Source organism: Saccostrea cucullata, unplaced genomic scaffold (assembly GCF_032062105.1).
Source record: "Saccostrea cucullata isolate Sc308-1 unplaced genomic scaffold, CSIRO_AGI_Scuc_v1 ctg273, whole genome shotgun sequence".
Taxonomy (NCBI): Eukaryota; Metazoa; Mollusca; class Bivalvia; order Ostreida; family Ostreidae; genus Saccostrea; species Saccostrea cuccullata.
The window spans coordinates 35,969-96,916 of NW_026927629.1; the positions used below are offsets into that span (position 1 = coordinate 35,969).

Consider the following 60,948-nt stretch of genomic DNA (forward strand, 5'->3'; position numbering starts at 1 on the left):
CAAGCAACAGTTTTTGCCATTTATCCCAAACCCTCCACAGGTTCACAAAGCAGTCTTGTAGCAGTTTTCAATAAACTGAAAGAAAAAAGAGGACCGTAGGGATTTATGATCACTTCTGTTTCACGAGTTTTTCAACATAGATATACTTATATCCCACAAAGGAGATGAGTGGAGTCCAAGCGACACGTCATGCGCTACATCATACCCCTCCAATCTTCGATTACGGGGGCGTAATTATATCTAGCTAACTGTAAAATATGAAAGCCATAGCCCCACACACTCAAAAGTTATGGACAATTTTAAAGTTTTTTGCGGACAGACATACGGACTGACAGGGCGTAAAATTTGTCTCCCCTGCTTTCGGTGCATTATTGGCTGAGAGTCTGAGATGCAATTTTTTTATTGTCTACCGGTCAAATATCCGAATACAATATACGAAAAGTTCACAAGTATTCACATTTTAAAACAAGACGCGTTTCTGAAACGCTGATGCTCCCGTATGACAACTATGGCGAGGTTTGAAGTTTCTCAGAGTCAGATGAAAGTTTAACTCTTAGGTTAAGGTCAAAAGGTCATAATTGTTTGTACCCAATTGAAGGTCTTCTTGCAAGAAATACAACTGTGAAATATGAAAGCCCATAGTACTAACGTTTCAAAAGCTATGGTAAAGGTTAAATTTTTTTTAAGTGGGCCAATCTCTAAGATCAAGGTCAAAATTGTTGATATCCAAAGAAAGGTCTTGCCACAAGAAATACTTCTTTTAAAAATGAAAGCCTTAGTACTAACGGTTCAAAAATTATGACCAAGGTAAAAGTTCTAAAAAGTGGGCCAAACTCATAGGTCAAGGTCAAATGGTAAAATATTTTTATACCCATTCATTGTAAATTCTTGTCGCAGTAAATACACATGTGAAGTATGAAAGCCCCAGCACCAACTGTTCCAAAATTATGGCTATGGTTAAAGTTTGGAAATTGGGGGTTATAAGGGGGTCAAACTTCAACGTCAAGGTCACGATGTCAAATTTTTTGGTAAAAAGAAAGGTCTTGTCGTAAGGAATAAACTGTGAAAGATGAAAGCCATACCCCCACCGACTAAAAAGTTATAGACAAGGTTAATGTTTTTGCGGACAAAAAGAGAGGCAGATAGACAGGCAGACGGACGGACAGACAGGACAAAAACTATATTGTCCCGTCTCTTCGATTACGGGGGCATAAAAATATAAAAAGTCCTGTGCCTTCTGGAGCAAAGTTATGGCCAAATGGCCAAGTTGAAATTGATATGTAAGCCAAACTTCTAGATCAAATTCATGAAGTCAACAATGATATACCCGGTAGGTTGCTTTCTTTTCGTTTGAAATGGGTTGTCATAGGTATATATGAAACATTATATGAAAATCCATCTTCTCTCATTCAAAGGTCATTACTTATGTTAAAAAATGGAGAAAAACTGAAGCCCCCACTTCAAGGTTAAGGTTTCAAGGACAAAAACAAAAGTTCATTTGGAAAGGTCTTGATAAAAGTATAAATAATGCACTTGTCAAATGTGAAACCTTATCTTCTCTCATTTAAAAGTTAACCGCAATATATACAATGTTTTGAAAATTAATTAAGTCAAACTTCAAGGTCAAGGCCATGGCGTTTTAAGCTAAAGTGCTCTCGGAAACATCTTTGCCACAGTTAAAGTGCGTCGTTATTATGAAAGGCCTATTTTCTCTTATGCAAAAGTTATCACTGAAGTTAAATTTAAAAAAAAAGGCCAAACTTTAAAGTCATGGGGGGGGGGGGATTAAACCACGAGCAATTGACGTTATTTGGTCCCAGGAAACTTTAATGTTATGGATTTATACTTAGTGACATTTTTTTATAAGACAGATGTTTTGGAAAAGAGAGATGTTTTTTTTCTATCTGGATTAAAGTACCCTAAATTTTATTAAAAAAAACCCCTGTACATGGCCATTTTTAAAGGCTTAACAATTAAGAAATACAAAACACTCCTTGCTTGCATTGTCGTTTTCAAGTATTAGTCATACACGTACTATAGTACTGCTGCATGTCGTTTTGTTTTAGACTTTGTGAGGAGGTCGATTAATTATCCCCCACGTTTTCTTGTTTATGTTGGTGATTGGTTAATATATTGTTAATGCTCTTCTATTCAAGGTCGATGCTGTTAAAATTAATTAAATATTAATTTTTCTCTCTTTTTTGCCTGGTAACATCGATTAATATAATTTAGATATGACGTCATCGTCCCACGCTTTCGCGAAAGTGAGGACATACTATATCTTCTTTGTCCGTCTATCTAATAAAAGATAGGACTTTCATATTTCACATGAACATTAACTGTGACAAGACTTTGGCCTGTACTTTGATTTTTTTTCTATGTGACCTTGTCGTTTGAAGTACTTTTAGGATTTTTATCTTCAATAACCTTGTCCATATATCTGTTGAATATTAAAATCTTTAAAAAACGACAAGCTAGTAAGGTCAAGGTCACATAAAAACAATTAATATAATGTAGATATGACGTCATTGTCCCCTACGTGCCTCCATATGGCAGCTAATGACAAAGATTAAAGTTTCTAGAATGGAAATAAAACACTACTACGTGCCTCCATATGGCAGCTAATGACAAAGATTAAAGTTTCTAGAATGGAAATAAAACATCAAGGTCAGGCAATCAAAAACGTGTTGTTACCCAAAACACAGGACTTCTTTATTTGAATATGAAAGCCAAACGCCAACTGTTTAAACATTATGGCCAGTGTTAAAGTTTTTTTTAAGTAGGTCAGACTTTAGATCAAAGGCAAAGGACAAACTTTTTGAATCGAAAGGAGGTCTTATCTCAAGGAGCTAATAAGCTAGTTAAATATAAAGTAAATACATAGTTCTTAATGTTCAAGTGTTATGGCCAAGGTTAAAGTCTTTTCAAAGTTGATCAAATTCTAAGGTCACTGGCAAGGTCAAAAAATCAAAAATATTTATGCCTACGCAAAGATCTTCTCACAATATAAGTAAATACACACGTGAAGTTTGAAAGCCATATCTCTAACTTAAAAAGTTATGGCTTAGTGTAAAGTTAAGTAATTTGTTGTAAAAGGTCAAACTCCAAGGTCAAATATATTGGTTCACAAAGAAAGGTCTGTCACAAAGAATATACATGTAAAAGTGTGAATTATGAAAAGTTATTGCTCCAACCAATCAAAGGTTATGGGCGAGGTTCAAGTTTTGCGTAAAAACAAACAGCTAGCTAGACGGACAGGGCAAAACCGATATACCTCCAAATCTGCAAAAATGATTTACCAAGATAATTTTTCAATTAATTGTAATTCCCCCGGGAGTAAATAAACCATAAAGATTTCTTTGAGGTATATCTTTATAAGGGAACAATCGAATAGATGTTTTTGTTCTCAGAATTGAAGATTCGGGAGTATATATATATAAGTTTTTGCCCTGTCCGTCCGTCTGTCAATTTGTCTGCAAAAACTTTTAACCTATAATTTTGTATTAATTACCATCCAGTAAATTCAAATACACGTACTAAAGTATGACATGAAGTGTCACTACTTGATAATTTCACACATATACATTTATTTATATCTACAGCACAGGAAATTTTGCACACCATCAGAACGTTTCCGCATCCACTTTGAGATAAGTAAAATATATATATTACATATATAATAAATATACACTATGTACAGTTTAAGTAGGTAAAATTCTTACACATGCAGAAGTAGTGTGTTTTTATGCGCCCGAATCGATAGAACGGGGAGCATATTGTTTTTGTTCTGTCTGTCTGTTGTCAACTTTAACCTTCGCCATAACTTTTGAACCATGAGGGATAGAGACTTCATAGTAGGTATGCTAGAGACTTCATATTTTGTTTGCATACTCCACTAATTAAGCTTTTTCAAAAGAACCCAAGATCAATGACCTTGTGACCTTGACTGTGACCTATAAGCTAAAAATAGTTTTTCGAACCTTCGCCATAACGTTTGAACCACAAGAGATAGAGAGACCTGAAGTTTTTTTTTTATGTTTCTCCTGATCAGAAAATTGAGGGCTCATATTTTTAGTCCCCTGCCGTTGAAATCGTATGGGGGATCTAGGTTTCCTCTTTGCCTGTCTGTCCACCTGTCTAGCTGTCTGTCTGTCAGCTGTCCCATTTGGTTACTAGACACAAAAACCGAGATGATTTTTAGTATGTAAATGTATCTTGATGAATTATAGATCGTTTGAATTTGATTTTCTTTCCGTTTCTTTGATTCTTTAAGGAAGTGCCTTTTTAATTTTGAAAGGGAACCAGATTACTCTTACCGATAGGGGACTAGTATTGCTAATGGCAATACTCTCAGAATGCGTGTTGGGTTTACTCCTCTGACTGTCTGCTACTAATCTTGGCCATAACTTTTGAACCATGGCTTCCACGGCTTCGTATTTCACGAGTCTAATTCTAGATCTTGTTAAAAGAGCAAGACCTTTCTTTGGGTACCAATATTTTTTTGTTTACATATTCCATTTGGAAATTCCTAAACATAACGCCGTTGAAGCAGAGTCAAATCACTAAATTGTAATGTAGTAATATAGTTTTCAAGAACAATACTACGTGCCTGGATCAACGAAAGAAAACCTATCAATCAATGAATATTTTCTTCTAGTCTACTACCGAGACAGCGAAAATATACTATGTGTAAGAAAAACATATCCTGTACAAACAGCATGTCATCTCTCTATGAGTACTGGTTACTGCAGTAACGGAAACTCGGTTAATGTTATACCAGAGAATACTTATACTTGAGATAACTGTACATTGGTACATATATATATAAGGACACGCGCAACATACTAGTAGATTGAACTTTATTGTCATTTCTCGGGAAAGATGAAGAGTTTCAATAATATATATTCAAGGATTTTTCATCAATTGATATCTAATCAAAACCTCTGGTAATGTAATATGCTAATTTTTTGAAAGGTCAAATGTCAAGGTCAGAAATTCATACTTTCTTTCTGTGTGTAACACTCTCATTTCCGGAAGATATCTTGCCTGATATTTTCATATGAGGATGTCTCTCAAAAAATTGCAATAAATCCTCATAATTGTTATCAAATGTTATTAAAATTTGACATTTTATGGCCTATAACTCCAATAAGGGTCTACAGATTTTGATGAAACTTGCTATGCATAGATATTGCTTTCCTTATTATGCACCCTCTGTCCAAACCTGGTTTTAATTCTGAACATATGAATGTCAGGAGATGTTCACTTTGCTGTAAAACAGCAAACAAAAGAAATAACAATCTTAGATTTTAACAGTTTAATTATTTTTAGAATTCACTTCCAACCTTATGAATTCATATTCACATGTAATTATTTTCAGACTCATATTTTCTGTTTCATATTAATTTAACCCACAGAAAAATTGATTTTTCAAGTTTTACTGTGGAAGTTTCAGTTTTTCAACTTTTTCTTCACAATATTAATAACTAGATCATACTTTCACTTTGAAAGCAATAATCCTTACATGTATGTCATTTCATAGTGACTTTCACATGTTGTTTTCCTTAGGTCAGTTTTTTAGCTTTATGGTACAGGGCGTCCACAACTTTGCCCATGTTCTGTATGGTTTCCAGAGAGTTCTCATAAGTCTTATCCACAGGTGTCTCATCAAACACGATAAGTACTCCTGCACCTTGATCCAATATACCTAGTATAGAAAGGACAACAATATCAATTCAATTACAGTAGAACTTCGATATCTTGAACACTGATATCTTGAATATCATGGATATATCGAAGTGATGTGGAAGTCCCCACTTTTTAAAGTATTTTACCCTCGGTACTTCAAATATTTGGATAGTTTTTGTCTCAATCCCATCAGGTTCGGGATCATTATGTTTGACAGTATCTGATAGATGATTAGTATTTGCAAAAAAGGTTTTCTAGATCTGCTCAAAAATTGAGTCAATGAAAAAACATTTTACTTCTTCTCTTTCATCATTTACCAAAGAATCAATCTTCACTTACCATGAAATTTTTTATCCAAAATCATTTGGGACAATTTCTTCTCAACTGTGTCCTAAAAAAATTTTGCAAATGAAATGTCATTAATCATTTGCATCCATGTTTATATTCCATAAATGTTTCATAAAAGAAAACATTTGCAATGTACATATTTTCCTTTGAATTAATCCCTGGGTAGAAAATTATATGGATTCAATTCTTTAATTGCCACTACAGGCCTTAAATGTGCTTGAGGTAAATTGGAACAGAAAAGGATTTATGATTGCATGATACCCTAAATTATCAGCACATGGAAAAAAAAAAGTACCTCTACAGTAATTAATAAATCATGAAGGACTACATGTACCTGTCAACCTGCAGGCCTCTAAGATTGCTAATACCCTAAATTAACGGTAAATGCAAAACAAGAGGCCCACGGGCCTTATAGGTCACCTGAGCATTATGCAACAACTTTCCAGTTATTGAATTTGATTAATGTTTTAAGCCAGATGGTATATGACATTCACAATTTGAAAGAGGCACCATTGATCATCATAACAATACACTTAGCAGTTGCTTAGCTTGGTTACTGAATACGCAGGGTAGGGGAACAAAAATGCATTCCAACTAATCAGTAGTGCCCCTAACACTGTGACCTAAACCCCTGACCCTTAAGGTCCACACATTGCACAAATTTTAAAAAGGCACCCTTAATATCAATTAATAAATGGTTTATAAATACAAAAGAGCAGATTTCAAACAATAAATTCATTTTCAGTATATAAGTAGAGCCCCCACCCCACCCCTGACCCTGGGGCCTTGAAATTCACAAGTCTGCAAGATTAGGGCCCTTGCTGATAATAACTGTAAAGGTAGTTCATCTGCTTTATACCCAGAGACAGAGAAGAAAATTTTCAAATATTTAATGTATTTTCACTATATTATCAATAGAGCCCCGCCCCCCTAACACCAGAACCCCTGACCCTGGGTCCATAAAATTCATAGTTTTAAAAGAGGCATTCGTGCTCATCATAACTATGTACTTAGTTTATTTAATTCCTAGGAGCAGAGTAGAAGATTTTCAAAGAATTCATGTATTTTCAATACTAGTATATAATCAATAGAGCCCCCCCCCCCCAACACCACAACCCTTGACCCTGGGACCATAGAATTCACAATTTTGGTAAAAACACTCTTGCTCATCATAATTATGCACTTAGTCAGTTTATTTAATACCTTGGAGCAGAGTAGTAGATTTTCAAAGAATTCATGTATTTTTACTATATAATCTATAGAGCCCCACCCTAACACCAGAACCCCAGACCCTGGGGCCATAAAATTCACAATTTTGGTTGAGGCACTCTTGCTCATCATAACTATGCACTTAGTTAGTTTATTTAATACCTAGGAAGATAGAAGATTTTCAAAGAATTCGTGTATTTTCACCATATAATCAATAGAGCCCCCCCTCCCTTACACAGGAACCCTTGACCCTGGGGCCATAAAATTCACAATTATGGTTGAGGCACTCTTGCTCATCATAACTATGCAATTAGTTAGTTTATTTTATACCTAGGAGCAGAGTAGAAGATTTTCAAAGAATTCATGTATTTTCACTATATAATCAATAGAGCCCCCCCCCAACATCATGACCCTTGACCCTGGGGCCATAAAATTCACAATTATGGTAGAGGCTCTCTTGCTCATCATAACTATGCACTTAGTTAGTATATTTAATACCCAGGGGCAGAGAAGAAGATTTTCAAAGAAATCATGTGTTTTCACTATATATAATCAATAGAGCCCCGCCCTAACACAAGAACCCCTGACCCTGGGGCCATAAAATTCACAATTTTGGTAGAGGCACTCTTGCTCATCATAACTATGTACTTAGTTGGTTTATTTAATACCCAGGAGTAGAGAAGAAGATTTTCAAAGAAATAATGCATTTTCACTATATACTTATTTAGCCCCGCCCTAGCACTAGAACCCCTGACCCCAGGGCCATGAATTTCACAATTTTGGTAGAGGACTAAATGTTGATTACAATCATGCAAACAGTTTGACTGCTTGATGTCCAGGAGTTAAGAAGAAGATTTTCAAAGATTGCACTAATTTTAGTGGTTTTGGCCCCACCCCCCAGGCCCCAGGGGGGCAGGGACAATGAAATTCACAATTTTTGTTCCCCTTCACCCATAGATGCTATATGCTAAAATTGGTTGAAATTGGTTCAGTGGTTTCAGAGAAGAAGCTAAAAATGTTCAAATGTTAACGCACGACGAACGACGCACGACGAACGACGCACGACGACGGACGAAAACGGATAGCAATAGGTCACCTGAGTTTACTCAGGTGACCTAAAAAGTACCTCAGTCTACAGTTTTAATAAATCACAAATGGTTACATGTACCTGCCATCCTGAAGGCTTATAACATTGTATTTCAAACGCATACTGAGATTTCCTGTCTCTATTTTTTCTACTGATTTTTTTAGCTCCTTGAAAATTACTTGTTGCTAAGGATATATCAGAGTGGAAATGCATGTGTCAGTAACAAAAAGTCAGTCACTGTATTGTGCAGTTGTAAGAACATTTGCTTTAAAGTTGCAGAGCAAGGATATGATCCGTACATCAGGGGTTCGAATCCAATATGGGACATGGAGACCGGTCGTTTGGGTGAGACCGTATAAACCGTATAAGACCCCCTGTCACAGAAGATGCTGACACGATAAACATTCCCCATTGCTCAATGCCCCTGATGAGTGCTTAGCTTGTATATATATGTATAAATTTGCAGCTCTCAACTGGCAAGTGGTGGCGTCTCCATATGAGTGAAAAATTCTCATGAGGGATTTTAATCAACAAACAAAACAAAAAAGGCAAAGATTATATGAACGGGACACTTACTATTGGCAGTTTGATCAAATTTGCAACATGTTGGACCTGAAACAAAAACAGAATTTGATACAATAACTTCAGACATGATGTAATATTTCAAAAGACTTTATAACAGGGGGCAAAAAATCTATTGTTTTGAGCAAATCAGTTACACATGAACATCCTCTAATATTAAATTTTCTTTTAACTTCATTTTTAAATTACTTGGTAAATCTAGAAAGAAGTTTTAATAAAATTTTGTTTTCAGAACCTAGGTATTCTAATCTTACATCAAATATCAAAAGGAGTTCTCTTTAAAATGTACTCTTTCTTTAGTAAGTAATAATAGTCTTACATCACTATAAAAAGTTCTTTTTATCTAATCTTTCTTTAGCAAATAACATTACTTATCAAAACATACACCTACAAATTTTAAAAGCACGTTTTAAGGCATTTTCGGGTCACAGTAGAAATTACTTTTAAAATTCAATAGTGCTGAATTAACGTGTTAATAAATGTTCCAACCTGGAGTCTGACGAGATATAATTTTTCACGAATTCTTGTCATATCTCTATACAATCTTAAGGAATACCGGAATTTTATATGTGAGAATGACATTTCTCGAGAGCTCACTTTCTCAGGAAATTACTGTATACAGGATTATTTTTGTCAGCTTTTTTTTTTTGCCCTTTCACTCTTGCAAAGTTCTGCCTGGTTTTAAATTCACCTACTCACAATTTTGTTTAAGAAAATATACTGAACACTTTAAATTCGCCCCCTTTTTATATATTCCCCCAACCGAGGTTAGGGCGAGAGGGGTGAAAATAAAAACGGGGGTGAAAATTTTCTTGTATATTAGTATGCAAAATTAAAGTTCTCACGAATAAAAAGTGATTTACAGTATGGAGACAGACCTGAACTCTGGAGAAGGGCTCGATGATGCGACAGAGATTCTGTTCCAGTAAGTTGTCATAGAGCGTCTTCAGGTGAGCGTTCACGATTGGATCCTCTGCTAGCTGGGCTTTATACTGCACCAATGTCTGAAATCACAACAGAAAAAAATCTAAATATCTTCAAGTATTTTTTCTTTTTCTTATACATTGTATTTATTTTCTATGTTTGATGAAAACTGTCTAATTTAAAACATGTGCAATCTGTCTACTGTGATTAATGTAAATTATGACCTTATTTTCATTCCAAATTTTTATATTTTTGTTATTAATGACATTGCCCTGTCTATTTTGACACAAAATTTACTGTAAACATACTTTATTTGGCCGTGTATTCTATTTACCGACTTTCTGCTTAATCAAGTACACTGTTAATGTCTTGTATATCATACATTTATGTCTAGCACATTCAGGTAGCGCTAAATCAATTCTATGCTACCTTGCTGAAAAATGAATTCCCTCAAAATATCATATATGCCAAATATAAAATACACTTAGAGTATATCCCAGTGCTTGTTCCATTAGGTTTCACTGCAGCACTTTTACTGTACTGTATTGAGAACTAAAATAAAATACAGTGTTTTCCCTTTATTTTAAAGTAAAGGGTTAAAGATTGATTGTTACAGGCTAAGGGTTGATGTTAAAGAACAGAACTATGTTAAACTTACAAGAAATTTTGATTTCTAGGCGACATTTTTATCAATCGAAGGCGGTCAATTTGGCCGTCAACCAGTTCTTAGGGAGAACACTGAAATAGTGCACTCCTGATTTAGTACCATTTTTCTCATCACCTGGTAAGTGTTATCAATGAATTAGAAATCACAGAGCCAGACCTCCAAATGTTTTGGTTATATAATCATACATTCATGTACCTTAATTAGTGTACAGCTAAGGGTGCTAAGTTATGAATGCCACTTAAAGAGTATGTTTGCGTTAAAGAACTCTGTCATTAAAGAGGTAATTCATTCAGTTAAAGAGGCCAAGGTGAAGCTAGACAGACTAAAATGGAAAAATACTTTGTGTTTTTCAGCAAAGGTACCATCTTGAAGTCACGAAGTATTTCAAAGGTCTAGATGTGCTTAGAATTTGTTAACGTTAACATGTTTAATTAATTTTTTTTTTTAAGAACATGTCTGGACAAAATGATGTTCTTACACAGACAGACAAATGGACATGCTATTTCCAATATACTCCCGAAGCTTTGTAGAGAAGGAGGGATATGGAGGGGGTATAACAGCAATAGTTTGTAAAAGAGAAATTCTAGAAGGAAGCTTATTCTCTCAGACCCAGTTATTCAGATAAACCACGCACATTATCTGAATTGATTGTTAGCTTTGTGGGTTTCAGTCTCAAAAAAATAGTGTTTTTTTAATAATATTATTGGAGATGTAATTTCCTCCTTTAAATTGTACATACAGGATCTAAGAGACATCTTCATCAAAATATGTCTGGACAAAATCATATCCTTAGACAGACAGACAAATGGACAATCATGCTGTTTCCAATATACTCCCCAAGCTACTGGGGCAAAATCAGAACAAGGGAACCTCAAAGCATGGCATCTCCGCGCAAAGATCATATCTATAAATCAAGAAAGCATTTGACATTGATACTCACTTTCATTTCACATGGGACATAACACACCCACCTGATTGCATTTAAATTACTATTTCCTAGATCTGGGCAAAAATATCAATATTTCGGTATATTGCAATACAATGACAAAAAAATATCGTATTGCATTACGTTTTTGTAATATCGATATATCGGCAAGATGCTTAGGCTAAGGAATTTTATCATTAAATATAAAAATAAATGTAAGAAAGGCTTGTTACTAGGCTAAGCAGTAAGACAGAAGGTGTTTTATGGATGTATTTCAGAGCATAACTTAAATAAAATCAGCAATTTTTTTTTTGTGGTTACTTTTCATGTTCATTCTGCATGTAAATTAAAGTTAATATAATAAGAAAATGCCATTGTAATTTTCTTTGAAAATATTGCAATACATATCGCAATACAGTTAAAAATATCGCAATATATCACAATACGAAATCTCTGGCCAATACCCAGCCCTACTATTTCCCTTCCAACTCTGTTGCGATGGGATAATAATAAGCATTCAATTATTTGTCCACAGATTCACCATCACAGTTTCATTCAGTTTTTCTCTGAGATCGGCTGCTAATTGGTCACCCTTTAGTGTTATGCATAAAATGAAATGACCTCTGAAAGATCATCTTTATGTTTATTTTTTCACTAACAATATGTTTTCCAGCACCTAGTTCTAATATAAGCATATTGATTATCATTGACATTTTTGACATTTAAATAACCTCTAAATGCCTGGATGATTATCTTATGTCATTTAGTATAATTTTTAAATGAGCTAGTGACTTTTATAAAACTTAGCGTGTAAAAAAAACCCCACAACATTGACGTTGATCCATTTCTAGAATCTTTTCCAGAGTGCATTCCTCTTAAAAAAAAATGTAAATAACAGGATCTAAGCTAGACAGCCTCCTCAAAAATAATTTTTTACTTAATAATTGTAAAAGATTTTATCCCTGAGTGACTTTTAATTTGCTGCTAATAGGATTATTTTGATCTTTGCCCTATCAGACTTAAAAAAGATTATGACACCTTTCCGATTCTCCAAGACAATGAGACACGGATTTGGTAACTGACAGAAAGGGGGAGATAACCATGCCTTGGACACGTACCTAAACCAACTTTTATTCACAACAACTATATTTCGCGATTTACCGGGGTTTATCTGGTTCGCTATGATCCAAATTTTTTTGATCTGTTGTTAATAGAACAGAGACTTTAAGGACCGCTTCTCAGCAAGAAATATTCACAATGACAAGGCTCTCACAGGGGTTCAAAATTCCTCAAGCCCGACGTCCCGGACTAACAAATTCTGGATCCGGACTCGGCATTTAGAATTCGCCAAAGTCCTGGGACTTGGCTATGTTTTTTGTTTATCTTTTTTTTTTAAGTTAAAAAAATGATCGTAAAGCTAAAAATAAAGCAAATTCTCAAATGTATTAAGTAAAAATGTGGGTTTGTGATCGTTAAAATACCCGTAAAACATTACGAACGTTTCGAAAATACAATCCGTCTTTTTATTTTCCGTTGCGGTTAGATTCTTGCTTTTACGCAATTCCTCATGTTTCCTCCTATATGACAAACAGCAATTAGTCTATTAGTTTTTTAAATTTCGGTTTTAGCTTTGACTTACAGCACATTCTAACTGCTATTTATTGTAACAGATGGTTTATTCAGTAGTGAGTATTTGTAAAAGTTATTTTAATGTACCAATAATCTATCAGTGTGGTATTTTTGAAATACTCATGTATGACTATATGACAGTTTATGGAGGAAAAATAAAACATATATTAATACATATAGTCTTTATTCATTCAATGCAACAAATGAAAATAAATTATAAGTAACATAAATTTAATGATGTATAGGTTAATATGGACTTTCAAATTTCTTCCTCGGACTTGCCTGAAATTTACTCTTTAAGTCCTGGACTTGACCATGACAAAAAAAATTTTGAACCCCTGCTCTCATGAAAATTTCTCGTACATGAATAAAAGTTGGTTTACAACTTTTGGCTAACCATGCCTCGGACACACATATACTGTAAATCATATAACCACAATTCATGAAAATTTTGTCTCGCTTATCAAGAGTCAATGACTATCTCGCGAAAATAAGGTGTCGCAAAAATATAGTGATCTACAGTAAGTAACTACTGGACTACTGACCTTTTGGAACTCGGCGAGAGACCGTTTGTGACTAGCCTGGGCTATGCTTTTCATGGCCTCCACTTCAGGGCCTTGGTATTTTAAGGCTAGTTTTCCACTCAGTATTGTTTGAACCTCATCTGCTCTGTAACGGAAGAAAAGGTCCATGAATCTAAACATTTTTAAACATGTTAAAGACAATTTAACGTCCCCCCCTTCCTCCCCGATTTATCAGTACTATTGTTGCCTTTGACAGAATAAAAAGTAGCTGCAATAAGGTAAGTAGCCCACTATTCTTTTTTAACTTCAAATTGTGAATGATTCATTAATTCCATCATCAAAATATGAATTCCCATTATCTTTGACAATTTAAACATAAATAACATTAATTCTACTGTCCCTTGTCTTAAAATGGCCAAAATTTCGAGTTTTTGTATTAGTGTAATTTACAGTGGTTGCAACGTTATTGTTGACAAACCAATCGTGTAGAATCGTTCGTGTATCGTGCTGATCGTTCGTGTAACGTGCGAGATCGTGCGTGTATCAGACTCAATCGTTTGCGGTTTTAATCGTGCGTGATCGTGCGTTTTGAAACATGTAAATTTCGTTTTGTAAGTTTTAATCGGAATGTTATTTGTTAAACAAGCATTTCATTTGTTTTTTTTTATATTTTTTAATCCAAATCAAATGAATGAAGCGCAATTTACATAATTGAATGCAGAACGAACTAATTATTGCTCGTAAACAAGCAATATAGTAAGTCGTACAATATTATGTTCTCGTCAAATAGCGGGATCTGTTACATTGTGATAACCGTATTAAGATGTTTAACGTTTTTTTTGTCTCTCTCTGATTTTCATTCTTGTTTACTGCTAATTGTGAACAAGATACTTTTGAAATCAAAAATAAATTGTTTTACAAATTAAAAAAAAAAGCATTTCCCAAGGCTTACATGAATATTTAGTCGGCGAATAATTATACATACACTCGACATGATTTTCTGGGGTTTGTTTACCAGTGTTTTTCTATGTAACGTACTTTTAAATATTTTCTTTAATTTGATTTCTGCTAATAAAAAAATGTGAAATAATTGGCAAGTTCATTTTCATGATTTTAGAGAATCACAAACATTGAATCAATGGAAACATGATATAATACGTAATTAAAATCCTTCCATCCTGCCATATTTTTTTTAAAAATCGTTTTTTCATTTCTGCATTTTTTGAAATCCAATTCAATAAAATTTTACGGTCCAACTACATGTGCATCTTCTGATAAAGTGAAAAAATCTGTTTCTTAGGTCGGAGAATTTCCTATTAAAATCATAACAATTTATAATTTTAAATAATAAATAAGTCTTACATGTATTAAGTTACAGAAATATCCATTGCCGTTTTTTTTCCAAAGTCTATAAAATAATATTGATAATTCTTTGAAATCTATCATCGATCAGTATTAAGTCGTATTTCGTTTTGAAACATAGATTCCTAAATATTTTGAACTATTTTGAGTGAAGAATCGTGCGTTTGCGTTAGCAATCGTGTAAGATCGTGTAACGTGTAGAATCGTTTGCGTGAAGGATCGTTCGTGTAACAGGTTTAATCCTGCGTTAAACGTGCGGAATCGTTCATGTAACGTGATCATTCGTGTAACTTGTCAACAATATCGTTGCAGCCACTGTAAATAACTTGACAATAATAAACATGCTAAAGACTGACAGTTCATGAGTTGTACAACTTTTCCATGAGTAAGTATAAAAAATTTAAGTGTAGAATTCTCACATAAGGTGAACATACGTGTTTAACATGATTTTACACATCAGCATGTATTTGAGTCCTGTCACAGCCTTGGGGCTGTCTATGGAATCGTAACCCTCAAAGGCCTCGTAGAAGTAAGAATAAGCCGTCTTAAAATCTCTCTCATCAGCAGCATGTAGGATACCTTAAATAAATCAAAACAGAAGTTTTCAACACCACTGATGATTCAGTTCCAATATTTAGCAGAATTCCACTAATTTGAATACAACAATCTGATATGAGCAAGTGTTTTCTAATGTTTTCGTTACTTTCTAATTTTGCATTGATTGGTGTCCATTTCTGTACGGGTAGTATACTCAAGTTGTTTAGTCTCTGTTTTGAAAGCGTGTGCATCATCCAGACATTATATACTGTAAACCAGCTTTTATTCGTGTGCAAGAAATTTTCGCAAAGTTCACGAGAGCCTTGTCCTCGCGAATATTTCTCGTCACAAACCAGTCCTTAAACTGTATGTGTCTATTAACAACAGATCCAAGAAGGCTTGATCGCAAAAAATTAATCATCGTGAACTTGTTTATCCCTGGTAAATCGTGAAATAAAGTCGTCACGAATAAAAGTGTATAGTATACTTGTGAGGTCAAATTTACACTTTCAATGCATTACATGCATTTTTGGCAAATGTTTACCACCAAAATACCTTCATGATTATAGAAACTGCTTATTGATTTAGCTCAGATTTACCTGATTGCATGTCTAGAGCTGCCTGCAGTTTAGGTGGACAATAAATACCATTGGCTGTTGTTCTACCAGAGGTCAAGGCTGCCCTATAAATAGAAATGCATAAATCTGTGTCTTACATTTTTCATACAGCGTTAACTCAATTTTTCTTTATCATTCCTTGAGTTAAGCAATGTACATATATATATACACTCATACTTATGTATTCTGCACATAAAAAGAAATTAAATGTGGAGATAACGAACATTGCATGTATGTAAGCTTCAAAGTCCAAATCTATCAAAACTTTCCTCATATACAAATCAATTTATTCAATTAAAATCATGATTTTTTTTAAACTTAAACTGACAATATTTGTTAATTTGATATGTTTATGACCTAAAGGTTAATATAAATTGATTGTATTAATGAAAACTTTGTCACAGAATGGTGTATTAGTTAAGCTATAAGAGATCAGCTTGAACCTTCTGTATCTTGCCTGGGAATGAATTCTACTCTCTATGTTAAAGTTTAACTATAGGAGTTGTGTACCTTGCCTTGGGTAAATTTGACAGAGAATGATAAATTCTACTCTACATGTAAAGTTTAACTACTGGAGTTCTGTACCTTGCTTTGGGTAAATTATACAGAGAATGATAAATTCTACTCTACATGTAAAGTTTAACTATAGGAGTTCTGTACCTTGCTTTGGGTAAATTTGACAGAGAATGATAAATTCTACTCTACATGTAAAGTTTAACTATTGGAGTTCTGTACCTTGCTTTGGGTAAATTTGACAGAGAATGATAAATTCTACTCTAAATGTAAAGTTTAATTATTGGAGTTTTGTACCTTGCTTTGGGTAAATTTGACAGAGAATGATAAATTCTACTCTAAATGTAAAGTTTAACTATTGGAGTTCTGTACCTTGCTTTGGGTAAATTTGACAGAGAATGATAAATTCTACTCTAAATGTTAAAGATTAACTATTGGAGTTCTGTACCTTGCTTTGGGTAAATCTGACAGAGAATGATAATTTCTACTCTACATATAAAGTTTAACTATAGGAGTTCTGTACCTTGCTTTGGGTAAATCTGACAGAGAATGATAATTTCTACTCTACATATAAAGTTTAACTATAGGAATTCTGTACCTTGCCTTGGGTAGATTGGACAGAGAATGACAAATTCTACTCTACATGTACAGTTTAACTATTGGAGTTCTGTACCTTGCCTTGGGTAAATTTGACAGAGAATGATAAATTCTACTCTACATGTAAAGTTTAACTATTGGAGTTTTGTACCTTGCTTTGGGTAAATTGGACAGAGAATGATAAATTCTACTCTACATGTAAAGTTCAACTAAAGGAGTTCTGTACCTTGCTTTGGGTAAATTTGACAGAGAATGATATATTCTACTCTCTAAAAGCTGGACTTCAACCAACAGTGCCTTGTCGTCTAGTTTCTTTAGCTCTCTCAACAGTGAAGAAGCTGTGGAAATAAACAAAATATAAGTAGAAGATCCACCTTAATTATATCGAAAAAGAAGAGCCACCTTAAAATTTCTAACTTAAGGTTTATTATCCCTACATTCATTCATACGTGTACAAAATTTTTCTTGAACACTGAAATTGAAATACAAACAAGTTAAGATTACTTGTGTGGCAAAACTTAACAGATGTGGTCTTTAATATCTTTAATTTTAATTTTCCTTTTTAAACTTGACAATTTCCTAAAAATCATTTATCCAAGTTAGAGTAATCTCCCTTATCAGTAGGTCAATCAAATGGGTGAAATTCACCTCTTCTTGTTTCTGTAAGTTTCTTACCTAACTGAAGAGCCTCGGTAAACTGTTGTGTTCCGTGATATAAAGCAATAAGTCTGGCCTTGAAAAGGGAAAGAAAAAGAAATTTATGATAATACAATTTTACTATCAGTATTGAGATATATATTATATTGTTAGGTACCCTGTGACACTCTGCTAAATAATGTAAATGAAAATAAATGAACGCACTCATTACTTTAATTCAATCAAAACTCAATGCACCAAAGTTTTAACGATGACATGTATTAGTTTTAACCAAGTATTAGTTCGTACATGAATAAGAGGATAAAGGGCATCATGAAAAGATACTACATATTGTTAAGATATGAATTACACTAAAATATGTAAGTATGCTGAATATTAACCATTTTCATGTCAACCCCTCTAACCATGAACTTGCTAGGTAGCATTTAACATAATATGAAAGAATATCAAAATGAATTTCTTGACCATATGTACATGGTGAAAAAAAAATCAGGCTAATAGAAGACATTTACAATACAATGCCATGGCTTACCTCTAATGCCTGTCTAAGGAAGGTTCGTTTTTCGTCTTTAGCCCAATCTATACATTCCTGACAAAGCTGAACCTAAAGGGAAAACAATGCTATTCACACATTTATAATTGTGATCATAATGCTTAATGAAAATCTTGCCAATCTTACAAATTTTAGATGCATACAGTGTATACATATATGTAAAATCAAGCTGCTACACTCGCTGTTGGAAAAAAAAAATCACTGGTGTACCGTGTTCAATATTTTGAAAATTATACAGTCATTAAGTCTTTGTTCAATAGGAATAGCACGCTTTACCATGTTTACCATGTATCCAAAAAAAAAAAGATTTAGAATTAAGTTTTTCTTAGTAGCCTCCATACTTCTAATTCATGCAGGACTTAGAATAACTACAGTGTTCACATCCAGTTTATGAATACCTCTTTTCCTGTTGATGCTTCCATATCCAGAAACATGTCTACCAGTCCCCTGACCAGCTTGGCCGCCTTAGCTTTACTGACCATAACAAGGAAAGGACGTGTAAACTTTATCAGACCGGCTAGTTCTATAAATGGAAAAAAAATACACAGTAAATTCATATTTATAGTTTATACTGTATAATTATTATTAAACAAGACTTTGTAACCCAAAAGACATGGGATTGAAATATTGATATGTATAGTCTTTTTCGTGAGAATTCATCCCTGGCATAATTGGCAATAGTGCTGAGTCATTAAATAAATTTCTCTTAGATTAACGATTTACATCATGTGGGATGTCAGGTTTGTCATTCATGGTAATAATATTATATAATTTTATGAAGCAATTCATTACATTGCCATTACATTTAATGAAAATTTTTGGGCATTACACATTACTAGCATTACTTTGAGTTCATATAATGCATTGCAATGCATTACCATTACAATAAGCATTATCCCAAGCCTACATGGTATTATAAAATTGCTAGGCCAGCATTTTTTTTTATTTTTAGGTTTACGAACATCAGAATGAAAAAGTCCCATAGGAGGAGGAAATTTTTTTTTTTTTTGGAAATAAATTATCAACTTTTGTACATTCATTTCTGCTTCTTTTTTTATGCTATCCTAAGAGGCTCCTTGCCACTGGACACATAATGGTTACAAATAAGAAAGAAGAACATTTTATTGTTTATTTCATAATCTGCCAGTTTGGGCCAGTGATATAACAATATGAATTTTGTGATGCTGATCAAAATAGATTTTAAAAATCAATTCTTTGAAATTCTTTCAATATATCTTCATTTTTTCATATGTTACGTGAATCTGAAGACACTGTTCTAAAATACACTTGAGACCTAAAATTATAATTCCTATCATAAAACAGACAGGGAGTATTGGGGGGTAGGGTGAAAATTTTTTCAATTAAGTGTAAATTAATTTTTCTGGCTGCCACAAACAATACCACACAACTGTATATATTTGTATATACTTGCTTTTTAATAGTTGATTTTTTTCTTCTTCAGGATATTGGTTATTTCTTCCTCATATGGACTTAACTTCTCCCATTACTTTTATTCATATGATGCATAAGCCGATAATAAGCGACCCTTTTCTGACAGGTCCAGGAAAATCACTACACATGTAATTTTATTTTTGTGTGGAAAATAAACACATCTTACCTAGATGCCACTTCCTTTCATTAATCTAGCTCTGAGAATTTGACCAGACGACTTTTTTTGTTTCTAACGGGGCGTTTGATATTGAACGCTCGTATTCGGAATGTTTCGGACATACTCGTATATGTAATACAAACTCAGCGTTCAATAAAACGTCAAGATATTGAATACTAAAATTCTCTAGATGTTTGGTAGTATTTTATTAGAGACTATTTATAAGCTATATAATAATATACATTTATTGCATGATAGTGAGGGAAATATGATTTATTCAACCAAGAAAAATCATATTCCCCGAGCACATATTGAGGGGAATATGATTTTTCTTGGTTAAATAAATCTTCATCATGTTCATGTTTCCAGAACATTCATGCAATGAATTATTTATCATACCGAAACAAGCAAAAATTTTGGATTGCAGGAAAATGCAAGTTAGGTTTCCAAAGTGGTGGAATATGATGAAAAGTGTGCCGATGACTGGGAAATGTGAAGTTTTATGGCTCGGTCTCGTGTTAATCTAGAACCAATCAGATAATGTGATGTATAGAATAATTATAATGAGGTATAATAATATTATGATATAGAATCTTACAAAAGCTTATCTATGTAAAAATTGTGAGATTGGATACTTTCAGCAATTACTAACTTGAACATACAATCAGGGACTTATATACTAACGATTATTGCTTATCCCATTAGTATATAGGTCCCTGAAGCAATCATTCATTCTTATCTAATTATGTATCCTTTTTTTCGAAGGCATTGTTTTAATAATTTTTAATAATTTCTATTTGAACCCAATGCTACACGCAAACCGGTAGGCATATCCGATCTATGTGTTAAAATGAGGCCTGAATCGAGCAGGGGGTCAAAATTGTGTTGCACACCTTGTGAATTTATGTCAAAGTTAGAGGTAAATCATAGTTTCTTATTTAGGAAAATGTTAAAATGTTTACTCGATGGACCTCATTTTTACCCAACAAAATCTCTAAAATCAAGGCTTCGCCCTGAACCCACTGGGAGCCTCAACGTAGCCCCCCCCACCCCCTGCCTAAATTCTGACATACCTTCAGCCTGTCCTGTCTCTGCTAACAGTGCTCCCAAATCTAATATCGCCTGCTCTTTGGTTTTAATATCATTCTCATTGTTTATTTCAACATTTCTTTTAACTGCAAAGAAAGAAATAAAATTTGAGAAAATTCGAACGAACCCCCCCCCCCCCCCTTCCATCATTAAGAAAATTCAAAGACTTAAAATATTAACGATCATTATTCAAGTAAGAAAAAAAATTATCCATGTAATGTAAACTATAAATCTATATAATGTTTACTCGTTTACAATTCGCTGGACAGATTAAAAAAAAAAAAGAACACGATGAAGTAGCAAAATTGAAGACCGGTAAAAGCAAAATAAGTTTGGTAGAAATAAAATCCACAGACTATGTCTGTTAACTTTCATATCATATCAAGATCAGAGAGAAAACTTTACCAATATTGTATAATATATCTATCGCTGCACTTTTGTTGGTAATTTTCAACGCTTGAGCTTTCTCCAGTTCCATGGTGTCTTTTTTGTTTATGATAAAATCATCAGAGTTATCTTTCTTGCATATGGAAGATAAAAAGTTTTGTTACTTTCGGATAAAAACGGAAATCATTGCTTTGTATTAAAATAACAATTAAAACATGCAAAATGATAATAATTATTAGTATTTATATATTTATTATTGATTGATTGATCAATTTTTAATTTTAACTGTTGAAAAAAATTATTGAAAGGTGGGATGTCCTTTTTCTTTTTTGTTGCAGCAGTTGTCATGAGGTTATAAAGTAAAAGAAATAAACCAAAATAAACTGGAAGATGAAGCTATGTCGTCCACAAGTAATAAACAAATAAACAATCAATAAACACATCCGGATGACAGGATTTCAGTAGGTTTGGGGCAGGGGGGGGGAGCAGTCATACATTTTCAGTTGGAGGGGCACCATCAACTGCCAAAATTATTCTTTGATTAAAAAAAAAGTCATCAGACGTTTTTATTGTGGGGACCAAGAATACAGTATATCTATAGATACATGTATGTTTTCTATAAACAGAGCAACATTTAACTCCGGACACGACCTTGTCCAGACTTAATTTTTACTACTATATGTATTTCTAATTGTGATATCAAAAAAAGTTTATAACACTCTGTGGGATTTTTTAACAGAATCACAGGCCCTCATGTTGAACTCACAAGCATATCTGGTTTTTTTTAATTTTAGGACATAAAGTCAAAGTCAGAGTCCCCCATGATGGTATTTTAGTCCTGGTTTAGGCCACCTTTCTTCCATGGGAGAAAAGTGTATATGGGACAAATCTCTTGCTCGGATATTAACAATGCGACATTTTCTCCCATACATTGTTCTAAAATGGGATGTGTCCAATAGATAATGATCAGTGAGATTTCATTAAAATCTATGGGATATGATTCTCATGTTTAATAATGTTTATCAAATGTCTCACATACATATTTTTAAAAGAAGAGATGATGGTGAGTTCTACATGAGATCCTATGATACTGTAAGAAATCCCACCAATTAAGTGCTTTAAACGTTAACTTTTTGGGGGGCGGCCTAAAAATTAATTAAAAAATGTTCGTAAAAAGTCTGGACAATGTCGTGCCCAGAGTTAAATGTCGCACTGTTTATAGTATTCTATAATTTATATACATCGGCAAAATTATTGGGACCCCCCATCTTCCACAGCGGTGACACCCCGGTTCCTATGATAAAGTGAAGTTGGATGAACAGGTACGGTATTCAGTATCAAATCCTCCTACAGTTTTGATCTGATATCAACATATTTAGACGACAGTATTAGTAATGAAGAAATTTTGATAAATGGTTTTCAAGCGCCAATCAGAAAAGACAGAAATAGACATGGAGGGGGTGTAGCTTTGTATGTGTCTACTAAGTTAAATTACATTTTGAGAAATGATATGTATAAATGATCCTAATATTGAAGTATTATGGGTTGAGATTTGTACACAGAAACAAAAGTTTTTAGTTGGAGTAATCTACAGACCTCCTCATTCAAATTCTGAATATTGGAATAATTTTTCTAATACCATTGAAAAAGCTTTAGATACTGAAATGTCAATATTTTTGGTCGGAGATTTTAACGTAAATATGTTAGCGGCAGGTAACAATACCTTTAAACAACTCTTACAAAGGCTGAACATCTCTAATGTGGTAACTGAACCAACTAATTTTACTTCAAATACAGGAACCTGTATAGATTTGGTCCTCACAAATGATGTAAATAAAGTAGAAATTGTAAAGGTCAATGCACCATATGCAGTTCGCACTCCCCAGTCATAGTTAATATATCTTTTAAGGCCTACAAACAAAAGGCATATAAACGTACCATAAGAAACTATAACTTAGCCAACTATCAAAGCTTGAATGACGACTTAAATCACGTTAAATGGGATGAGGATGTGTTCTATTGTGAGAATATTAATGAAGTAAATACTAATTTTAATTTAAAATTGATGACCTTAGTTGATAAATATATCCCTACGAAAGTCATTACTGTTCGACCCTCTGATAAACCTTTTATTACAAACGCAATTCGTAGAAAAATGAGGAAAAGAAATAGAATACATCATAAGGCAAAACAAACAAGTAATCCCTAATCACTGACAAAAATTTAAAGAAATTCGTAATGAGGTAGTCAAATTAGTACGAAAAGCTCGAAATGATTATAAAGTGAAACTGGCCTCTCAACTTATCGATAAGACTATTCCTCCAGGTAAATGGTGGCGAATTGCTACATCTGTCTCAAGATTTAAAAAACAAAATACTTCCCCTCCTCCTCTGAACCCAGGTAGCACAAAACATTTTCAAAACATTTTATTGGTGTTGTAAAAAGGTTTTTTCGAAACATTTCAGATTAAACATTTTAAAAACATTTTTAAAACATTTCCTCTTCTCTTTATAACATTTTAAAAACATTTTAAAAATGTTTTCAAGAAGCTTATGATTAAATCCTTTTGGAACATTTTTATAAAATATTTTTGAAACGTTTTAAAAATGTTTCAAAATGTATGTTTAGCTTTCAAATATCAAAAATTTTTATATTACGTTTTAAAAACATTCTAAAAACATGAAATGAAACATTCCTTTTCCATAAATCTGAAACATTGCATTAATACGTTTCTGAAACATTTGGAAGGAACGTTGTCAAAATGTTTTTCAAACATTCTTAATTCATTTAAGGAAAATTTTTCTTAAAATTATTCTAAGGGTATGTATAGCTTCAAAATATTTAACATCTTATAAAACGTTTTAAAAACGTTCTTAAAACATTAAATGAAACATTCTTTTTCTGTAAAACATTGCCTATACGTTATTATTATAAGGGTATGTATAGCTTCAAAATATTAAACATCTTATAAAACGTTTTAAAAACGTTCTTAAAACATGAAATGAAACATTCTTTTTCTGTAAAACATTGCCTATACGTTTCTGAAAAATTTGTAAGGACTATTTTAAAAATATTTTTAAAACATTCTTAATATCGCTGTTAGTTATAAACATTAAATTCCGGATATTTTTCGGCCTAGGCAGTGAAAATGTTTATTTAATACATTAACTAAAATAATTATTTTCACTACAATTGAAACATTTAAATTGTAGTTTTTGTAACATTTTTTGGAAACATTTTCAAGATGTTTCTGAAACATATATGTAATTGCAGCACAATTTAATTCATTTACTAACTTTAAGAGTATGTTGTGAGAATAATTTTAGAACATTCAATTTAATGTGTTTTCCTTTTTAAAGACTTCATTTTGCATCGCTGCAACATTTTTTAATGTTATTTTCATAACGTTCTTAAAACATTCAAATAATGTATGATTGCTATTTTCCTAAAATTCAGTTTATGAAGAAAAAAAAAGAATATATAGAAAGAATAGTGTTGAAATGAGGAACTGTAGTAATTTTTTAACTGAAAGATTTTTCCGGTATTTCATAATGATTTCTAGTTTTGGCTTAATGATTAAACAGACATATATATAAAGTCCTTTAATTAAAACAAATCAAAAAATCAATAAATGAAAGGATAGGCAAACACAAAATTTAAAATATAAATAAATGTATAAAATCATAAGTATTTGATAAAACTCTTAATGTCTTTTTTAAAAAAAAATGTTCTTCATCAAATCTGTGATCCACTCCCAGGATTTTACTCTAAGGCATTGGATAGGGATTGGCACACTGGTCAGTTTCAGTGTCATGATAGCCTATTATGTAATTTTCCTGCTGGGCAGCGCATTACAGAGTATAGTGGTTTGCAGCTTATCTAGGCCAGATTTTGAATTCTGGTAAACAAGATGTGCGCGCTTACTTCCTGCCGATTTGCACGAGAAGACTTTGCACCATAACACCACAATAATAACCTCGGGATTTATTAACTTTGAATGGTAAGAATTATTCCTTTATCATAGACTTTAAAAGATCATTTAAAAATGACTTTTATACTACCAGTGCATGATCAATAACTTTGTACAAATGTATGTAGCATACGTATGTATTTGATTTGAATATTTCATTCTTAAGGCAACACAATTATATCCTTGATTCAAGTATTCGTTGTCTTTGTGAAATGTTTTAAAATTATCAAACAATATGTTGATTTAAAAATGAATTTTTTTTACAGCATGGTGTTGATTGCATCATCCGTATTTTCAAATTCCCACATTCAAAAGACCCGCCTTTGTTGAAGGCAAATGTGTACGTTAATACTTTTACTCTTCAATAATATTGTCATAGTAATTATTATTCTGCTTTTTCAATGCAAATAGAATGAGGAAAGAACCTCATTGATCATCGTAAGCGTTAAGATACATTAGATGTAGAACGCTAATACAAACACTATTTTCCTTATCTTTACAGGTTGTGCTGTTCTTTCCGAGGGGCGGATTCCGTATCAGCCTTTTCAGTGTATGTGATTCTAACTAAGTCTTATAGATCCGCCGCTCTGTTCTACCTATACTGTGAACATAGGATTTCTGTGATTCTTGTTTAAAATTCAGTGAATGGATTAGACGCCGTTTTCACCCTTTAAAAACCCGGTGACTTGAAAGAAAATAAATTAAAACTTGTACCGAGAATGGAATTTAAATGTGATTACCATATTGAATATGGGTTTGTATTAAAGGTTCAAAAATAAATATAATTAGTGTTTATTTCTTTTAAAATATAGATATATCATTATTTAATGAGAAAAGTAGAATTTCTGCATAAATACTTTTGTAACCTCGACGTGAATGTTTGAAAACGTTTTAAAAACCACACAAATTAAAAGTGAAAAAAATAATTGAAAATTTTTTTGTTACATTTTATAACAATGTTATGATAACATTAGTTGAAATATTTTGTAAAATGTTTTAAAAACATTTAAAAAACCATACAAAATCACGTGATTATAACATTGTTCAAAAATGTTTTTGTAACATTTTAAGAAAATGTTCCAGAAACATTTGCTGAAATATTTCACTAAAATGTTTTAAAAACGTTTAAAAAACCATTAAAAACAAATTCACGTGATTAAAACATTATTGAAAATGTTTTTGCAACATTTTAAGAAAATGTTCTGACAACATTTTGCTGAAATATTTCACTAAAATGTTTTAAAAACGATTAAAAAACCATACAAAATCACGTGATTAAAACATTTTTAAAAATGTTTTCGCAACATTTTGAAAATGTTTTAAAAACATTTTAAAAATGTTTTTGTGTTAGCTGGGAAATCTAGAGATGGCAGGATATTCGTTCATCCAAATGATAAATCAGAAGAATTTAATAATTATTTTGCAAATATTTCACACATAAACACCGAGCCTGATCTCCCTGAACATGGACCAGGTCCTCCAATTAATTGCTTTGATGATTTTGAAATTACTGAACAGGATCGACGTTCTTGATCAATTATCAATCTTAGATACCTCTAAACCACCAGGGCCAGACGGGTTATCTCCAAGAATCCTAAAAGAAACACGATTCTCTATTTATAAACCATTAACAAAACTTTTTAACATGTCACTCAGTGAGAAATGTCTACCTTATGTATGGAAACAAGCACATGTTTCCCCAGTCTTTAAAAATAAAGGAAGCCCCGACAATGCTAATAATTATAGGCCCATCTCTCTTACACGTTCTGTCTGTAAAGTTATGGAGGAAATACTTTTCAAGTATATGTACAATTATATAAAAGATTACGAATTGATATCAAAAAATCAATCGTTTGTGCGTATGTGAGCACTCATATCTAAATAAACATTGTATATATACTCTGTTCATCGTATTGTAACCTTGACCTGTTGTATAGAGAGGGTATTTATAGGCTTAAGCCTGTTGCTCAATCTATTCAGTTTACTGAATAAATATTGTTTAAATCAACAGAACTTGGTACACAGGTAGACCACACTAAGGTACACTAAGGTACAAAATTCTATTTATTGGTTCTAGATTTCGATAAACGGTGTTGCCATGGTTACTAAAAAAGAAATTTCTTTTAAGGTCATACGCAACGTAGTTTGAACTTTTCTGTCTTTTTCCGTGGAGTTGAAGAGTTCCAAATCTTGAAGGAACTGTGTGTAATATTCTAACTTCTATATATGGTGTTGTACACTTCTTCTATAACAATTTTGGATAAAAGAAACATCTAGAATATATGTTTAGTATTTTTTATATCATTTTCTTTGAATCATCCAAATTTTTTCATCAGTCAATATCTCTCAAAATCCTCTGGTAATGAATACTGATTTTTTGTCTATGAACATCTGATGACACTATAATCTTAAATTAAAAATTATCAACAGGTAAGGTACGTTGCGTATGTCCTTAAATACTTTCAAGTGCTACTCCTCCTACAGTTTTGGTTTGATTTCAATATAACTTGGCAAACAAGTAGACCACACTTAGACACATCATTTCGTGTATCGGTTTTTGATTTCCTTGAACGGTGTTGCCATGGTTACTAAAAATAGAAATTTCTTTGAAATACTTTTAAAAATGCTTCTCCTCCAACAGTCTTTGTCTGATCTCAATATGATTTGGTACACAAGTAGACAACACTAAGATACATAAATCTCTCTATTTTAATTTTTTTTAATGAAAGATGTTACCATGGTAATCAAAATTCTGTGAAAATTCATTTTAAAGGCTACTTCTATAGTTCTAGTCTTTTCGCAATCTTGCCACTAAAAGAGACTAAATCAAGGATCATTATTGTGTTTATTGCTGTTGCAAAGTTTAAGTCCAACTGTTACTTTTCCTTTATTACATGTAGAAACCAGTAAATCTACCGTCTCGACAGATACTTGTGTTTTTTTGTTTTTTGTTTTTGTTTTTGTTTTGTTTTTGTTTTTTTGTTTGTTTTTTTTTTTTTAAAGAAATTGACAAGGCTTAAATTCTGCATGTTTCGGTGACACATATTCACAGAGATAGGTGAAGGCGATTTCATATGGAAAAAAAAGATTGCAACATGTGTTACTGGGATTTTGAAAGATTTTCTTTATGGATAGAGGATGAGGTTTTAGATCATGCTGTAACAGCTTGATTAATTATAAAGACCACAGCTCTCCATATCGCCATTTATGTCACTCAAAAATAGCATAAAGTACAGATGTGACCAAAAGTTGTTAAGTTAAAGATGGGAACGATGGCCGGATTAGAAAAATCTTACAGCTGCATCAACAATCATTTAAAGAGGACATTGACTGAGTACATTTCAGTGTTAACCCAAACACGCCTTGGTTCTAACGGGATGTATTTTGTATAAACATTTGTTTCGTTTAAATTTAGGTAAGATTTTGTTTGATTTTCGTGTCTTCAATTTTTTTTTAAATATTTACATGTATACTAGGTATGTCGGTAGATACGTGTATTATATAAAAGTTATCATAATGTTAAATGAGATATACGATGTACCTCGTAATACATTTTATATCTAATTTGTCTTAAAAGAACACATATTGTTTATGTTTTGTTGACTTTATTGCTTGCACTGTATTTTAAAGAAAATGGTTGCAGCAATATTTATTCTATAAATATTTATTCTATATTTAAGAATAATACTGTCTGACAATTTACTATGATGCACTGCCAGATGAGGTTTTTATTTCATATTAAAACAATTACGGAAAAGTTAAAGTACAGTGTAATTAAACCACAGGCACCTGAAATATGGATCGATATACCCCCCTCCCCCCATACTTTGATTTTAAAAAATGCCAAGAGCTTACAATTTTTCAAAAATATAAAAAAAAAATTCCCGTCAATCACATCCATATGTCTTTTTATGCAAGCAGATTATAACTTTATTTTTAAGTGTAAAGATTGGCCACGTACGCAATCTTGAAAATAAATGCTCTTTATATATTTTTTTAAATGGGGGGGGGGTATCCACACTTAAGTGGCTGTGATTATAAATTTTGTGTAAACAAAGTGAGAAAAAAATAAGTCTTTGATCTATGGGGCTTTAAAATCCATACCATTACAGTTATACTGATTGTTATAATGAAATAGACAATTAATACAGATGAAGGACTGTCGCAGATGTGTTTGAATGAACAAAGGGATCGACCTGAATTCATCAACTGTTGCTGTATGCAAGGCATGATTTGTAAACAGAGAGCCAGGTAAACAAATATCAGGACATTTGTTAAAATAAACCATTTAAACACGACAGGACAATGATTTTTTTTGCTGAAAATTGCGAATTTTTCTTTTTACAAGTAAGATGAAATGATTTTTGAAAACGGCGGATTTATCTTTCTAACAGTAAGTGGAATACCAGGTATTCTTTTCAAAATTTTCACTAATTTATTAATTCATTTTTGAGTAATTTAACGACAGAAAAGAAATTAATGCATATATTTGTTAATACAGGCTTACATTGTTTTACATAGGATTGGGTTATAATTTACCTGGTAGTCTTTTTCTACCGTGTGACTGCAACGTTAAATATGCATGCATAACATAAATGGAAAGCCAAATAAACAGAAACTAAAAAAATAAGATATTCTTATTTGTAAGAAAATATAATTAGCTACCTATTGCAATAAACATATATTGTACTCAAAATCCTAAAGATATTTTAATGGTAAGAAAATATCATATTAACTTCATATTTATTGTGCGTCAGTATCAATTCAGTTATTGCTTTAAGCAAATCAACTGCTGTGCATATCAATTGCATATCAAGTTGATCCTTCGGATGAGACCGTATAAACCACGGTCTCGCGTCGCAAGTAGATGCTGGCAAATAGAAAACCCCTCACTGTTCAATGGCCTTCATTGCTGAGAAAACGTCAATATTTGTAGCTCGCCATAGGCAAGTGTTGGTGTCTCCATATGAGTGAAAAATTCTCGAGAGAGGCGTTAAACAACAACAACAACAACAACAACCCCCCCCCCAAAAAAAAAAAAAAAAAAAAAAAAAAAACCAAACAATCAAAAAAACCAAATAATTTTATTATATTAAACTTTTTGGTCCTAAAAACTTATGAAGACGTTAGTATCAAATCTTTATATTATTATTCTATTTTTCTTGCTCGAAGAGTTGATGTCCATGCACCTCATTCTTTTCAAGAGAGCAACTACTCAATTGGAAGGATCATTATAAAATTAGGAATATGGTGAATTGAAAATATAACTTATTATTTACTTTTACAAGTATATCTTTAAAAGAATTGTTGCAAGCAATATATAAATAAATAAAATTATAAATTAAACGAAAAAAAGCAATAACTACTATTGCGCGCATTAACTAGAATTTAAAATGCTCATTAATCAAAATAAATAGAAAAATGCTACAAAGTAATTCTTTGAAGTGTGCGCGCTTTAATTTTCCATTACCTTTCTTTAACTGAATTATTGCCCTCATCAATTTAAGTGTTAACATCATTTGTTAACAAGTTGAAGGCAGTAGGAATAAATCATTTAACTACTGCGAAAATCGACTCAGCAAATTAATTAGTGACACCCATAACTAAGTTAATGTCCGTAATAAATCAAATTGAAAGATAGATAACATATTGATCATTTGAAAAACAAATCTTTATTTGCACGGTAGCGCGCATCAAATGAATTATTAAACTTTCATTTTTAAAAATATACCAAATATTCCATTAAACAACTTGTGAACGTGGAACAACGATGTCCCCCGTATGGCAGCTTATGGCTAAGGTCAATGTTTTACATATATATGAAGGTTAAAATCGAAGCTCAAGTGATAAAATCGACTTGTCTCAATGAATATACCTATGAAATCGAGATACAAATATTCCAAAGAAATAGACAAGGTTAAAGTTTTCTAAAGTGGGTCAAAACTCAAAAATCAAGGTTAAAGGGATAAAAATTATTATGGTAACCACGAGAAAACATTGTCAGAAGAAAAACACATGTGAACATCTAAAAACCATAGCACCAACTGTTCAAACGCTATGGCCAAGTTTGTAAAAAGTTGGCCAAACCCAAATGTCAAGATTACAATGTTAAGTATCCAAGGGATTTTTATGCGCCCGGATCGATAGATCCAGGGCGTATACTGTATTGTTTTTGTCCTGTCTGTCTGTCTGTTTGTTTGTCCCGAACTTTAACCTTCACCATAACTTTTGAACCATGAAAGATAGAGACTTCATATTTGGTATGCATACTCCAATAATTAGGTTCTTTCAAATGACACCAAGGTCAATGACCTTGTGACCTTGACTGTAGCTTATATGCTAAAAATAGCTTTTTCTGCAAACTTTAACCTTCGCCATAACTTTTGAACCATGAAAGATAGAGACTTCATGTTTGGTAGGCAAACTCCACTTATCAGGTTCTTCCAAATGACACTAAGGTCAATGACCTTGTGACCTCGACTGTGACCTTAATGCTAAAAATAGCTTTTTCCGAACTTTGTTGCCGCCGGGCGCATAGTGAAATACCAAAACCCCAGTACTAGCTACTCAAAGGTTATTCAAAGAGTGAGTCAAACTCTAAGACCAGTGGTATAAGACAACGTTGGCAGCTCTCCAACAGCAAGTGGTGGGGTCTTCACATGAATGAAACATTCTCGAGAGGGACAATAAACAATATAGAAAAAAACAACACCAAACAAACAAGATGACTTTGTTATCTTACTCTTCAATTGTTATGTTTTTAGTCTTTTATCCTTACAGGTTTACCCAATTTTACTGTCTTACATGTGTACTGCCACTCCCGCCTGTGTTGCAAGGTTATTCGCCCACTGTTGTTTATCATTTCTCACTTGTTTCTTTATTTTCCTTAACTTCTCATTCAAAAATCAATGATTTCAAGCTTTTTAAAATCAGATCTCTGTTACGCTCCGAAATTCTGATGGTTGGTGAACAGCAACCATCAGAATTGTAGAGCGTAACAACGATCTGATTTTAAGAAGATTGCTATAAACTGATAATCATTTTTGGGCTTAATTAGCTTTTTCCAAAATATATAAACATTTCTACTTATTTGATTTAAATTTTAAGTAGTGTTAGTTATACTGCATTCCTATAAATATAAGGAAAAATTCGTTCTATTTTCTAAAATATTATTCAAACAAGAGAATATTATACCACTGAAAAGCACCCCGTAATTGGTACTAAGTAGTACTTCAAGTAATCACACATTCAAACACGACTGTAATCCAAGCATAACCTAACATGCAAGGTACAATAACGCACTACATATTGATGAAAGAATGATAATAATTTAAACATTTTAAAGCTTTTTTCATATTCTCTTAAAATCCAGGTGACTTGAACATGTTATTTATTTCTGTATTTCAGAATAGAAAAGACGTCGACACAGAATATGTAACAATGGCGCAGGGTGTATCGTTTGTGTCCGGATTCGTATGCGGTATAATACTGTACTTTGTAGCATTTCCTAATCCTTCCGTATTTTTCTTCCAACTGGAGACTACGAATGAAGATCAAATTGTTAGGACATTATCTGAAAATTTTTATCTTGACGATGAAGAGGAAGAAATGACACATAGTCCCATGATTAATGATTCCAGATTTCATAAAGGTAGGATACTTTTACAGTGAATGAAATATGGATTTAACAAACAATAATCAAGTTCATAGTCCACTGAACTAATCAATTCAAAAGCAGAGCAAATACTGACTGATAAAAGCATCAGAGGTGGGATCGAGCGCAATGAAGGAGTAAGCATCCCCTGTCGACCGTGTGAAACACGTTAAAAAAAGGAGACATTTGGTGAAAACTTGCTTTTATCGAATTCATGATACACTGGTTTAAGGACAGATGATACTAACATATTTTTGTCAAAAAATTTGAAAATAACAACTTAATCATGATTTAATGAGTTGAATGAATAAGTTTCAATGCGTAATTTTTAATTTCACCTGATCCCTTCTCTGATGATTAAAGAGCTCTTTATAATGCTTTGCTGCTGATTTGTATTGTTTAAATGGACTTGTGAGCTTGAATACTCTGTGTTATCTCCATGCACATATTTCATTGAACAAAAAATATATTATACTTTTGTTGAGAAGATGTTTTAAAATATATATATTTTTTGGTAAAATATGTTCCAGATAATAATACTTTGGGCAAAATTCTCCAGGAGAGCGTTAGAGTCCACTGTGTTATATTCACCAGTGATTATTTTGGTGGAAGTCGCCTCTCGACAGCTGTTGCCAAGACGTGGGCAAAGAGATGTTCATCCGCCGTCTTCATCGGAAGGAAGACCAATAGACATTTCCCCTACCCCATGATATATACTAATTTCTCATTTTACCGGTCAGATCATGCGGCCAAAAGTGTATTTAGTGTTGCTGTATTAGAAACTTTAAACAGGTACTTTGATCGGAACGATTGGTTTTTGTTTGCTGCGGACAACACGTTTGTGATAATGGAAAATTTGCGGTACTACCTTTCTAAGCAGAATGCATCGGAACCAGAATATTTTGGAAGAATTTCAAAGGCAGCCAGAGGCATAGCTTGGCCTTATCACAGTGGAATAACTGTATTTAGCAAGGCGTCAATGAAGAAAATACAACATTCAGCCATCATTTCCTGCAAAGAAACAGTTTCATATGAGTTCACTTCAAGCTTATGTCTTAAACAAGCTGGAATTTCAGACAAAACACCTTCAGAACATTATGGGGAATCTATCTTCAATAATTTGCCCTTGTCGATTTCAGTTAAGCTTAATAAACCCCTAGGAATAAGTGTAAGTACATCTGTATTTGAAAAGATAACATTTAAATGGTAACTCCACTGATTTTCCGAGAATATTTAAAATTATTCTAAATAATCCCCTCAAAAAATTGTACAAATTTATACCAGAAGTGTTACAGAAATATTTGTAAATGTATTTCAAACAAAATGCTTAGCCACAGTACACTCTTGAATTTTTTTTCGTAGATCATGTTGTGAAAAGAAAGTCGTTTCATGACTAAAGCAATTTCTCCATACGCGGATCTAGAGGGTCGGTGGTGGGGGGGGGGGGGGGGGGGGGGGGGGGAGGGGGGGTCTGCACCCCTAGAATTTTCTGAGTTATTAAATAAATTCTGTAAATAACTTTTTATTCGCGAGAACTTCATTTTCGCGTAATTAAGCGAGGCTGTACTCGCGAAAAATGTTATTCTCGCGTATAATTTATATTATTATTTTTCTCTATTGCTGCCACCTATCTGATTGGCTCAAACTAGATCACACGATCAAGTTTAAAAATTGTTATAGACTGGATGTTTCTATTTAAAAAAATTATAAACCTGCTGTTTCTAAAATTGGAAACGTTCTTCTGTGAAGCAACAATAGTGCTGATGTCACAAAAGTCTGTATAAACTGTATGTTTCTAAAAACAGATACTGTAGCTGTTATTCATTACTATGACGTCATACATGTAATGCAAATGGCATAACAATGCCATATATGATAAGGTACTGAGTATTAGAAACATGGATTTTTAAGACATTTCTTATTAACTGATAAAAAAAATAATAAAACAATTGTAGCCTTTTGATTCGGTAAATCCCCTCGATATATAGACCTTACAGAAAGCATATCGACCTCGCACTTCGTGCTCGGTCGATATGCTTTCTCTAAGGTCAGTATATCTAGGGGTTGACCTCATCAAAAGGCTATAATTGTATAGTATTCCGTACGATTATTTAAAAAATAACCACAATTCGTGAATGTTTTGTCTCGCTAATAAATTGACAATGACTATCTCGCGACAATAAGGTGTCACGAAACTTAAGTGTTTTTCAATAACTACTTAACCAAGTAAAAAGTGACCTTGCCCCCCACCCCCCTTTTCGAATGAGTTTAGGTTTCTTTTTATGCTTGTCAAGAAATGTCATGATTAGAAGTTTTATTTTGGACTCGATGACCCCCCCCCCCCCCTTGGAAAAAAAACCCTGGATCCGCGCCTGTACCCTCTATGAGCCCATGCAAAACTTTCATGATCCCGTCAGCATGTAAAACTGTAGCTGTCCACAAACATTGATCTTCACCGGAAAAAATCCAACACCAGTCCCAGTCTGTTACTATATTGAATATTATTATTTTCTCAGGATTAAAGAAAACACTTTACTGTTCCTCTTTTAAAAAAAAAAAACTCTCAGTTTTTGAAAATAAGATCGATATTAGTTTTCACTTTGTGAGGATTTCTCATAAAAACGACTTCTCTTCTTAAAATGTACATGTAATATTTTGCATTTTAATTTACAGATGCAGCCCGATTCTAACATGATATCTGTACGTTTTCTACAACCTCCAGATATGTATGCGCACGAGTTTCTCGTCTATCACCTGAGGGCGTTCGGAATCAATAAATTATCTTCTTAATATCCTGATTGATTGATTGTTTTTCATTTGATACGAACATGCATAATACCTTTATGAAATTATAACTGTGTATATCAGCAGTTTTATCAAACTTTTCATTTTTCATGTACATTTCATTAGCGGGATATACTAATATTCCATAAAGAAAGCAATAAACACATGTACATTTCATTACGATGCCACTGAATACAATTTCTATCATTTATTTCTACTGTTGTTTGAAGAACCATTCTACCCAAATTACGGACATTCTGCAAAAATTCGGTTTTAAACATTTTGATTCCGTTGAGTTCAGTGATTCATTAAATCACCAGTACTGAATGAAAAGCAGGGATTAAGCAGTTTTGATTTTGTTGTTTTACTGAATTTGTAGACGAATCCCAAAATGCTTCATCTAAATGATGCTCTCCGCAAGTGGGTGACAGTAGTTGTAAAAGCTTTTACAATTCAACCAGAAGCCATACATTGATTATGATTGATTGATTGTACGTTGTTCTACGTTGTTCTAATGCGTTTGCAATTGGCAAAGGAACAGTCACTACTTATATATTTTTCTCTCATCAAATTAGGTCATTCGCATCTGAGAACTGAACCCATGACCTTCCGATTATTTGTTTTAGCTAGTAAAATGAAAATAAATCTATGTAGTACTGTTTCAGATGAAGCCTTATTAAATTGTTTATTTTTTCAAGATGCCATATATGGAAGAAGCGCGATAATGCTGTTACACTAAGCTAAGATTCCAAGTTAGCTCTACAGTTGCACTTGTAAATGTTTCAAAACAATAGCCAGCCGTTGAAGGTCGATCTCCAGTCAATGTCACTATAGAGATTTCCCGAATAGCCATGTGTGGGGTGTGTTCGAACCAACACTACATCGTCCTTGTTGACTTCAGCCACCACAATACCAGTGGTTGTGCGAATATTTGCTGACCCCTCGCATGACGTGTACATGCTACCTATTTGGCGGGAATTCACTGCGATTTCAGAGAAAATAAATCCATTTCTATCACAATATAGGTTCCAGGTGAATACGTATACACCATGGCTGGGGACTGTGAAGGCCCCAGTATGTGGATTATAATGTCCGCCAATGTTGGTAACGATGCCATCATATAGGATTGTGTGATCCTGTGTTAAATGGGTTTCATGCTTTTTCACATATGCTGAAAATGCTACCCCCACAGGCGGAGGAGTAGAAGGCGTGCCTGTTGAATATGAAAAATTTCTAATTGTTATACATGGTGATAGAAAAAATATTTATATGCAAGTATATTAGACCTTAGCTTTAAAAAATCGTGACTTGGGAATTATAACCTACTTTTTATGAGATTTCTTGAAAAAAAATGCTTCAAAGCATACATGGGTTGTTTGAAAATTTTTAAAATAGCTCTGTTTGTTTCTCAGTGATCCAGGCACTTGTGTAACCTTAAACTTTAAATTTCTTTAGAATTTGAATGAACTGTATAAAAATAGTCAATCTTTGTTATCTCGAACTCAGTGAGACTAATACAAAATTTGGAGATGTTGAATATGATACATGAAGATAGAGTATTGGGACTTGCAAATCTCATTGACATATCCATGGTATTCTAGATACAGTGTAGATACAGTGTATGGATGATCGAGAAAAAGAATTACAGCTTAATATATGTAAGGACCACAAGGTAAGTCCTTGCTTATGTAAACAAATTTTAATTAACAAAGATTTTTTAAAAGAATATCTTCGAAACGAAATGTATAACATACCTGTCAATAATCGCTTTCCAGAAGACCGAACATGATCTAGTCTGGGTTCATTTGATACAGCTATCTTCTTCAAAATACCACGAAAAACTAAAGAAGATTGCGATTGAACGGAACTTGCAGAAATTCCTCTTGTAACATTCAATGCATTATTTTTGAAATTGTCCGGTGATTTGATTGGATAATTTAATAATTCTTTTGATTGCGTATATCCTTTTTGGATTTCAGTATCCTTAGTGTCCATGCTACTGATTTTGATTTCAAGATCAAAAACTCTCTTTTTCAATTCAGCATTTTCGAACAGCTCCTTCTTATATTTTTCCTCATGCTCCACCAAAATGTTTTCAAGTGTGGCCATCTTAATATTCTGTAGCACGTTGATTTCCCGTTCTTCTTCAACCATCTTAAGAAGATCTTTTACCAAAACTTCTAACTGAATGAATCTGTCATGGTTTGTGATTGATTCAGCCGACGTGGAGAAAACCAGTAACAAAGAAAGGAAACACAGTGTGTGCAGTGCCATGATTATTTCCTTGTGCCATGAGATAACAAAACTTTGATTCTGCTTATCTATTTAGCGCTTAGGAGAGATCGCTCATCTGACATAATCGAAATTTATCAATTCTATGACAATACACAATTAAAAGAGAACAACATACATGTAAAACAAGCATTCTGAGAGTATTGCATAAGCAATACATGTCCCCTACCGGGTTCCCCTTTTTCTTCAGGATGTCATTTTATAATATGCAAAAGTTATATCCAAGGTAAAACTGAAGCGATGCGAAATTCAAACTTGATCTGTAACTCATCAACATACACTCACATACCAAAATTCAGCACAATATCTGCAAGCGTTTAGAAAAAAAGTGCGGAAAACCAAGTGGAACAAACTGACAGACAGACGGGGACAGACAGACAAACAGCTGGACAGACAGACGGACAGACGAAGAGGAAACCTAAAGTCTCCTCCGGTTTCACCGGTAGGGGACAAAAAACCAGCTCAATATCTGCAAGCGTTTAGGAGAAAACGCAGAAAACCCTGAAAAATTGAAAAGGCCGTAATTCCGTAAAAAATCAACGAATCGTAACGATATTCAAACTTTATCTGTAACTCATCATGATACACCGACGTACCAAAAATCAGCTCAATATCTGCCAGCGTTTAGAAAAAAAGTGTGGAAAACCAAGTGGGACAGACTGACAGACAGACGGGGACAGACAGACAGACAGACGGACAGACGGACGGACAGACAGACAGACAGACGGACGGACGGACAGACGCAGAGGAAACCTATAGTCCCCTCCGGTTTCACCGGTAGGGGACTAATAAATGTTGTTTTGACCGGTCGAAATGGGATTCTTACTCGTCCATGGAAAATACCCCCACCTCTGATGTTTTTAGAGGCTTAAGTTTGCCCTGTTCCATATTTTTATTATATACCCAATATGTATTGATCACTTAGTTTTAATTTAGATTTTATGCAATCACGTGACGTCGTGATCCATCTTTCCGGTCACCATACTTGTTTTCTGAATCGCTTCGCGTCTCGTTTGATCTGATGATCAGCGCCTGTCAAGATACGAGTCTTCAGATCAAGATACTGTTATGATAATATCATATTATTAATATATACTCAACTGTGTATCACTCAATTTAGATTTTATGCAATCACGTGACGTTGTGATCCATCTTTCCGAATTACCAGTACCACACTGTGATTTTCCGATTCCATATCACCACTCTCTGAAAATGATTAAGTAGTACGCAGAAATATGACGTTATTTTTCTCGAGAGTTAAAAAATTCCTTGACAATATGCTTTGTTAAATGGATAAATATCATAATATTGATATGTAAAGTGTTATTTTAATATATTTAGGTACTTGTTAACACCTGATCCCACTTCTGATATTTTCGAGGCCGGTGTTTTCTCTGCTCCTATTTTGTATTGTTTTATGGACTTTTGATCTTGAATACTTTTCGTTATCTCCATATGTTTCGTTGTTAGGGGGTATATAATAAATGTATATTATTATAACAGAAACTTGATCCCAAGGGTCTTAAAATTTTAAACACCTTGTCAAGGAACTTTTTGATGTAAAAGAAAAATAACGTCATTTTGTATACTACGTCAAAAATTTCAGAGAGTGGTGATAAAGACTTTCTGCAAAAACTGTGGATGTACAAGAACTGCACAAGGTAGTTTTTGAAAGTCCGGTAACCACGTCAGTACACTGAAATACTACATTAAAGTCCTCGGATTAGATCGTACTAGTATTTGCCAGACTGGATTCTATGTGCAAAAAAAAAAAAAAAAAAAAAAAACTTAGTTGACGTTCCAAGTCGGAACTATATCAATAAATATGACTCTTTTCAGAAGAAAATAGTCGTAATTAGAGCGTGATAAGATGGCTTTTACTCATGATTTATCATTTTCGGATTGTATGTGTACACGACTCCCGCATAAGATGAGTATGTACTTACCCAATGATATTTCTTTTACTTCTAGTGTCGGGCGCTTGCAGTTTAACCAGCCGCCGGAAACAATATTCATATCCAGGACTCATCACACTTGTGCCCTACAATGAGGTGTCCACGACCGATGTTTTAGAAATAAAATTAACAAAATCCACATTTAAAAAAACGCTTTGCCTGCCAGAAATATGCTATTTTCATTGATTTGTGATCGATCTGAAGAATCTCTTTCAAAAATCTGATTTTTTTTGTCCAAAATATGATAAAGAGGCATCTCATTGGATTGGATATGAGAATATTTTTAGATATCAAATTTCTATTCTAATTCTCATGCTTCAGTTTTGATTTTTCCAGTGTGTGATGGTCCCTCACAACGCAAGGACTGTTAAGTGTCAAGTTTAGGTCAAATTGCAGCCTTCCACCGGCAATGAGTGACGTGTCCGTATGAATGAAATATTATTAAGAAGGACATTAAATAAAAAAACCACACACAATTAAAACATACGAAAATCTTTTGTTATTTTAAATATTTCTAGATGTTCAAGTCGATTACTTTCTTGCGAAGAAATCAAAAGCCAAGGATTATACCAATGGTCAATATCAAATTTAAAAATGAAATATACAGCCGCGATATCGCCCTTTTCATTTACGATGTAAAATGAAGGGAGCAGCAAAACCTACTGGATGTGCACTAAAAAAAGCTGGCGTCATATTTTAGCGGCTTTTGCACGGACATCGATGCACTAATTTATGAATATCGCTAAGAGATCGTTCATTAATACGATATAGGGTGCGTAAGTGTGTAGCGCTAATTTATGAATACGCCAACAACTCAATACCTAGTGTTTGCGCTAAATTTTGAATACGCCATTTATGTACTCATACAGTATTCGGTCTCACATTGCCCCCTCCTAGACATCTGATCACATCCCTGTAATTTCGTATGGTCTGTGTTTGATGTCCTCCTAATATTATTGTATTGTTTGTAGATTTTTTTTTATATAGATCACCGTTATATCTTGACCTTTTACATCTTATTAATTACATGCACACAATAAGGTGATGGTGGCCCTAATTCAATTCGTTTCTTTCATATGTCGATGAAAAATATGAAAAGTACAGCTAGTCATACAGTTACGAAGTACAATAAATTCTAAGTGCTGAACCACAATCCTAAACATGAACAGAATTTCGATCAAATTGCGAATAAACTTGTATCAACTTTATATAAAATTTGAAGAATCTAATAGTATGATCATCGTGGTGTGCTTCAGTCCAAAGTCAAAGAGTATAATGCCATTAAATTTTATGCTATTTTTTTTTTTAAAATTTACTCAAATCATTTTATGATTCAAAGTAGTAATTTTCCGAAAAAATTGTGTCAAAAAGTAAAATAACTATCAAACATTCAATGTATACTTTTTTAATTCATTTTCTTCATAAGACTAATTTTTTGGTTTCAAAATAGTAACCATCCATTAAAGGTCGATTTCCAATCTGGAGAACTATAAAGACTTCCGAAATGACTATTACTGGAATGAGTGCGAACCAGCACAATATCACACTTATTTACTTCAGCAACAACGATTCCCGTGGTTGTCCGGATATCTGTAGCACCTTCACTAGAAGTGTACATGCTACCTATTGGGTTGGAATTTACAGCAATTTCAGAGAAAATGCGTCCTTCATTTGAACGACAATATAGATTCCAAAAAACGTAAAAACGTAGACCCCGTGTACGGGTGCTGTAAAGGCCCCGGTGTGTGGATTGTAATGATTTCCAATGTTCGTCAAGATGCCATCAAACAAGATTGTCTGATTAAATGGGTTTCGTGTGGTTTTAAATACACAGAGAATGCAACGCCATTAGGTTGAGGAGTTGTAGGTATACCTACAAAAAAAACCCCAATAATATCATCATTATTGAGTCATTGGAAAAGGCATTTAAAAATTCATTTATGACGTCCAATCTTTATCCTAAAAGAGTAAATGTTAAATAGTCTAAAATGTTTTTATTCTTCATGCAAGTTCATTTGATAGCATGTTAATGCAAAATCATAATAACTTATATATTAATTAAATTTTATGTTTCTTTGAAAGATATTTCGTATTTTCTTTGCCCTTTATTTAGTGTGTGTGCTTGATAATGTTTTGAATAAATCTTAATAGTAATTAAAATGAAAGTATTTAAATATCATATTATTATAAAAGTATTGTTCTTATCTCAAAAACAAATAAATTTTAGTACATAATTATATCAATATAAACGGATTTCTATTTATATACAGTTATATCAATTTAATTTTCAAGGATTCTAAAAAATTATTAAGAATACGTCTTTAGAATATTTAAAAATATTACCAGTCAAAAGTCGTTTGCGAGATGATACCAATGATTTTGATTCCACTTCAGACTCATTCAATTTTGGCGAATCTTCTGAATTTTCAACTTTTACAGATACCGTCCTCTCAGGCTGCATAGAATTCTCAAGTCCTTCGTTGTTAAAATGCAAGATTCTAAATTGAATATAGTTAATTAATTTAGAGTTAGATTTAATTTTTTTCACCAAAATGAGGTTCTCTTTTTGCAGTCTCTTCACAAGGGCATCCATCTTTTTAACTGATATTTCCATCTTATTGAGATTGCTTTTCAGGTCCTCATTTTCAGTCTTTAACTTCTTATTCTCTTCCTCGTATCTTGTTATTGTTTTCTCAAGATTCCATATCCTTTTATTTTGAAGAGTATTTTCGTGTTTTTCCTTCTCTTGCACCTCTAGCATTGTCTTTATCACATCCTCTAAATGAGAGATTCGATCACCGTCTGTGGCAGACACTCCATTTGTGGGGACGAACGCTGTCAAAGAAACCAAAAGCAGTAGCAAAGAAAGAGGCGCCATTACACCTTTCTCTTCCTTGAATGTCCTTATTTTACTTAGATGACCTATTAACGTCTTATCCAATATTTGCAAAATAAAGATAACAAAAAACTGGAACAGTGAAGAGGAAAAGTCATCTATTTTCTTCTGACTTTGTTAAAATAAGGTACAAAAAGGCTCGGAAATAAGACCAAACAGAATCTCAAATCAAAATTAGAACTTGAGAAATAATTCAATATGAAAATATAGGAGAGTGGTAAAAATATGGTAGAACTACTAATGACAATTGTGTTCTGAGACATACTCCTGTTACATCCATGTGCAACTTGATATCATCTTCGTGTTCTAAGAACCCTTGTTCATTTTCGATACGGCAGACAAAAGTGTATCAGGTAACTCTCTAGTTTCATTGAATTTGTCCCACTGTGAAGTAAACTGAACTAAATCCTACTTTGCACTGTTTTCGTCTGTTATTACATTATATTTACATTACATATGTTTTTTGCATATGAAGTGAATGGAAATCTATTGCATTCAAAACACTATAACACAGACAGGGTGCTAAAAGGTTAAAGCATGCGTTTTAGTTTGACGTCGTAATTGTAAAACGCAGAGAAAGTGCAACGTCACAAGCGAAAATCAAAACATCACGCTCAAATTGACCAGAAGCTGTTACGTTGACTGATCCATTAACTGTAGCTTACACGAGGGATAATACATAGGTTTTAAAGTAGGACAAAACACCAATTGATTTTATGTTAACCAATTTCTTAAGAAGTACCAGAAAAAAAGAATTATATTACTATTTCGACAACAATGAATGATCCTTGTATGAAAAATAATAAATTTTGGCATGTTTGTATCATATTTTGTGAAGATATTGGAGAAACCTATATATTGATCACTTAGGGGCTTAAATTTTGGACCTTGTTTATCTAAATGCAATAAACAAGCATGTAACAGTCTATTACAAAAATGCAGTGTAACCATGGTTCCATAAATAGTAGAGGGATGATATCTCTTCAATTATTATGTTTTTTTTAGTCTTTCATCCCTACAGGTTTACCAAAATCTCAGTTTCACTGAATTACTGCCTTTCCCGCCTGTGTTGCAAGGTTATTCACCCACTGTTGTTTATCATTTCTCACTTGTTTCTTTATTTTTCTTACTTTTTCATTCAAAAATCAATGATTTCAATCTTTTTAAAATCAGATCGCTGTTACGCTAAAAAATTTTGATGGTGGGTGAGCAGCGACCATCAGAATTTTAGAGCGTTACAAAATCTGATTTTATGTATTCTTATGCTTATCTGCAAGCTCACCGCAGCTTGTTTTTGCTAATTTTGTATAAGTCAAATAAAAGACTTTCATAGAGATGAATAATGTCATTTATTAAAATGACGGTATAAATGTGAACAATTTAACAAACAAGAAGGGGATCAGATTCACAAGCTTTGATTAGCAGTTACGTAAAATATGATAATGTCTGATCCCCCAAAACTGACTAGAAAAAAAGTATCAGGTTGTTATGTACTAATCATCATTTTTAGACTTATTTAGAATGTTTTAAGATTTTTCCATAATATAAACATTTTTACCTATTTAATTTAGATTTTAAATAGTGTTAATTATACTACTTTCCTAAAATATCAAGGAAAAAATGTTTTTTTATTCTGTAATGTTAATTCAAACAAGAGAAAATGAAACCACTGATAAAAACCTCGAGACTGTACTAAGTAGTAATCATACATTCAAACACAAATGTTATCCAAGCATAACCCATTATGCAAGGTAAAAGAACGCACTACATATTGATGAAAAAATGATAATGATAAAAGCATTTTAAAGCTTTTTTATTATTCCCTTAAAATCCAGGTGACATAAACCATGTTATTTATTTCTGTATTTCAGAATAGAAAGGACGCCAACACAGAATATGTAACAATGGTGCAGGGAGTATCGTTTGTGTCCGGATTCGTGTGTGGTATAGTACTGTACTTTGTAGCATTTCCTAGTCCTTCCGTGGTTTTCTTCCAATTGGAGTCTTCGAATGAAGATCAGATTGTTGGGAAATTATCGCAAAATTTTTATCTTGACGATGGAGAGGAGGAAATCCTACAAAGTTCCATGATTAACGATTCCAGATTTCATGAAGGTAAGATATACTTTTACAATGAATGATATTTGGAGATAACAAACAATAAGTAATGGATATATGCCGAATACTGTTCTATATGTAAAATTATCAGACTGTTTGAGGCCCGTTAGGGCTGATAATTTTACATATAGAATAGTATGAGGCATATATCTTACTTAAAACATTGCCATTTAAATGTCCAAAAGTTACCTGGAGAAGTCCGATAATAACACAATGGGAGTTTGGGCATCAATTGTTTTTTTACCCGTCTAATAAGTAGACAAAAGAAATGAAACGGTGAAAACAGTGAGTGAACTCTTGTTTCATTTCATTCATTCAATGGCAATCGTTTAGCTAAGCAGGACAGGGGTCCGGTGGTGAAAGATTTCCTTTTAAATTTGGGACTTTTTCATTTATTTTGTGCATAAATTGAAATTGATACAGATTTCATTTTTTGGAAAGTAAAAATGGAGATTTTCATCCTGGAATTCAGTTTTTATATAATGGAAATTCTCAGGTTTTAAAAGTGCAGCCACCTGGAAACAATCCTTATAAAATTAATAAATTTGCCGATTATTTCTCAGAAATGGATTAAATTCGCTTATTCAAAGTGCTGTATCAAAAACACTTTTAAAAGATGGGAAGTATTAATTTTGAGGAAGGTTTAAACTCGATTTCTTCATGGATTTGCTATTTTGTATAGCAACTTGATTTCTTTGCGATTGCCTTCCCTGAATTTTTTTCCTAACATTTTTTTTTTGGTTTTGGACATGTTTAATCTTTATTTCAATCTTATTTTTGTTTTCTATTTTGTTATCATTGCCGTCCGATAATATATTACCAGACTGGTAATTATTATTATCGGACGGCTACAGGTAAACTTTTAAACTGCAAGAACAAAGGCATGACGTCACAGCAAAGTTTTAATCAAGGTTATTGTCCTTTGATTCTAAAAAAAATCAGAAACAGAGAAAACACTGACTAATAAAAACATCAGAGGTGGGATCAGCCGCCATGAAGGAGTAAGCATCCCCTGTCGACCATGTGAAACACTTTTAAAGAAAAGCAATTGATGAATACTTACTTTTACTGAATTTATGATAATTTGTTTAATTTTGAATATGAGGAACTTTAACATTTTTACAGTACGTCTGAACACGTACGTACAATGATATCTTAGATTAGAAACTTATTCCAAAAGATTAAATTTCGAATAAGAATTTTACTGCATGTGTGCCTGTAGATATTTTGCCAGTAAGTAAAACATATAGCAATTAAAATACCTCAATATTTGGGTATGTTAAATGGATTTCTTGAAGAATGAAAATTCAACTTTTCTAAAAGTTACTCTAACGTTGCAAGCATTTTTTCATAATTTCCCACCTAACGATTTAAATGGAATACACTAACAAGCAAAAGTACACGAGTTAGTTAAAAGTAAAGTATACTGTATGAATTCTGATTATTTATATTCACCATCTAAATGAAGATTATTAGCATGTGATAGTCAAGATATAGAATTCCACTATTCATCAGGAACTCAGCTGCTTCAACATAGTTGATTCTCTTCCAAAGATATACTGGTTGGATACGAATGCCATTTTCGTAGGTTGATGTTTCATCATGTATTTTGTTGTTTAAAATGACCGGTTAACAGGGAAAGCCTACTCCCTTATGGTACCTGATCCCACTTCTTACGATAAAAGAGTTCTTTACAATGCTTTGATGTTTGATAATGATATATATATTTTTTTGGTAAAATATGTTCCAGATAAAAATACTTTGGGCAAAACTCTCCAGGAGAACGTAAGAGTCCACTGTGTTATATTCTCCAGTGATTATACTGGTGGAAGTCGCCTCTCGATAGCTGTTGCCAAGACGTGGGCAAAGAGATGTTCATCCGCCATCTTCATTGGGAGGAAGACCAATAGACATTTCCCCTACCCCATGATACATACTAATTTCTCTTTTTACCAGTCAGATCATGCGGCCAAAAGTGTATTTAGTGTTGCTGTATTAGAAACTTTTAAAAGATACTTTGATCGAAACGAGTGGTTTCTGTTTGCTGCGGACAACACATTTGTGATAATGGAAAACTTGCGGTACTACCTCTCTAAGCAGAATGCATCGGAACCAGAATATTTTGGAACAATATCAAAAGCAGCCAGAGGCATAGCTTGGCCTTATCACAGTGGAATAACTGTATTTAGCAAGGCGTCAATGAAAAAAATACAACATTCAACCATCGTTTCCTGTAAAGAAACTGTTTCATATGAGTTTACATCTAGCTTATGTCTTAAACAAGCTGGAATTTTAGACAGAACACCTTCAGAAAATTATGGGGAATCTATCTTCAATAATTTGCCGTTGTCGATTTCTGTTAAGCTTAATAAACCTTTTGGAATAAGTGTAAGTTTATCTGTATTTGAAAAGATAACATTTAAATGGTAACTCTACTGATTTTCCGAGAATATTTAGAATTATTCTAAATAATCCCCTCAAAAATGTACAAATTTATACCAGAAGTGTTACAGAAATATTTGTAAATGTATTTCAAACAAAATGCTTAGCCACAGTACATTGTACACTCTTGATTTTTTTTTATAGATCATGTTGTGAAAAGAAAGTCGTTTCATTACTCAAGTAATTTCTCCAAACGTGGCTCGAGAGGGTCGCGGGGAGGGGGGGGGTCGATCTGCATCCCTCTGGAATTTTCTGAGTTATTAAATAAATACTGTACATAATTTTTTGTTCGCAAGAACTTCATTTTCGCGTAATTAAGCGAGACTCTACTCGCGAAAAATGCCTCTCTCGCGTATAATTTATGTTATTATTTTTCTCTGTTTTTGCCACCTATCTGATTGGCTCAAACTAGATCACATGATCAAGTATAAAAAGTGTTATAGACTGGGTGTTTCTATTTTAAACATTTATAAACCTGCTGTTTATAAAATTTGAAACGTTCTTCTGTGAAGCAACAATAGTGCTGTTGTCACAATAGTCTTTATAAACTAGATGTTTCTAAAAACAGATACTGCAGCTGCTATTCATTTCTGTGACATAATAATGGAAATTAAGAAGGTACTGAATATTATAAACATGGATTTTCAGACATTTCTTATTAAAAACTGATAAAAAAAAAATAATAAAACAACCGTAGCCTTTTGATTCGGTACAATCCCTAGATATATAGACCTAAGAGAAAGCATATCGACCTCGCACTTCGTGCTCGGTCAATATGCTTTCTCTGAGGTCAATATATCTAGGGATTGACCTCATCAAAAGGCTATAATTGTATAGTATACCGTAAGATTATGTAGAATAATAACCACAATACGTGAAGGTTTTGTGTTGCTAATAAACTGACAATGTCAATTTCGCGACAATAAGGTGTCGCAAAAATTAAGTGATTTTCAAATTACTACTTAACAAAGTAAAAAGTGACCTTGCCCCCCTTTCCGAATGAGTTTAGGTTTCTTTTTATGCTTGTCAAGAAAAGTCTTGGTTTGAATTTTTATTTTTGACTCGATAACCCCCCTCTCCCGTAAGAAAAAAAAATCATTGATCCGCGCATGTACCCTCTATGAGCCCATGTAAAACTATCATGATCCCGTCAGCATGTAAAACTATAGCCGTCCACAAACATTGATCCCCATCAAAAAAATCCAACACCAGTCCCAGTCTGTTATTATTTTAAATATTGTTATCTTTTTTAGGATTAAAGAAAACATTTTACTGTCCTCTTTTTGAAAAAAATTTCAGTTTATTGAGAAGAATATCATACAAGTTTTCATTTTATGGAATTTATCATTGCAAATAAAAATACGATTTCTCGCCTTAAAATGTAAATGTGATATCTTGTATTCTTATTTACAGATGCAGCCCGATTCTTACATGATATCAGTACGTTTTCTACAACCTCCAGATATGTATGCGCAGGAATTCCTCGTGTATCACCTGATGGCTTTTGGAATCAATAAATTATCTTCTTAATATTCTTATTGATTTATTTTTTCATTTGGTACGAACATGTACATGTAACACCTTTATGAAATAACTGTGTATATACAAGCATGCCAAAATCAGATCAAAACGTTCATATATAAATATTTCCATTTCTAATTTTATGCAAATTATCCCATGTTTCCAATTATTGTTGATGCCCTGACATACCCTCCTAACTAGACAGTGATTCCTAAAAATAATTACCGGGATACGTTTTTAATGTTTAATCATATAATATTAAAAGATTTTTTCTAAATATACTATTACTTTTGTCCCTGTGACCTTGAATTTTAACCTACTTTTCTAAAATATCATCTTTCCTAACAACTTTTGATTGAGAAGGGATTGAGCTTTCATTTTTGACATTTGCACTACTTGTGGCAAGATGTTTTCGAACACGCTATAATTTTTTAACCCTTGACCTTTATGTTTGATCTAATTTTCAAACATTTTAATTTTGATGATTACTTTTGAATGACATACATGAACGATAGGAAGTTTATATTTGACACAATATGACAAAATATCTGCATTCAATCCAAAAAAACATTGAAAGTGGGGGACCACAATTCTTTTGAATTTGCTCTTTGTAATGAAAAATAACTGCATGTTAAAAAAGGAATGGAAAAGTCCTTTGGCTGCTGTGAATTGCACCGCAAACCAAGACTCTGTAATAGCTGATTCATGTTGTATAGTTAGAGTGGAATATTAACATTCACTTTCCTTTATCAATCTATTACTCTTTTATGGTAAAATTCGTCGGAGCCATCTGTATCATTAAGGGATTCAAAATTAGATCTTTTCTTAATTGGGAATCAAGGTTATTGAGCAGTAAAAAATATTATTTCGTGCCAACGCCTGCCTGATAGGGATCCCTGGGTTTAAAACGGTCTTATCCGGAAGACCCGCAACGTTCACTTTAAAGTGCCGAACGTTTGGTGAGGAAACAGTTGCTATATTACCTATACTAAAAATATTTAGGTTGTAGTCGTAGACACGGTTTGAAGTACGTCTGACCTGTGAATAGCTAGTAAAACCAAAATAAAATTTACGTAATTTTAGCTAACGCGATATTGAGTTGTTTATTTTGTTTATTTTTTAACATAAGTGTCATTTATGGAAGAAAAAAAAGAAAAAAAGACAAGAGAGATAACGCTGTTGCCCTTAGTTTCCCAGTTAACTGTGCGTTATGCTATACATGTACACGTGCGCGCCTAAAATGTTCAAAACAGCAGCCAACCGTTGAAGGTCGATCTCCAGTCAAGGTCACTATAGAGATTTCCCGAATAGCCATGCGGGGGTGTGTTCGAACCAACACCACATCGTCGTTGTTGACTCAGCCACCACAATACAAGTGTTTGTGCGAATATTTGCTGACCCCTCGCATGACGTGTACATGCCACCTATCTGGCGGGAATCACTGTGATTTCAGAGAAGATAAATCCATTTCTATCACAAGTTCCAGGTAAATACGTATACACCATGGCTAGGGACTGTGTGTGGATGTAATGTCCACCAATGTTGGTAAAAATACCGTCAAATAGGATTGTGTGATCCTGTGTTAAATGGGTTTCATGCTTTTTCACATATCACGAAAATGCTACCCCCACAGGCGGAGGAGTGAAAGGCGTACCTGTTGAATATAAAATATTTCAAATTGTTATACATGGTGATAGAAAACAATTATATGCAAGTATATTAGACCGTAGCTTTAAATTAATCGTGACTTGGGAATTATAAACAACTTTTTATGAGATTTCTTGAAAAAAAATGTTTCAAAGCATACATGCGTTGTTTGGATTTTTAAAAAATAAATCTGTTTATTTCTCAGTTATCCAGGTACACATACAATTGTATAACCTTAAACTTTAAATTTCTTTAAAATTGGAATGAACGAGCACCAGGGATGGGGTCAATTACATAGGAAAGTAATTAATTAAATTACAATTACTTTCCAAAAACTTCAATTAAATTACCATTACCATTACATGAATTTTGAAATGTAATTAATTAAATTACAATTACTTTGCAAATGTAATTAATTAAATTACAAATTACATTCAAGAATACACCTATAAAAGTAAATAGTCATGTATATTCCTTTACATTTATAACAGTTTATTTTACAACATTTTTTACAATAATATTATTAAAAGCTTCATACATTTTTCAAATATTGTGTCCCCTAACCTAATATATCTTCGATTAATTTTAAGATTTTCATGCCATGCTGAAGATTCTTTCCACTGGAGTATTTGTGAGAAAAATGCATACATGTAGATACTGACTAGTAGAAAGTTTACAGATGGTTTTACCTTAGTTCATGTGTTTAAATTTTGGAATCAATTTTACTTTCCCATAAACAAGTTATTTTATGCTAAATGTACTTTTGATGCTTTTATTTGCCTTTATACTTCCTTATTTCATCATCATAGGTTCACCTCAAAATGTGGGTATTTGACTTATTCTGTGCCAAACTACAATTTCAAGTCAAAGAGTATGACTATAAAAACACCAACAGACAAAGTCAAAGGTTTGAAAAATGTTTATTTAGGAATAAGTATATGACCCCAAGACACTAATTAGCACCTGTTAATAACTTCCAACACAAGCTAAAGATATGGCCAACAAAAGGATTAGAAGCCATTGGACTTCTTATTCTCATATGGATTAATTAATTAAAAATCAAAATATGAATTTTATTTGTAAACTTTACAAAGATTAACTTGATTTAAAACGGTTTTTTTTAAATGAAAAGGGGCATTGTATTTAAACAACAATTGACATAAAAAGGGAAGTTCTTTTCAAGAAATTTTACTATTAAGATGTTTGGTCCAAAATATAAGTTATTAACCTTTCATATGAAATTGAAGGAGAGGAGACTATTTTCCATTTATTTAAAACCAGTGTAATTGAATGTAATTGAAAAGTAATTGTGAATTACATGCCTTTTTGCAAAGTAATTAATTAAATTACCATTACTTGTAATTGAAAATTTGGTCAATTACACATTACTTTCAATTACATCAAAATTTGTAATTAATTACAGTCAATTACCATTACACATTACCATTACCCCATCCCTGACGAGCACACGGCGGGTGTGACCGGTCGGCAGGGGATGCTCACTCCTCCATGGCACCTGATCCCACCCCTGATGTTTCGGAGGTCCGTGTTTGCTCTGCTCTTATTTTGTATATTTGTTTAATGGACGTTGAGATTGAATGCTGTTCGTTATTTCCATATCCTTCTGTATAAAATAGTCAATCCTTGTTATCTCAAACTTAATGAAACTAATACAAAATTTGGAGATGTTGAATTTGATAGAGTATTGGGACTTGCAAATCTCATTGACATATCCATGGTATTGTGGACACAGTGTATGAATATCGAGGCAAAGAAGTACAGCTTAATATATACGTAAGGCCCACGAAGGTAAATCTTTGTTTATGTAAACAAATTTTAATTAACAAAGATTTCGGAGGATCGAACATGATCTAGTCTGGCTTCATTTGATACAGCCATCTCCTTCAAAATAAATACTACAAAAAACTGAAGATGACGATTGAACGGAACTTGTAGAAATTCCTCTTGTAACATTCAATGTTTTTTTTTTTTTGAAATAGTCCGGTGAGTTGATTGGATAATTTAATGATTCTTTTGATTGTGTATATCCTGTTTGGATTTCAGTATCACTAGTGTCCATGCTACTGATCTAGATTTCAAGATCAAGAACTCTCCTTTTCTATTCATCATTTTCGAACAACATCTTCTTAAATTTCTCCTCATGCTCCAACAAAATGTTTTCAAGTTTAGCCATCCTTACATTCTGTTACACTTTGGTTCTTCTTCGTTCTTCTTCAACCATCTTAAGAGGATCTTTTACCAAACATCTATTCGAATGAATCATTGAGTCATTGTTTGTGATGGATTCAGCAATTGTAGAGAAAACCGGTAACAAAGATAGGACACACAGTGAGTGCAGGCCATGATTATTTCCTTGTGTCATGAGATAACAAAACCTTGATTCTGCTTATCTAATAAGCGTATTTTATTTGAAAGCACCATTCACATCCAACTTGCCCTTCATTGTTAAAAATATATTATTTCTGCAGTAATGGTTTTCACAAAAAAGGACAAAATTAAGCAGGTGTATTTTTAAAAAAAAATATGTACATTTTATACCAATTATCTCAAAAAAAATTTTTTTTAAATATTTGTTTTCAAGTTATACTTTCTATCTGTTCATAAATAATACCTTTATAAACTTTAGAACTTTTTAGTTTATATCTCAGTAGTTTTAAAGCTACTTTGAAAATAAATTTTCGGACATGTTGACCTTTGACAAAACCTTAAATACATGCACACAATAAGGTGATGGTGACCCTTATTCAATTCGTTTATATCATATATCGATAAAAAATATATGAAATGTATACTTGTAGTCTATGAAATCAGGTTAAGAATATACAGTTTCGATGTACAATAAATTTTAAATGCTGAAACTCAACCCCCAACTTCAAAAGAATTTCGATCAAATTGCTAAAAAACTTGTAATAATAAAGAGTCTATGATAATGAAATGAGTCAAACCAAAGACAAGGAAATCAATATAATGCCATTAAATTTTCCGCGAATTTTTTTTTTCAATTTATTTGATAATTTTATGATTTAAAATAGAAATTTTCCGATTTTTTTTGTCAAAAAGTAAAACAACTATTGAACGTTAATGTATATTTTATTTAAATCCATTTACTTCAGCAGACTATTTTTTTTTATTTCAAAATAGTAACCGTCCATTAAACCATTAAATGTCGATTTCCAAGCAAAATTATTATAAATACTTCCTATAGGACCATACCTAGGATGTATTCTAACCAATACAATATCACCCTTATTTATTTCAGCAAAGATTATCCTCTTGGTTGATCGAATACCATCTGCACCTTGACTGAAAGTAAACATGCTGCCTGTGTGATAAAGATTTACAGCTATATCCGAGAAAATGCGTCCCCCGTTTGCATGACAGTTAAGATCCATGTAAAAAAACCTATACACCTTCTTTAGGTGTTGTAAAAGATCCAGTATGACTGTATGTTGTAATGACCTCCAATATTTGTCATGATACCGGTAAATTAAATTGTTTGATTTTCTGTTATATTCGTTTTGTAAGTATGTAGATAGACAGAAAACGCAACGCCATTACGTTGAGGTAAAATACATTGATATTGACATTACTGAGATATTAGAAAACGCATTTCAAATTTTTTGTACGATATTCAACTCTATCACAAAAGAGACATTGATAACTAGTCATAAATAATCGTTTCTCCAGTATCTCAAACATATTTGATTTAATTTTGTTTGATTCCTTACTGTGCTCTCCAGTTGTGTGGTTGATAATTTTATCAGTAAAACAGTATAATATACAAACGATAGTTCAAGCTTCTTCTTAAGTAAACGATAAAATTTATAGAACTAAAAAAAATTACTTGTCAATAGGCGTATATGAGATGATGCAAATGATACTGATTCCACTTTAAACTCAGTCGATTTCAGCAATTCCTCTGATCTGGTACAGTCTTTTAAGGCTGCTTAAGGCTTTTTTTTTGTTTGTTTGTTGCAGTGTAAGGCTCTAATCTGATAATTGTTTTCTAAAGAACAGTAAAATGATGGATTTTGGCAAAAAGTTAAAATCCTGTAAATATCCTGTTCTTTTTAAGACTTTAAATAAGTCAAAAAATGTAATTTTCATCAAAATTTAGCGATTTTTTGGCCATGAAAAATATATGTTGGTTGCCATGGTAACCCTGGACCGTATCAACCATTGTATTATGAATTTTAGTTTCATACATCAATGTATGCATGTGTGCCAAGTTTCATAAAAACCCAAGACCTAGCGTGCCACTCTTCCTATATATAAGAGTTAAAATGCTTACAGAGAATGGCTATTAAACTCTTATAGAGATATCCAGCATCACTATATAAATGTAGCGGTGAAGGGCTTCAAAATATAGACCTTTACTCGGAACTCAGGGTGATTGAGGGACCAGGGTTCTTTATCGTGTCCCCCCTGTGCAGTGTCGGGTGTAAATACGTCAGTTCTGGAGTTGTGAATTGTGAAAGGAAGAGTTCTTTACCTCGCGGGTTCGAATCTTACTGCTGGATGTGGAGTGCGTAGCTTCGAATGAGGCTTTATAAACCTATGTCCCTTGTCGCAATAAGTGCCAATTTTTTAAAAAAAGTTTTAGGACAGATGGTACCATTCTTATTTGGAGGTGATTTAATATTATGTCACAAGTTTTAAAAAAGTGGATAATCCTTAGACTTTTCTCCTAAGAATTGGAAATTGAAAAAGACTTTTAAATATTAGTAATATTTCCATATAAATACAAATATGGTCAAAACACACTCAGTAAAGGTTAACAGATAAAATAAAATTGCAAAACATGTAACCTTGACGTTTAAAGTGTAATATAAACTTTAGAAAAATATACCGAGCCAGGTGAATTTTATTACGTGATATAGCTGATTTTTGACATTTTGTTTGTATCATCTGTCAAAAAGTTTGAAATCTTAATATCTTTTATATGAAATAAGATTTTTAATTAATTTTTGGTGTAAAATGCTACTAAAATATATAAGTTGTAATATTATAGAGAAAATTATAACTCCAAATCCGTCTCCAAGTACCTTTAACAATGGAATATAAAAACCTGTGATCCATATATATACCTTAACGATATAACATGAATGGAAGATAAACCTATTTTGTCTCTATGTCTTATCATTTGCACGCACACAATCAGTTGAAAGTGGTTTAATATAATGCAATCATTTTATTGGTCAATTAAAATCGAGAACGAACAGTCTATGCAATTAGGTTAAGAATGTATAGTAAATATATGGTACATTTTTGTTTCATGTTGGTCATTAACACCAAAAATAAAAATTAAAATATTATCAAATTGCTAATAGGCTTATATCTGCATATAAAATATATTATAATAAAATAGAACATATAATTATATCGTAGAATAGGCTGTACACTGAATTCAGAGGACATGCTATCATTTATTTTTTCATGAATATTTATTCAATGCATTAATGAAATTTTTAGATTGAGAGTAATATTTCCTTGAAAAACAACTATTAAACACTTAATGTATCTTTTATTTGAATTTATTTTTCTTCAGTTAACCCATACACTAACAGAAGTTGTTTTTGTTTCAAAATAATAACCAACCACTAAAGGTTGATTTCCAAGCTGGATGACTAAGGAGACTTCCGGAATGACCATTAATGGGATGCGTGCGAACAAAAACAATATCACCCTTGTTTATTTCATCCACAATTATTCCTGTGGTTGACTGTACGCCTGTTGATCCTTGACAAGAAGTTAACATGCTACCAATAGGATTGGAATTTACTGCAATTTCAGAGTAAATGTACCCTCCGTTTGAATTACAGTACAGATTCCACGTAAAAACGTACACCCCGTGCATAGGTGCAGTAAAGATACCACTGTGAGGATTGTAATGGCCTCCAATGTTTGTCAAGATGCCGTCAAACAGAATTGTCTGATGCTCTGTTAAATGTGTTTCGGACGTTTTTAAATAGGCAGAAAACGCAACACCATTAGGTTGAGGAGTTGTAGGTATTCCTGTAAAAATACATTAATAATAATATTGTTGGAGGTATTGGAAATCACATCTTAAATCTATCTATGACATCTAAACTATAGTATTCCACAAAAGAAGAACAAAAGAAGTCATAAATATTCGTATGCTCCAGTACATACTAGGTAAAACATATTAAAATTCTTAATACTTTCTAGATTTCTTGGATTTTTGGGATGATTTCTTCAATTGATTACTAGTAATTATCTTGTTCATAAAATTATTAAAGCGTCATTCTTATCTCGATAAAAATTGTTCCAAAAATGTGACAAAATTGTATTTTAGTATTCGTAAGTCTAAAAGAAGATATTTCAAGTTTATACTTAAGTATTCGAAAAAAATATAAACTGAAAAAAATTACCTGTCAGGAGCCGTTTGCGAGACGAACCCAATGATTTTGACTTCACTTGAGACTCGGTCACTTTAGGTGTTTCTTCAACTTCCACGGATATCGACTTTTCAGGCTGCATAGAATTTTCAAGTCCTTGTTTATGACAAAGCAAGTCCTTAAATTTAATATAGTTTATTAATTTACCGTTAGATTGAACCTTTTCCATAAAACTGATGTTCTCTTTTTGCAGTCTTTTCACTTGGGTGTCCATTTCCCCAACTGATATTTCAATCTGATTGAGTTTAATTTTCAGGTCTTCATTTTCGGTCTTTAACTTCTCATTCTCTTCCTCATATCTTGCCATAGATTCCTCAAGATTCCATATCCTTTTATTTTGAAGAGCGTTTTCCCGCCTTTCCTTCTCTTGCATCTCTTGCAATGTCTTAATCACATCCTCTAAGTGGGAGATTCGATCACTGTCTGTAGTAGAAAGTTCCTTTGCAGCTAGGATCGCTGTCAAAGAAACTAACAGCAGGAGGGAAGAAAAAGGCGCCATTACACCGTTCTTTTCTTCTCTGAATGACCTCTTAAAGTCTTATCTAATATGGACCAAATGCGGACAATTGATTTGAATAGAGCAAGGTAAACAAGTGTACTTTTGAGTTTCATTTCAAAAAAAGAGGGGGCCGTATGCAACACATTCTAAACTGTTAACTGATATGTACCGTGAACGAGTCCTGTGCAAATAAAGAACTATTTTTATCAAATTGAGAATTCATAATATGAAAGATATCCTATTCTGAAATGAAAAAAAATATAAAAAAAAATTATATCATTTTATGTAGAATTTTTGAAAGTGTTGAAATAGCAAAAAACTGGGTACTCATTTTAATTTGGAAAAATTAAAACGTCTAAAATATTTCCTGATTTGTTTTTTTTTTGGTTTTTTTTTGTGAAGAGCTTTTATTTTTTTCTTTGTCTTGCATTTTTGGTATTGCTTTTAATACACCCACACATTGGGCAGTGATATCAGAATTCATAGCAGAAATGTTTATGCCGTTGTTGAGAAGATCATTCGTTGAGAGGACTGGCAATAAAACAGACGGCCCTTTCACCTTCTACTTGATCATGACCTTTAATGTTTATCTATTTAACAATAATTTGAAGACATTATCAACAATTACAAATGTATGTTAAGAGTACAAGAGTTATCTTGTGAAGTTAGTGGTTCTGTTACAATGAATATTGTGAATCATCGTAATTGTACGGAAACCTAATTAGGAAAATATTTTTAAATTCGATATAATTGTCGAATTTGTTATAACGAATTAAATTCGTAATAACAGTTTCGTAGTCGAATTCGTTATAACGAAATCAGTAATTTGTTGAATTCGATCGTTATAACATTTGTTTTTCATTCCTTCCTGAAACAAATTATACTTGATAAACATTGTTATTATTAATATCACATGAATTTTTCCAAATTTTAATATATTTCTATTAACGTTTAGAGACAATTTCTTCCATATCTTTCCATACAAATATCAATGAATTCCAAGAAATTGAAATTAAAAATATCTGTACAATTTTAAATCATTTTTGCTTTTGTTGAATTGTAGAACCGTTCTCCTTTTATGTAATATTCAGACAGATTAAATGCCAGATGGCTAAGAGTCAATGTGTTTATGACTGAAAAATAAAATTCCTTCTTTCTGATATAAGCTAATCTAAGCAATTGTTAATTTATAGCAATTAAATTAACATCCTTTTTTGACACATTAGAACTTTAAAAAGTTTTAGTTAAAGTCTTGTAAAATAATACAACCTTTGCAGCTAAGTTTTTAATTAAGGTTAAATCCAACCAGTTTATGGCTTTTTATTATTATTTCCTTCTTTTATTATCCTAAATTCTGAAACACTAGAAGCATAGGAATGTGAAATTATATTTACTATAGTATATTCATATCCAAAATTAAAATGCACACACTTAATTGGCACATTTTCACAACTTGATTATGCCATGATAGTGTTTACACTTAGAGCGGAATTGCCTGCAATTCTTTATTCTATGGCAGCCTCCATCAGCCAGTTTACTCATAACTTTGATGTCTTATTACTGTTAAAATGGCAGTAACATGTAAAATTCATTATTGACCATTCAATGAATGAAATATCAAAAAGTTTTTTTAGACCAAACGTTTCCTTTAAATCATTTTTGCTTTTGTTGAATTGTAGAACCGTTCTCCTTTTATGTAATATTCAAGATGAGTATATGTAATAAATGACAAAGTTTTGAAAGTACGGTTCTTGTTTATTTGGCTCCGATTAAAAGTCTTGAAAAAGCTGAAATATGTTTTTCTTTTAGTTAATTAAACTTTAATTAAAATGGCCATGGAGAAAAAACTTTAAAAAATGTTATATTTTCTTCTTTTAAAATCACATCAAATACATTAAATTTAATCAAAAAATGGATATCCATTATCAAAACAGATATTTCCATTATAATTAGTTTTATTTTCTGAGCATCATATTCTGGGATTTTTTTGCTTCATTATTTTCTACCTTATATCTTACATGTACCCTAGTCGTCGTCGACGTGGCGCAGTGGTTAAAGCGTCTGCTCTAGATTCGCGAAGTAAGGAGGTAATCCTTACGTGGCGGATTCGCGAATCCCACTGTGGGACGTTGAGACTGGTCCCTCGGACGAGACCGTATAAACCGAGGCCCCGTGTCGCAGTAGGTGCTGGAACGAAAAAGATCCCTCCCTGCTCAATGGCCCTGAGTGCCGAGCATAGGACAAAATTTGAAGCTCTCCACCGGCATGTGGTGGAGTCTCCATATCAGTGAAAAATTCTCGAGAGGGACGTTAAACAACGTACATGTAAACAATACACAATCAATAAATCTTACCCTAGTCTCCCCAACAGGACTTTTTCATGTCTCTTTTTTGCAACTAAAGAACCGTCTTCATATCATCTTCTAAATGAATGACTCTATAAAAGAACATTGGTAGCAACTGCTTTTGTTGAAAAGACCCAAAGCAAATAAAGCTATAGCTAGCTTTCAGTGTGTTAACTCTCATGCAACAAGGTAGCATTACACATAAAATTTACTAGATTTCAACTTAAACTTTCAAAAGAAATAAATATAAAGTACACTAAATTACACTTCGGCCGCTGATTTCGGTATTGATTTGATAAAGAAGAATTCCATCTCTGACTGGGGACTTCAACTTGAACTTCTAAAAGAAATAAATATAAAGTACAAAAAATTACATTTCGGCCGCTGATTTCGGTATTGATTTGATAAAGAGGAATTCCATCTCTGACTGGGGATTTCAACTTGAACTTCTAAAAGAAATAAATATAAAGTACAAAAAATTACATTTCGGCCGCTGATTTCGGTATTGATTTGATAAAGAGGAATTCCATCTCTGACTGGGGATTTCAACTTGAACTTCTAAAAGAAATAAATATAAAGTACATAAAATTACATTTCGGCCGCTGATTTCGGTATTGATTTGATAAAGAGGAATTCCATCTCTGACTGGGGATTTCAACTTGAACTTCTAAAAGAAATAAATATAAAGTACATAAAATTACATTTCGGCCGCTGATTTCGGTACTTATTTGATAAAGAGGAATTCCATCTCTGACTGGGGATTTCAACTTGAACTTCTAAAAGAAATAAATATAAAGTACATAAAATTACATTTCGGCCGCTGATTTCGGTATTGATTTGATAAAGAGGAATTCCATCTCTGACTTGGAATTGACAATCTT

General features: G+C 32.7%; 6 protein-coding genes across 7 annotated transcripts; 2 read left to right on the plus strand and 4 right to left on the minus strand.

The window, feature by feature from the left end:
- Positions 1-5,302: 5,302 nt before the first annotated feature.
- Positions 5,303-21,651, minus strand: LOC134275019 (26S proteasome non-ATPase regulatory subunit 11-like). The gene is made up of 13 exons (XM_062757257.1): positions 21,523-21,651; positions 21,102-21,203; positions 18,818-18,942; positions 18,399-18,470; positions 17,885-17,942; positions 17,436-17,547; positions 16,082-16,164; positions 15,380-15,524; positions 13,605-13,728; positions 9,793-9,918; positions 8,909-8,944; positions 6,028-6,079; positions 5,303-5,707 (listed from the first exon to the last, which is right to left on the minus strand). Exons 1-13 carry the CDS (start codon positions 21,593-21,595, stop codon positions 5,565-5,567), a joined length of 1,251 nt encoding a protein of 416 aa, XP_062613241.1. The 5' UTR covers positions 21,596-21,651; the 3' UTR covers positions 5,303-5,564.
- A 6,888-nt stretch (positions 21,652-28,539) lies between these two features.
- Positions 28,540-35,950, plus strand: LOC134275022 (glycoprotein-N-acetylgalactosamine 3-beta-galactosyltransferase 1-like). Of its 2 annotated transcripts, XM_062757260.1 has the most exons (5): positions 28,540-28,889; positions 29,626-29,725; positions 32,882-33,125; positions 33,659-34,296; positions 35,802-35,950. In XM_062757260.1, exons 3-5 carry the CDS (start codon positions 32,915-32,917, stop codon positions 35,916-35,918), a joined length of 966 nt encoding a protein of 321 aa, XP_062613244.1. In that variant the 5' UTR covers positions 28,540-28,889; positions 29,626-29,725; positions 32,882-32,914; the 3' UTR covers positions 35,919-35,950. The 2 variants fall into 2 exon arrangements, with proteins under 2 accessions (XP_062613244.1, XP_062613243.1); XM_062757259.1 differs by lacking the exons at positions 28,540-28,889; positions 29,626-29,725 and adding an exon at positions 29,808-29,867.
- A 744-nt stretch (positions 35,951-36,694) lies between these two features.
- LOC134275032 (uncharacterized) lies at positions 36,695-38,218 on the minus strand. Its single transcript, XM_062757271.1, has 2 exons — positions 37,667-38,218; positions 36,695-37,125 (listed from the first exon to the last, which is right to left on the minus strand). The coding sequence occupies exons 1-2, from the start codon at positions 38,184-38,186 to the stop codon at positions 36,695-36,697; spliced, it is 951 nt and encodes a 316-aa protein (XP_062613255.1). The 5' UTR covers positions 38,187-38,218.
- A 3,357-nt stretch (positions 38,219-41,575) lies between these two features.
- Positions 41,576-43,074, minus strand: LOC134275026 (uncharacterized). The gene is made up of 2 exons (XM_062757264.1): positions 42,503-43,074; positions 41,576-42,032 (listed from the first exon to the last, which is right to left on the minus strand). The coding sequence occupies exons 1-2, from the start codon at positions 43,035-43,037 to the stop codon at positions 41,932-41,934; spliced, it is 636 nt and encodes a 211-aa protein (XP_062613248.1). The 5' UTR covers positions 43,038-43,074; the 3' UTR covers positions 41,576-41,931.
- A 1,855-nt stretch (positions 43,075-44,929) lies between these two features.
- On the plus strand, positions 44,930-49,145 carry LOC134275024 (glycoprotein-N-acetylgalactosamine 3-beta-galactosyltransferase 1-like). Its single transcript, XM_062757262.1, has 3 exons — positions 44,930-45,170; positions 46,924-47,561; positions 49,029-49,145. Exons 1-3 carry the CDS (start codon positions 44,960-44,962, stop codon positions 49,143-49,145), a joined length of 966 nt encoding a protein of 321 aa, XP_062613246.1. The 5' UTR covers positions 44,930-44,959.
- A 7,240-nt stretch (positions 49,146-56,385) lies between these two features.
- Positions 56,386-57,722, minus strand: LOC134275014 (uncharacterized). Its single transcript, XM_062757252.1, has 2 exons — positions 57,197-57,722; positions 56,386-56,819 (listed from the first exon to the last, which is right to left on the minus strand). Exons 1-2 carry the CDS (start codon positions 57,720-57,722, stop codon positions 56,386-56,388), a joined length of 960 nt encoding a protein of 319 aa, XP_062613236.1.
- Between the last annotated feature and the right edge of the window lie 3,226 nt (positions 57,723-60,948).

Coding starts and splice junctions, on each gene's coding strand:
- LOC134275019 (XM_062757257.1), bottom strand. CDS start 21,595: ATGGAACTGGAGAAAGCTCAAGCGTTGAAAATTACCAACAAAAGTGCA. Junction 15,525..16,081: donor AGCTCTAGACATGCAATCAG/GTAAATCTGAGC, acceptor GATTTATTTAAG/GTATCCTACATGCTGCTGAT. Junction 9,919..13,604: donor CTCTCGCCGAGTTCCAAAAG/GTCAGTAGTCCA, acceptor TTGTGATTTCAG/ACATTGGTGCAGTATAAAGC.
- LOC134275022 (XM_062757259.1), top strand. CDS start 29,832: ATGATTTTTGAAAACGGCGGATTTATCTTTCTAACA. Junction 29,868..32,881: donor GCGGATTTATCTTTCTAACA/GTAAGTGGAATA, acceptor TCTGTATTTCAG/AATAGAAAAGACGTCGACAC. Junction 34,297..35,801: donor ATAAACCCCTAGGAATAAGT/GTAAGTACATCT, acceptor TTTAATTTACAG/ATGCAGCCCGATTCTAACAT.
- LOC134275032 (XM_062757271.1), bottom strand. CDS start 38,186: ATGGCACTGCACACACTGTGTTTCCTTTCTTTGTTACTGGTTTTCTCC. Junction 37,126..37,666: donor TGGAAAGCGATTATTGACAG/GTATGTTATACA, acceptor CATATTCAACAG/GCACGCCTTCTACTCCTCCG.
- LOC134275026 (XM_062757264.1), bottom strand. CDS start 43,037: ATGGCGCCTCTTTCTTTGCTACTGCTTTTGGTTTCTTTGACAGCGTTC. Junction 42,033..42,502: donor TCGCAAACGACTTTTGACTG/GTAATATTTTTA, acceptor TTTTTTTTGTAG/GTATACCTACAACTCCTCAA.
- LOC134275024 (XM_062757262.1), top strand. CDS start 44,960: ATGGTGCAGGGAGTATCGTTTGTGTCCGGATTCGTGTGTGGTATAGTA. Junction 45,171..46,923: donor CGATTCCAGATTTCATGAAG/GTAAGATATACT, acceptor AATATGTTCCAG/ATAAAAATACTTTGGGCAAA. Junction 47,562..49,028: donor ATAAACCTTTTGGAATAAGT/GTAAGTTTATCT, acceptor TCTTATTTACAG/ATGCAGCCCGATTCTTACAT.
- LOC134275014 (XM_062757252.1), bottom strand. CDS start 57,722: ATGGCGCCTTTTTCTTCCCTCCTGCTGTTAGTTTCTTTGACAGCGATC. Junction 56,820..57,196: donor TCGCAAACGGCTCCTGACAG/GTAATTTTTTTC, acceptor GTATTTTTACAG/GAATACCTACAACTCCTCAA.